At 40.1% G+C, this 72,089-nt stretch overlaps 1 protein-coding gene across 1 annotated transcript; it reads left to right on the plus strand.

Annotated features, from left to right (window-relative positions):
- Positions 1–24,512: 24,512 nt before the first annotated feature.
- LOC116484779 (armadillo-like helical domain-containing protein 4) lies at positions 24,513–34,000 on the plus strand. Its single transcript, XM_032179700.2, has 3 exons — positions 24,513–24,543; positions 32,302–32,436; positions 32,680–34,000. Exons 1-3 carry the CDS (start codon positions 24,523–24,525, stop codon positions 32,746–32,748), a joined length of 225 nt encoding a protein of 74 aa, XP_032035591.1. The 5' UTR covers positions 24,513–24,522; the 3' UTR covers positions 32,749–34,000.
- The last annotated feature ends 38,089 nt before the right edge of the window (positions 34,001–72,089 follow it).

Here is a 72,089-nt window from a genome sequence, read left to right on the forward strand (position 1 = left end):
TCCTTGTCACTTTCAGGTGTACCAATCAGACGTAGATTTGGTCTTTTCACATAGTCCCATATTTCTTGGAGGCTTTGTTTGTTTCTTTTTATTCTTTTTTCTCTAAACTTCTCTTCTCACTTCATTTCATTCATTTGATCTTCCATCACTGATACCCTTTCTTCCAGTTGATCAAATCAGCTACTGAAGCTTGTGCATTTGTCACGTAGTTCTTGTGCCATGGTTTTCAGCTCCATCAGGTCCTTTAAGGACTTCTCTGCATTGGTTATTCTAGTTAGCCATTTGTCTAATCTTTTATCAAGGTTTTTAACTTCTTTGCGTTGGGTTCGAAACTTTAGCTCGGAGAAGTTTGATCGTCTGAAGCCTTCTTCTCTCAACTCGTCAAAGTCGTTCTCCGTCCAGCTTTGTTCTGTTGCTGGTGAGGAGCTGTGTTCCTTTGGAGGAGGAAAGGCACTCTGATTTTTAGAATTTTCAGTTTTTCTGCTCTGTTTTTTCCCCATCTTTGTGGTTTTATCTACCTTTGGTCTTTGATGATGGTGATGTACAGATGGGGTTTTGGTGTGGATGTCCTTTGTGTTTGTTAGTTTTCCTTCTAACAGTCAGGACCCTCAGCTGCAGATCTGTTGGAGTTTGCTGGGGGTCCACTCCAGACCCTGTTTACCTGGGTTTCAGCAGTGGAGGCTGCAGAACAGCGAATATTGCTGAACAGCGAATATTGCTGAACAGCAAATGTTGCTGCCTGATCTTTCCTCTGGAAGTTTCGTCTCAGAGGGGTACCCGGCTGTGTGAGGTGTCAGTCTGCCCCTACTGGGGGGGGTGCCTCCCAGTTAGGCTACTCAGGGGTCAGGGACCCACTTGAGGAGGCAGTCTGTCTGTTCTCAGATCTCCAGCTGCATGCTGGGAGAAGCACTACTCTCTTCCAAGCTGTCAGACGGGGACATTTAAGTCTGCAGAGGTTTCTGCTGCCTTTTGTTTGCCTATGCCCTGCCCCCAGAGGTGGAGTCTGCAGAGGCAGGCAGGCCTCCTTGAGCTGTGGTGGGCTCTACCCAGTTTGAGCTTCCAGGCCGCTTTGTTTACCTACTCAAGCCTCGGCAATGGTGGGCGCCCTTCTCCCAGCCTCGCTGCCACCTTGCAGTTTGATCTCAGACTGCTGTGCTAGCAATGAGCGAGGCTCTGTGGGCATAGGACCCTCTGAGCCAGGCGCAGGATATAATCTCCTGGTGTGCCATTTGCTAAGACAGTTGGCAAAGTGCAGTATTAGGGTGAGAGTGACCCGATTTTCCAGGTGCTGTTTGTCACCCCTTCCCTTGGCTAGGAAAGGGAATTCCCTGACCCCTTGTGCTTCCTGGGTGAGGTGATGCCTCGCCCTGCTTTGGCTCATGCTCGGTGCGCTGCAGCCACTGTCCTGCACCCACTTTCCGACAATCCCCAGTGAGATGAACCTGGTACCTCAGTTGGAAATGCAGAAATCACCCATCTTCTGCGTCGCTCATGCTGGGAACTGTAGACTGGAGCTGTTCCTATTCGGCCAGCTTGGAACTGCCCCCCAATCATGTTTCATTTTACTTAGAGAAATGTAGGATACTTTACATTTCTGAATGAGTTTTTTTTCCAAAAATTGATTTGAAATGCAGAGGGCATTACCTCTTAGAAACCATCTTCTATGCCACAATGAGGTTTCTGGGGCAGCCCATAACAACTGATTTAGTTCACAATATACTGGAAGTAGGATTTCTGCTAAGGGTCCTATAGAACCTAAACAATGCACCAGACAAAATCTTGGTGGGAAAATATATTCCAGGTTTCAATTTAGGGTGCTTATTTGACCCAGCAATTCCATTACTGGGTATATACCCAAAGGAATGTATATCATTCTATCATAAAGACACATGTACATGTATGTTCATTGCAGCACTGTTCACAATAGCAAAGACATGGAAGCCACCTAAATGCCCATCAGTGATAGACTGGATAAAGAAAATATGCTACATATACCCCGTGGAATACTATGCAGCTATAAAGAAGAACAAGATAATGTCCTTTGCAGGAGCATGGATGGAGTTACAGGCCATTATCCTAAGCAAACTAACACAGGAACAGAAAACCAAATACTGCATATTCTCACTTATAAGTGGGAGCTAAATGATGAGAACACACGGACACATGGAGGGGAACAACAGACTCTGGGGCCTATTTGAGGGTGGAGGGTGGGAAGAGGGAGAGGATTAGAAAAAACAATGATTGGGTACTAAGTTTAATCTTTCCCATTAACTCTTTGCCATCTAAAGGAAGGGCCACAAAGGGTTAAGTCCAGGGCGACAAAATAATCTGTATACCAAACCCCTATGACACGAGTTTAGCTATATAATAAACCTGCACATGTACCCTTGAACCCAAAGTAAAAGTTAAAAAAAATCAATTTAGGGTGCTAAGAACCCAATTTTTCTCATCAGCTCCACTGACTCTGGTGGGTCTTAGAAACTTCATACTTGTATTTATTTCTTTCTTGGTTCTTCTGTGTTCATTTACATTTCCTTTTCGTTGTTGTTTTTGTTCCCTGTTTTGGTTCTAGTATTGCCTTTTATGTTATTGTTGTACCTGAAATCCCTTGTGGAAGGAGTGGAGAGTAGGGAAGGGAAATGCTCTGTGCTGTGGACAGTCTTTGTCCCACTTTCCTATTAAAATTTACTTGTCATAATTCCTGATTTTTTCAGCATCATTGCTGCAGTTCTAAATGATACCTAGCTATCCAGTATCTTAATTTCTCTTTCGTGTATGAGGAGTTCTAATGCATTTATTTCATAAGCCATAGTATTGAGTCAGAGGGGCTCTCAGGGATGAGAAGCAGGAAATTCTGATAGGTTGACTGTGTATCCTTCACTCATATTGTTTAAACAGTTTTTGTGCTGGCTGTGTGTCTTAGCCCTGTTCTTTTACTCCAGGCTCCTTAATGAGCCACTGCTATCAGTTCAGGGCGGCTAATCCCTGGATGTAACCCTTTGTGGCCCTTCCTTTAGATGGCAAAGAGTTAATGGGAAAGATTTTCTTTTTTGAAAATAATCTCTGCAAAGTCTTTTCCTGAAATCAAGTGGTAGATATTGGTAAAGTGTTGTAAAAATGCAGCGTGTTCAAATATCTTCAGAATATCCATTCTGAATAAACATGGGTAAATAGGCTTTTCTCTTTTCCTTAATTCAAAGGGATTGTGTTAGTTGAGGTCCTCTGATAAACAGAGGCAAGATGGAATTACCTGTGGCAGAGATTTATAGGGAGAAACACCTGGAAAGGATAAAGAGAAGGGAATAGGAGTAGGTGGGGAGAGCTCTCAGATTGCAATGCTAGACTGACTGCTGTGAAAGGAGAACTGAGAGAAAGATTCAGATGATAGTTCAGTTCTAAGAATGTTTTTGCCAGGCTGCTTGTGAGTTCTGGAGCCGAAGCCGCCCACTTGAGGACTCCTGTGTCCCACAGGAATGAGTCTGCACAGGTACCCTGCTGTGCTCAGACATTGCCTGGGAGCAGTCCAGGGGAAGCGTGGACACTGCACAAATGTGGTAGTGGCTCCAGGGGTGGAGGTGGGTGCCTGGGACTGTCAGTTACCTGTGCACCCCAACGGCAGAAGAGCTACGCAGTACATTTCCATGCCTTTCTTAGGGATCTCTCTAGGGGTCCATGAACTCTAAGGGTAAACATTGCATCCTTATTTTCAGTAACTTCTAACTGAATTTTAGTGGTTTGTCTAATTATGAGCATAGCCAGTAGCCATGATGCAGTATATGTGTCTTTGTCACCAATAAATATTCAGATAATTTCATATCACATTGTAGTTCTCACAGACAACTCAAAATGTCATTTATGTTCATCATTACTTTGAAACTATAGTAGTTATTAGACCGGCCACTAGATCTTTTATTTAATCAGATAGTACAAAGACATATTTACTATTGTATCACAAATTTATAAGATAACTTGATAATGGAATTTAAGTATTTCTTTAAATGTTTCTTTAGATGTATTTTTCTATGTATTTTATTTTATGCATTTATAAATATGTTCTAAGTAGGGGTTCATAGTCTTCATTGGACAGTCAGATGGGTCCATAGCACAAAAATGATTAGGAAGCCCTCCTGTAGATAGTATTCAGTAAGACTACATTATTTATATGAGTCCAGTAGACATACCCTTCATCGGGCTCCTAATGTATGAGAACAGTAGCCTCAGTTCTCATTAGAATGTATTATGGTAGAAGATGATTCATTGATTTAACCAGTAGTGTCTCCTGCATGCCAGGCTTTCTCTGGTGCTGGAGCTGCAGCAATGAGCAAAACACGTAAGTCTCATCTGGGTTCTCCAGACGAGAGATCTAGTGTAGGGCTCAGAACAGATCTCTCGAGAAAGGGCCCTTTAAGCTGGGTCTGAAGAATGAGTGGGAGTGAGCCGGGAGAAGAAAAGGTGAAGACAGAAGGAAGAATAAGTGTGAAGGTTTGGAAGTGGGGCACTCAACTCGCTGTCACAACTGAAATCATACAGGGCCTTGGAAATTGAGTGAAGGTCAGACTTTTTCCTGAGGGCAGTAGAAAGCTTGGAAGGGGTTTTTAAGTAGGGAGTGATACGATCGGACTGCCTTTCAAAATGTTGTTTGGAAAGAAACAAGAGACACCCTTGTGGTACTAAGGTGAAAATGAAGGCGGCGTGGCTTGGAAGTATACGATAGGAAACAATGGCAGGGAGAACTTTTCAAGTTGCTTTTGTCCGATTTCTGTTGAAGATTTCTTTTTGGCTCTGTGAGAATGACTGGGCCCTGAATTTCAATTTGTTAGCGTATCATATATTGCATTATAATTTTGGAAGCATTTTTCTTAGAGTTGAGATGGCCATAGTAGCTGCAGTTCTCGCCAAAGTCTGTTGCAAGTGCCTCTCTGGGAGCATAAAACCTCGCACAAATCTTGGAAAAATATTTCTCTGTAATGTTGGACCACGGAGCAAGTGGCTGACTTGGTCAGGCTCTCTTAGTGTCCATTTGTAACTTGCTGCAGCGTTAATGGCCTAACTTCTGCATTAGGAAGAAAATAAACTTATCATTAATAATGTACATGATTATATTGCCAATTAAACAAAAGCTGTCTCTTCGTAAGAAACTTGTAAATGGGTTCAAGGTTTGTTTGTTACTGGGTAAAAACAAATCCATTTTGGTTGATGGCTAATTCAGGGCCATGCACAGTTAGGCAACTCATAAAAGTATATGAAAATGAGTCTCTGGGATAATCAGATTTTATTTCTAGTGTCTAATTGATGCTCAGAGCTTTGGGATTTAATTATGTCTGCTGAAGAAACACAATTCAATTTCTCTTCCTCCCTTTTAAGCCTAACTGCAGTCTTCATTTTAATTCATAAATACATAATACTTTATAGCTATTTTCTGGCCCAGTACCTGGTACCTATTAGATACTCAATAGAAGTTGGTTATATTATTGAATTCCCCTTCTAACTGAATGAAAACACATATCAAGTAATAACCTAATTCTACTTCTGGGTATATATACAAAAAAATTGAAAGCAGAGTCACAGATAGATATTTGTACATCCATGTTCATAGTGGCATTATTTATGGTAGCTACAATGTGGAGGTACCCCAAGTGTCCATTGATGGGTGTATGGATAAACAATATATAGAGGAATATTATTCATCCATAAAAAGGAAGGAAATTCTGACATATGCTTAAAAAGGAAGGAAGTTCTGAAATATGACAGGGATGAACCTTGAAGACATTATTCTAAGTGAAATAAGCCCATCCCCAAAAGACAAATACTATGTAATTCCACTTATATGAGGCATCTAAGGTAGTTAAATTCATAGAGACAGAATGCTGGTTCCCAGGGGCTAGCAGGAGGGGAGAATGGAGAGTTTTAAAAAATGGGTATAGAGTTTCAGTTTTACTTGATGGGAAGTTCTGGAGATGGATGGTGCTGATGACATTACGAATATATGGTAGTTAATTCCACTGAATTACATACTTGAAAATGGTTAAGATGGTCAATTCTATGTCATGTGTATATTACCATGATAAAAAAAATTTGGGAAATCAACACAGGTGTGGTTTTGCTTCTTTTCCCTCCATTTTTTGCCTAGTGGTTGACACTGTACATTTTACAATTACTCCAAAGAAATAAGAAGTGAGAAATTGTTTCAGTAAGAGGACTTCCTATTTCTGGCCATCTAGGCTGGCTGGCCTGCCTGTAATGCTGGGCAGCAGGGAGTGCAGCAGGTGGGTATCACATGGGCACTGAGGCAGGGTGTGTCGAGTATGTGTGAATGGAATATGAGTTCTACTGTCTTCCCTCCCTATGGCACCCACCTAGCTCCCAGAAGGGCCCACATAGCTTCTTTACCCCATCTTCTATCCCTTAGAACATTCCTTTAGTGTCTTCATTCACTTAGTATAGTGTTTTCAAGGTGCATAAAAATTTTATTTTGTAGATGTATCAGAACTTTATTTCTTTTTAGGGCTGAATAATATTCCACTGTATGTCTATATCACATTTTATTTATCAATCAATTGATGGACATTTGGGTTATTTCCACCTTTTGGCTACTGTGGGTAGTGTTGCTATGAACATTCATGTATAAGTATTTGTTTGAGGACCTGTTTTTGGTTCTTGTGAGTATATACCTAATGGTGGAATTGCTGGGTTATATGTCAATATTTTATTTAACTTTTTGAGGAGCAGCTGAGGTTTTTCCACAGCGGCTGCATCATTTTATGTTCCCACCAGCAATGTATGAGGGTTCTAACTTCTCTGCATCCTCACTAACACTTGTAATTTTCTCTTTCTTTTTTTATGGCCTTCCTAGTGGATATGAAGTACTACCTCACTGTGGTTTTGATTTGCATTTCCGTAATGCCTAATGATGTTCAGCATTTTTTCATTCCTTTATTGGCCATTTGTACAAATGCTACAATGTGGGTAAACCTTAAGAATATTACGCTGGCCGGGCACGGTGGCTCACGCCTGTAATCCCAGCACTTTGGGAGGCTGAGGTAGGCGGATCATCTGAGGTCAGGAGTTCAAGACCAGCCTGACCAACATGGAGAAACCCTGTCTCTACTAAAAATACAAAAATTAGCTGGGCATGGTGACACATGCCTGTAATCCCAGCTACTGGGGAAGCTGAGGCAGGAGAATCGCTTGAACCTGGAAGGCGGAGGTTGTGGGGAGGCGGAGGTTGTGGTGAGCCGAGATTGCGCCACTGCACTCCAGCCTGGGCAATAAGAGTGAAACTCCATCTAAAAAAAAAAAAAGTTATGCCAAGTGAAAGAAGCCAGATCGAAAGGTCATATGTTGTGTGATTCAACTTATATGAAATGTCCAGAACAGGTTAAGTCCATACAGACAGAAAGTGAATGAGTGGTTGCCAGGGGCTGGGGAGTGAGGGGAATGGAGAGGGACTGCTTATGGGTCTAGGGTTTTTTTGTGTGTATGTGTGTATTGGTGGGGGGGGGGGTGTTGATAAAAATATTTTAGAACTAGATAAAGGTAATGGTTGTATAACATTGTGAAAATGCAAAATGTCACTGAATTGCACACTTTAAAATGGTCAATTTTATGTTATGTGAATTTTGCCTCAATAAATAAAAAACCAAAAACACCTGGTTAGAAGTTGAGCCTGGATTTCTGGTTCCAGCAGCATGGTGGACTGAGTGACTGTGGATTTCTACATCCTGCTACAAACACAGAGAAGTGCTGGATACGTTACAACAAAATTTTTAAATATGCAACTGATCTTGGAAGGAAATCTGTTGCTGTCAGTGGAGGCAACTTGAAGCCTGAGTACTGGCCTCCTGCACTGCAGCCATGGTGTCCTGGCAGGGACACTGGACCAAATATAATGCTGGGATGTTTAACACCAACATGGCATCAAGAGACGTCGCCTTGGCTGGTGGAGGGCAGAGAATGGGAGCTGAAACCCCTGCACAAAGATGACACTCTGGAAAAGCTGCCCCTCGGCGAAAGGAGGTCTGGGAAAGTTACTTGCCAGCAAGGCAGGGGAACATCAAAGGAGCACCTCTGTTTCTGAGGCTCTGAGTGAGAGAGAATAAAAGACACGAAGCCCCAGCCTTGCCTTCTTGATGCAAGAATCCCCAACTCAGAGGTTAACGTACAACCCTGTTCCAGGTGTGTGAAGCTCCTGGTGTGCTCAGCACAAGCAAACAAGAAATGGTTCATTTGTAGTGACACTGCTGCAATTCAGGGTGTACAGGATTCCCATGGGTAAAACACCCTCCGTGAAAAATAAGTTCACTTGAAAAATTACAGATCACACAAGGAAACAAATGTTCCAGCAGGAGGGAAAGTAAGTAAATGTAACGAACAGGAGGGGTAGCATCTTAAGAACCTGGCCAAGTGGAAGCATGTTTCCAATGACTAAGGAATGAGGAAGTTGAGATTGGCTGTACTTCCTCATATATAGTTGAACAGTTGCTACCAGGGGTTTGTAACATGCTTGCTTAAGGGATTAAAAAAGGGGAAAGAGAGTCTGGCCTGTTCACCTGCTATCCTATAATGGTCTGTCAAGACCTTTAGGTTTTTTCCTAAGGATCAAGAGCTCAAGGAAACTGTCAAGTAATCCATTTAGATGGCAGAGAAGTTCTGCCTTTGAGCATATTAACTGTAATGCTTTTGATGTATAAAAAGCTGTACATATTTAATGTATACAACTCAGTGAGTTTGGGGACAAGTATACACCCCTGAAACTATCACCACCAAAGCCATGAACATATCCATCACCTCCCAAAGTTTCCTCTTGTCCCCTTTATTATTATTATTTGTTGTAGGAACACTTAACATCTACTGTCTCAGTGGATAAAACATGAGCTAAATTTTCTCAGCACACACACAGGTAACTGTGTAGATGTTAATGGATATGTTATTAGTTTGATTGTGGTGATCATGTTTACTTATATCAAAACACCCAGCTATACGCCTTTAAAAAATATTATTTTAACAGAGATAGCCTATGACTTTCAAGACATCACGAAGAGTTACACCAGCCTCTCAATACCAAAAACTAAAGGGAGATGTCCTCCCTGAACACGTAACTAATAGATCTGATGTTCTAAATTAGAAAATGAAACAAAACTTCAGAGGACTCCATCTTCTTCTCCTAGCCATTACCAACTCAGGGTTACAGGTATCTTCTTTAAATAAAACTTGAAACTGCAACTTAAAAAAAAGATCTACCCTTTTAGCAGATTTTAAGTGTACAATACAGTATCATTAGCTATGGGCACTATGCTGTATAATAGATCTCCAGAACTTATTTATCTTACATAACTGAAATTGTCTACTCTTTAATCATCAATGCTCAGGTGTTCTTAACCAAAGATTTGCCTTAATCTCTCTTGAGTGTGCAGCTTGGTATTTGCCCATTATTGTGAGGAGTGAAGATTATGAACTGGTAAATGGAACTTTTGGAAAACAAACCCTGAAGCTTCCTTGAAAACCACTTTAGTACTTATTTAGCGCTCCACTTCTAATTGATTTCATCTGCTGGCTGAGTCGAGGCACTAGGGAGGTGAGAGCTTCCTGTTGATTAAGTAGAATCATGTCAGAAACTCCAGCTAAGGGCCGATGGCAAACAAGAGACTAGAGCCACTTGTTCAGTAGGCAATCTTCTATTTACCTTGATCCTCTGTTCAAGCCATGGCTTTTTATCAGTGGAAGCCCCCAAATTTATATAAAGGAGAAGAACGCTTGGGGACCTTGTCTTGCTGCTAAAGTGGTTTATCACCTTACATAAAATTGAGAATGAGGAGGGACCGAGGGTAGAGCTGATGGGCTTTATGGTTGCTAAAGCCTTGGTTATATCTCAAGATGGCAAATTTTTGATTCAGCAGATCTGGTAAGCAAGTCACACAAACTTAACTTTGCACTGGAAGCTTGATGATACTGAACTTCAGACAGCAGTAAACTTTCCGTTAAAAATAAAGTATGAAGGCCACACTATTTTCTTTTTCACCAATGGATTGAAGATCAGGTAGTGCAAATGTGAGAGGAGATCTCATGAGAATGAGAATTTCAGGTCCCCTGAGCATGCAGTTGATGCTGCTGGGTGGTAAAATCATAGATCAGAAACCTTGATGCTCAGCAGAAACTTCAAGGGTGCTTAAGTAAAGAGCAGTGATTTTTTTTTTCCACTTCACGATCAAGCATAGGGGGAGGCAAATACTTTTTTTTTTCTCCCCTGGTGAATAATGGGAAGCAATGTTGTATATTATTGCTTTCCTTTTTGGGAAGAAAAAGGAAGACACATTGAGGGATACTTTCTTCCTCATTTGTGTATCATATATTTCCCTATGGTTGAAGTTCATGACAGCCTTCTCATCACAAGAGTTGTGATAATATGGTTTATAGTTTATCAGTATTATTAGCACTAATAAATAACCCTGGCAGTATGTACAGTTGATTGCAGGACTTTCTCTTTGCATCTTCCCACTAGGTATCTACTATCATTATCATTCCTAAACTTGCAATGAACTAAAGACATTCTTAATATTACTTCAAAGGAGAGATTAGGGTATCTGGGCTCTTTGCACCCTTTTTTGTAAATATCAGTGCAGAGCTTTCAAAATTAATTGCTTCTTAGATACACGATTAATGTTCACTTAGCCCTATGCAAAGAAGTGGGTCATTCTATTTATCGGAATCTTGCTGTTCTGTAATTATGTGAAGAGCAAATTATTATAGACAGAGTTTCTGTGTGATTTTGAAGCAGGTAAATTTAGCATCATTAGAGAATAATCTGTAGCTAGAAAAACTCAAGATTTGTTAAAAACATGCAGATAATACTTAAAACTTAGTAAGTTTTGTTATTCTTAAATGTGTTATATAAGTTGGAAAAAACTTCATTTCTTGGGTTAGAAATAGCATTTATGGTTAAATAACAAGAAAGAAAAAGAGCTGGTCTCCATTTATTTCTTGACACTGTAGAAATACCGTAATTGAGATTTAGTTACACATGCTTTGAACAAAGGACTATGCTCTGATATTTCATTTATTTAGGCAGAGCATACGTTTCTATTTTCATTGATTAAGATAACAATCAAGTTTCCCACCTTGAAAGATGTGATATTGAAAATTTTTCTATTAAAGAGACTATATTTATAACTCTTTCAAAATTCAATGGGAACTTAAGGAATCTAGCTATGAAGTATATCTTACACAATGTTGTATGGGAGTGCTATGTTTTATAAATTCAGGTAGTCTGAAATTCTTCAGTTAGAATTAATTTAGATAAACAGAGATGGCTTCTACCTTGAACTTGGCCAGTTTGCCTGCCTTCCTTATATGCCTCATTCTGTTCATTTTAATGCAGGCCCATTTCATTTTATTGCCCTTCACTTTATTGAACTTTGCAGATACTGCATTTCTTAAAAATTGAGGGTTTGTGGCAACCTGCACTCAACCAGTCTGTTGGTGCAATTTTCCCTATAGCATGGGATCACTCTGTGTCTCTATGTCACATTTTGGTAATTCTCTTGATATTTCAGGCTTTTTCATTATTATTATATCTATTATGGTGATCTGTGATCAGTGGTCTTTAATGTTACTACTGTAGTAATTTTGGGGTGCCACCAACAGCATCCATATGAGATGGTGACCTTAATTGATAAATGTTGTGTGTGTTCTGACTGTTCTGCTGATTGCCCATTCCCTAATCACTGTCCCGCTCTTCAGGCCTCCCTATTCCCTGAGACAAAACAATATTGAAATTAATGCAATTAAAAGCCCTACAATGGCCTCTAAGTGTTCAAGTGAAAGAAAGAGACACATATCTCTCACTTTAAATCAAAGGCTATAAATGTTAAGCTTAGTGGGGAAGGCATGTTGAAAGTTAAGATAGTCCAAAAGCTAGGCCTCTTGCACCATTTAGCCAAGTTGTGAATGTAGAGGAAAAGTTCTTGAAAAAAATTAATAATGCTACTCTAGTGCACACACAAATGATAAGAGACAGAAACAACCTTACTGCTGATGTGGAGAGAATTATAGTGGCCTGGGTAGAAGATCAAATCAGCCACAACATTCCCTTAAGCCAAAGTCTATTCCAGAGGAAGACCCTAACTCTCTTAAATTCTATGAAGGCTGAGAGAAGTGAGGAAGCTGCAGAAGAAAAGTTGGAAGCTAGCACAGGTTGGTTCATGAGGCTTAAGAAGTTGCCTACATAATATAAAAGTGCAAAGGGAAGTAGAAGCTGCAGCAAGTTATGCGGAAGATCTAGCTAAGATCATTGATGAAGGTGGGTACGCTAAACCACAGGTTTTCATTGTAGATGAAACAATCTTATATTGAAAGATGTTATCTAGGACTTCTGTAGCAAGAGAGAAATCAGTACCTGGCTTCAAAGCTTCAAAAGACAGGCTGACTCTGTTGTTACGGGCTAATGCCACTGGTGACTTTAACTTGAAGTCAGTGCTCATTGGCTATTCCTAAAATCCTAGGGCCCTTAAGAATTATGCTAAATCTACTCTGCCTGTGCTCTATAAATGGAACAACAAAGCCTGGATGACAGCACATCTGTTTACAGCATGTTTTACTGAATATTTTAAGCCCACTGTTGAGACCTACTCTCAGAAAAAAAGATTCCTTTCAAATTATTACTACTGCTCATTGACAATGTACCTAGTTACCCAAGAACTCTGATGGAGATGTACAAGGAGATTAATGTTGTTTTTATGCCTACTAATACAACGTCTATTCTGCAGTTCATGGATCAAGGAATAATTTTGACCTTCATGTCTTATTATTTAAGAAATACATTTCATAAGGCTATAACTGCCATACATAATGATTCATGATGGATCCGGCCAAAGTAAGTTGTAAACCTTTTGGAAAGGATTCATCTTTCTAGATGCCATTCAGAACATTCATGATTCATGGGAAGAGGACAAGCGATAATTAACAGGAGTTTGGAAGAAGTTGATTCTAACCCTTATGGATGACGTTGAGGGGTTCAAGACTTCATTGGAGGAGGTAACTTCATATGTGTTAGTAATAGAAAGGGAATTAGAATTATAAATGGAGCCTGAAGATGTGACCGAATTGCTGCAGTCTCATGATAAGACTTAAATGGGTGAAAAGTTGCTTCTTATGGATGAGTGAAGAAAGTGGTTTCTTGAGATAGAATTTACTCCTGGTGTGAACAGTGTTGAAATGACAACAAAGGACTTAAAATATTACAAGAACTTAGCTCACCAAGCAGTGGCAGGGTTTGAGAGGATTAACTCTAATTTTGAAAGAATTTCCATTCTGGGTGAAATGCTTTCAAACAGTATTGCATATATAGAGAAATCCTTCATAAAATGAAGACTCATTCAATACAGCAAACTTCATTGTTGTTTTATTTTAAGAAATTGACACAGCTACCCCTGCCTTCAGCAACCACCACCTGATTAGTCAGCAGCCATCAGCATTGAGGAAGACTCTCCATCCAGCAAAAATAGTCTGTGAAGTCTCAGATGATCATTAGTATTTTTTGGTAATAAAATGTTTTTAGTTAAAGTATGGATGTGTTTATTTAGACATAATGCAATCTCACGCTTACTAGACTATACTATAGTGCAAATATAACTTTTACAGACACTGGGAAATAAAAAAATTTGTGTGACATATCTTATTGCAGCGTTTGCTTTATGATGGTGGTCTGGAACTGAACCTACACTATCTCCAAGGTATGTCTATGGTTTGTTTTAATGTATGAAATGAATCAAATTGGTATGGCAAAGAGCCAGCTTGCCTATATGATGACTGAATTAGACTGGTGTCTTAGTTTGAGCTCTCCCTAAAAGTAGACCCTGTGACAGGATTGGGTATAAGGAATTTATTTGGGAGGTGATCCCAGGAAGTATGGAAGTATAGAGAGGGAGTGAGGAAGTGAGTGGGGGAGGGTGGAAAGCCAATCAATAGAGGAGATGCTAATGAGTGGATTACTCTAGAGCTCCTTGCTGCTGGGGATTCTCTGGGAGGATGTGTAGAACACATGTCAGAAATGAGGAAAACTGGGGGATTTACCTGATGTAATGAGGCAGAATAGTGGCTTCCCCAAAAGATGTCTACCTCTTAATCCCTGGAACATGGGGATATGTTACCTTACATGGCAAGAGCTACTTAGCAGATGTGATTGAGTTAAGGACCTGGAGATGGGGAGATTGTCACAACCGTCTTTCTGAGAGAGAATTAGGAGGGTTAGAGTCAGAGAAGAAAATATGACAGTGGGAGGCAGAGTTTGGAGGGTGGGGGTGGGGACAGAGAGAGAAAGAGAGAGAGAGAGAGTTGAAGATGTTATGCTGTTGACTTTGAAGATGGAGGAATAGGCCATGAGCCAAGGATTGCCTGTGGATTCTAGAAGCTGGAAAAGGCAAGGAAACAGATTCTCTCCTAGAGCCTCTGGAAGGAACTAACCCTGTTGACACCTTGACTTTAGGCCATGAGTCTGATTTTTGGCCTGTCTGCCTCCAGAAATATAAGATAACAAGTGTGTGTTGCTTTATTCCACTATGTTTGTGGTATTGTTATAGTAGCTTTAGGAAACTACTGTGCTCTACCAGTGTATTGATATACTTGCAGCCCTCCTTGGTTGCAGATGGCTCCTAGGGTGATACCTCCTCTGTGTTTCTGGCCAACCCACTGAAGGCTCTGTGGCTAGGGGACACCTCAGGCTCTGATCCTCAAGCCTGCGTGGAATGAAAGCAGTCTGCAGGACACCTCTTCAGCGGGCCAGGGCACATGGGTGGAACACAATGGACTTAGCTGAACCTGAACAAAGGTTTTGTTTGATCAATGAAATGTGAAAATGTCCTCATAAATGCTTGGAACGAGCTCTTCTGGGTTGTTTCATATGAACAGTCCAGGTTTCTGAGCCTATCTGACCATTCCCTACCTGTCTCTTCTCCTGGCCCTTTCTCCTCTGGCTGTTCTGTAAATGTTGGGGAACCAGGATTATGATCTTAACCTCCAGTCTCACTCTGTGATGGATAATTTTTTGTGTCAACTTGACTGGACCATGGGTGCCCAGGCATTTGATCAAACTCTACATTGGTCGTGTTTGTGAGGGTGTTTCTGGATGAGATTAACATTTTGTATTTGTCCATTTTTATACTGCTATGAGGAAATACCCGAGACAGTGCAACTTATAAAGAAAAAGAGGTTTAATGGACTCAGTTCCATATGGCTGGGGAGGCCTCACAATCATGGCAGAAGGCTAAGAAAGAGCAAAGGCACATCCTACATGGCAGCAGGCAAGAGAGCATGCACAGGGGAATGGCCCTTTATAAAACCAAAGGATCTTAATCACTATCATGAGAACAGCATGGGAAAAACCCACCCCCATGATTTAATTATCTCCCACCAGGTGCCTCCCAAGACATGTGAGGATTGTGGCAGTTACAATTCAAGATGAAACTTGGGTGAGGACACTGCCAAACCATATCGCATTTGAATCTGTAGACTGGGTAAATACCCTCCTAATGTGGGTGGGCTTCATTCAATCCATTGAAGGCCTAAATGGAGCAATAAGTCCAACTGCCCTATGAAAAGGGGCAGTTCCTCCTGCCTAGCAGCCTGAAAACTGAGACATTGTTTTTTTCCCTCTGCCTTTGGGCATGAAACACCAGCTCTTCCCGAGTTTTGAGCCTGCAGGCTTTTGGACTACATCAGCTTTCCTGGTTCTCAGGCCTTTGCACTCAGGCGGGAACTAAACCAGTGGCTCTCGTAGGTCTCCTGTTTACAGGCACTAGATCTTGGAAAGTCTCAGTTTTCATTATCACATGAGCCAACGCCTTGTAATAAATCATTCTCTCTCTCTTCAGCATTACTCATTCTGAGTTTTAAGGTTCACCCTAAGATTTCTGCCACTCAGTTGGCTGTTGCCCAATAGAGAGCTAAGGATGCTGCTACCCTGGCACATAGGACTGAGTTGGAAAAGTCCTTGGAGAACATGGAACTAAGAGATCCAGTTTATTTCCTCTGAATGAGAAAGACATATACAAATACAGTCCCCTCACCCCACACACACCACAGACAGGAAGAGAGAGACAGGGAGAGAAAGATAATAGAGCAACAGAACCAGGCAGACATCCAGACACAGAGTTAGAGAGAAAGAGAAAAGGGGAGGGAGAGAAAGGACAGACAGACAGAAATCACAATGTGATATGCAGAGACACAATGAGAGACAGAGACAGAGGGAGACACATACAGAGGCAGAAAGAGAAGCACATTTGTCAGAGAGAGGGAACATAGAGGAGAAGGTAAAGGAGTCAGAATACCAGGGAGCTAATACACGCCACCCCCCAGCTTGAGTATCCCCCATCTCCAGAACTCAGGAAAGCCCCGTGGGCTGTAATAAGGTCTCCTTGGCCCACCTGCCCTCACCCCTCCCCAGAGTGACCCATGGGTATACTGAACAGGCTTTAGAGCCATAAAGGTCTGAGTTCCAATTCCATATCAGCTGCTCTTTAGCTGTGTGACTCTGAGCACTACTTGAGCTTCATTTTCTTCATCCGTAAAATAGGGGATAATAATATCTACCTTGCAAAATTTTTGTGAGGTGTTCAACAAATCTTAATTATTATTTCAGACAAATGCTGGGTCTCTTTTGGCTCCCATCCCTTCCCCTTTATTAAAGGGAATTTATGCATATATCTGGGATAAATATAGTCCATAAAACTTTGTTACTGGAAATAAATGAAAATTAAACATACTCCTCTAAATAAACAGTTTGGGATACTTTTCAGCCACAGCTCATTAAAACCAATCAGACTTGCAATTGGTAGGATGCATGGAAATGTTATTTTATTTTTTTAAATTATATTTTATATATATATTTTTTGAGACAGGGTCTCGCTCTGTCACCTAGGCTGGAGTGCTATGGCACAATCTTGGCTCACTGCAACCTCCGCCTCCCGGGTTCAAGTGATTCTCCTGCCTCAGTTTCCTGAGTACCTGGGACTACAGGCGCATGCCACCACACTTGGCTAATTTTTGTATTTTTAATAGAGACAGGGTTTCACCTTTTTGGCCAGGATGGTGGAAATGTTATTTTATCTGCAGCTGCATCTTTGATCTTTGCACCCTTTTTGTTCAGCAGAAAAACTAGGAGAGTGACAAGTTGCTACACCTGGGACTCATATACACAAGAGGGCGCTGGCAAGCATGAGAGAGGATCTGTTTTTAATAACCCATGACTACCTTTTTTATAAAAAAAATAGTTTTTAATTGACAAATAAAAATCGTATATATTTATCAACATGACAGTTGAAATCCAAAACAACATGCTGTTTTGAAACATGTATACCTTGTAGAAAGGCTAAATCAAGCTAATAACATACTTAGTCTTACCTCACATACTTAGCATTTTTGTGGTAAGAACACTTAAAATCTACTCTCTTAGCAATTTTCAAGAATACAATACATTGCGATTAACAATAGTTATGTGTTGTACAATAGATCTCTTGAACTTATTCCTCCTATCTATATCCTTTGACTAATATCTCTCCAACGTGACCCCCTCCTACACCTGGTAACCACCATACTCTGCTTCTGTGAGTTATACTTTTTCAGATTCTACATATAAGTGAGATCGTGCGATATTTGTCTTTCTGTGCCTAGCTTATTTTACTTAACATAATGTCCTCCAGGCTCATCCATACTGCTGCAAATGATAAGATTTTATTTTTTTTATGGCTGAATAATATTCCACTGTGTTTATATACGGTACCACATTTTCTTTATTCATGTGTTGACTGGCACTTAAGTTGATTCTGTATCTTGAGTATTGTGAATAGTGCTGCAGTGAACATGAGAGAGCAGATATCTCTTCAACATACTGATTTAATTTCCTTTGAATATGTACCCAGTAGTGGGATTGCAGGATCACATGACAGTTCTAGTTTAATTTTTTGAGGAACCTCCATACTGTCTTCCACAATGGCTGTACCAATTTACATTGCCACCAACAGTGTACAGGGATTTCCTTTTCTTTACATCCTGCCAAACCTTGTTATCTTTTGTCTTTTTGATAATAGCCTTTCTAATAGGTGTGAATTGATACCTCATTGTACATTTAATTTGCTTATCACTGATAGGTAAATTAATTAGTGATGTTGAACATTTTTCATGTACTTTTTGGCCATTTGTATGTCTTTTTTTTTGAGAAATGTGTATTCAGTCCTTCCCCCATATTTGTTTTCTTGCTATTCAGTTGTATGAGTTCATTATATATTTTGAGTATTGACCCCTTATCAGATATATAGTTTGCAAATATTTTCTCCCATTCTATAGCTTGTCTTTTCACTCTGTTGGTTGTCTCCTTGGCTATATGGAAGCTTTTTAGTTTGATAAAATCCCAGTTGTCTATTTTTGTTTTTGTTTCCTGTGCTTTTGGAGTGATAGCCAAAAAATCATTGCCATGTCCAATGTCATAAAGCTTTTCCCCTTTATTATCTTCTAGTAGATTTATAATTTCAGGTCTTATATTTAAGTTTTAATTCATTTTGAGTTGATTTTTATATATGGTGTGAAATGAGGCTCTAAGTTTATTCTTTTGCATGTGGATATCCAGTTTTCACAAAACAATTTATTAAAGAGACTGTCCTTTCCCCATTGTGTGTTCTTAGCACCTTTGTTGAAAATCAATTGATGGTAAATGCATGAATTTATTTCTGGGCTCTCGAATCTGTTCCATTGGTCTACGTATCTGTTTTTATGCCAATGCCATGCTGTTTTGGTTATGTAATATATTTTGAAGTTAGGTACGTTGATGCCTCCAGCTTTGTTTGTTGTTGTTGTTCAAGATTGCTTTGGCTATTTTGTGGTCTTTTGTGGTTCCATACAAATTTTAAGATCGTTTTTCTGTATTTCTGTGAAAAATGTCATTGAGATTTTGGTAGAGATTGCATTGAATATGTAGATAGTTTTAGATTATATGGACATTTAAACAATATTAATCTAGTCTATGAACATGGAGTATCTTTCCATTTATTTGTGTCTTCTTCAATCTCTTTCATCAATGTTTTATAGATTTTAGTGAACAAGTCTTTCACCTCCTTGATTAAATTTATGCCTAAGTATTTTTTTTGTAGCTAATGTGAATGGAATTGTTTTCTTGATTTCTGTTTCAGATAATTCGTTGGTAGGATATAGAAATGCTTCATTTGTGCATGTTGATTTTGTATCCTGCAAGTTTACTGAATTTGTTTATAACTTCTAACCATTTTTTGGTGGAGTTTTTAATTTTATATTTTTATATAAATAAGATTATGTCATCTGCAAACAGCGACAATTAAATTCTTCCTTTTATTATTTTGAGACAGGGTCTTGGTCTGTTGCCAAGGCTGGAGTGCAGTGGCATGAACACAGCTCACCACAGCCTCAACCTCCTGGGCTCAAGCAATCCTCTCACCTCAGCCTCCCGAGTAGCTGAGACTACAGGTGTGCCACCACACCCAGCTAATTTCTGTATTTTTTGTAGAGATAAAATTTTGCTATGTTGCTCAGGCTGGTCTTGAACTCCCGGGCTCAAGTGAGCCACCCGCCTCAGCCTCCGGAAGTGCTGGGATTACAGGTGTGAGCCACTGTGCCCAGCCAAAGTTCTTCTTTTATAATTTGGATGGCTTTTATTTGTTCTCCTACCTAATTGCTCTGGCCAGGACTCCACTGCTAAGTTGAATATATGTGGCAAGAGTGAGCATCCTTGTCTGGTTCCTGATCTTAGAGGAAAAGCCCTCAACTTTTCACCATTTAGTATAATACTAGCTGTGGGCTTGTTATATAAGACCTTTATTCATGCCTACTTTCTTTTCTGTGTACCTTTCTCTCTACTAGAAGGAGGCCAGAGGCCTTATTATAGCACTGTGCTCTTGGATTTGCATTAAATAAAATTTCAAGAAAGATAACAAAACAGTGGGATTAGAGTGAATCTGTAGCTGTGGGCTGAGCTGTGAGCCAAGTGGAAAGGCTCTAACTTCTTGTGTTCACTATCAGCAATCTACTATCAACTTTAATTTGCAAAGGTTTATGGAATTTTGGGCGTTTTGTTGTAAAATGTGTTTTTTTCTTAATTTAAAAGTAGTGAGAAATTCTGATTTGCTAAATCCTAAAAATACAGAGAATAAAAGAAAAATCACCCATAATTCTACCACCCAATTAATCAATCAATGAATTGATTAATTCAGTTGACATTTTGATGTGCATTGTTCAAATTTTACACATAATATTTTTTATCTACAAACTCAGGCTCACATTATACTACACTGTTTTTTTTCCTTTGCAATGTGTAAGTTGAACAACATCTTGCCATTAAGTATTTTAAAAATAATTTTATTTTCATATAATACCTGTAGACATAACCTAAGGTTTTGTTTTCCCTTGAGTGTTTAAACCAATCCTGTTTTGTTGGATATTAATATTGTTTACATGCTCCTTTTTATTATAAATATTTTGTGAACATGATTTAAACAAAATTTTTGTGCATATTCATGGTTAATCCTTTAAGATACATGTCTTCTATAACTGGAGCTTTGTATAAAACATTTTAACCTTAATAAAGCTTTTGATATGAATTGCAAATCTCCCCTCCACCTCTGTACCTTTGAAAAGCTGTATCCGTTCATACTTAATTACTGTGATGTTTGTCTATTTTTTAAAAATTGCACTTGTCAGTTTTCCTGTTTATAAATAATCATCTTTAAATGTTTTTAAATTTAAATTTAAATTTTATTTTTTTCTGTAGAGACAGGAATCTCGCTATGTTGCCTAGACTGGTCTCAAGCCGTCTGCCTGCCTTGGCCTCCGGAAGTGCTGGGATTACAAGCATGTGCCAGTGTGTCTGGCCATCATCTTTTTTTTTTTTTAACTAAAAATATTTCTTTATAATTTTCTTTCTTCTTGCATTGCATTCTCTTATCATTTTCTACTCCTTAAGTTTTAAAATGTTCATTGCATAAAATTTATATTTATTGCCACTTGAATGTTTTACCGAAAACTGTTTACAGGATCCTCATAAATGAGAATCATGCTTACTCAAAGATTGTGAACTCACTTAAATAAATATTTTCTGAAAGAAGGAAAAATACTTATTAAGCACCTGAGTGTTCAATACTATGCAGAGGACCCTGGCGGATATCTGAGAAGCACAAGGCATGGCACTCCGGGATCTCATGTTCTTAGATGGGGAAACATCATCAAGCTCACAGTCTAAGAATAGTGTTTCCTCAAAGTTTTTAGACCTATGCCCACCAGAATACTTACTCACTATGCTCCCTCTCCAGCCAAGAATATTTCGCCTGGCTTTCCCACTCTGCCTTATGAATTACTGAACTAGATCAATGGAACATGCTCCTTCAGATATCTGTGCACATGTAAACATCTTGCACTGATGTGCTTTCTTGCCTTCAGTGGAGAATTTCTTCATTAGATAATCATCCAAAGTAGGACTCCGTGAAATTTACTCTAAGAACCTAAGATGTGGACAGTTTACCAGTGAAGCCTGGCTTGATAAGGCCTAAGTTAAAATGCTTCTCTTGGCGATGAGTTTCCTACAGTACACAAGCCTATCAGTGCTTTGGACCCTCTGTTGGTCTTTGCCTCCTTTTCCTCTTCTCCAGGCGATCCCTATCCTGCACCATCTTGTCTCCTCCACTGGGTGCTCATATTAACATTCCTGCCTCCACCTCTCTTTTGATTTGCCCCATTTATTGTATAATACCCAACTGAGTCCCTGATTGCAAGCATCTTGCTTCAAAGGTTGGTGGGTTCTGCCTTGCACTCTAGCAACTGGCTTTCCTCCTCTGTTCTTCACTCTTTCAGTCCCTACATTGCTGCTTGTCATCCACTTCTTATCATAGACTTGGTGGCCTAACCCCTTTTTCACTGGAGTTAGGTCTTATAACTTCTGCTGACCCACTTTAGAGCATAATGCCTGATCAAACACAATGTACGTAATAAATATTTATTGAATGAACAAATGGAAACATTATCTTTCTTCTATTTAAATATGTGTCATGGGCTTAAGTGAGACGTATTTACAAAATACTCATATTTTACTTACCTTTCTTCCCCTCCTGCCCTAGATTTCTGTACTAAACACTTTGCATTTGTTATTTCTAATCGTCACAACAATCTTGCAAGACAGATGTTGCCATCTCTCTATAAAAGGAAGCTGTGGGTCTGGAGTTTCTCCAAATTCACTCAGTGAATCAGTGGTGGATGTTACTTCTCCATGGAACCACTCCTAGAATCACTAACCCCTGACCTTATTCTTGAGGTTCCTAGACGTTCTTCTTCTGACCTCCCCATGACCCTGCTCTTATCCTGATTGATCACCACCATCTTTGTGTGAATCCTTTTGAGACAGAGGGAGCTAGGAGGGAAGGACAAGAGAGAGGTCTTGACAAGGGCTCTACATGAGAGATTAAAGCCAGGACCTGAGGGAGGTAGAAGGGCCAAAGTAGCTTCACATTTTCAACTTGAAGGAGCAGAAGAGTGGTAGTATCACCAAAAGAAATTGGTAGTTCAGAAGTCTTACTTCTGGGTTTTAAAATCAGGTTTGAGTTCCAATGACTTTATTTTTTTTATTTTTTTTTATATTTTGAGGTGGAGTCTTGCTCTGTTGCCCAGGCTGGAGTGCAGCGGTGTGACCTTGGCTCACTGCAACCTCTGCCTTCTGGGTTCAAGTGATTCTCCTACCTCAGTCGCCTGAGTAGCTGCGATTACAGGTGTCTGCCACTACGCCTTGCTAATTTTTTTGTATTTTTAGTAGAGACGGGGTTTCACCTTGTTGGCCAGGCTGGTCTTGAACTTCACCTGCCTCTGCCTCTCCAAGTGCTGGGATTACAGGTGTGAGCCACTGTACTCGGCCCCAGTGGCACCTTACTCTCTGGTTAACCATGAGCAAGTCTCTTAGCTTCCCTTAAGCCCCAGTTTCCTCATCTTTTCCCTGAGCATAATCTGACCTGACTCTCATGTTTGTCATTGGTTTGCTGTTCAAGTGATGCAATGCATGTGGCATGCTTTGTAAAGGGTGGAGCTGTGTGCATGCTAGCCATCATCAGTATTGTCAGATATATTATTACTAGAGTCAGATTGTAAATGGAGGCACCGACTTCTTGGTTAAAGTATATCTATGCCAGGGGCCAGCAAACTGTAGTCCATGGCCCATATGTAGCCTGCTGCCTGCTTTTATATGGCTCCTGAGCAAAGAATGCTTTTTACATTTTAATAGGGTTGAAAAAAATCAAAAGAAAAATATTTATGACATTTGAAGATTACATGAAATTAAAATTTTAATATCCATAAATAAAGTTTATTGGAGCATAGCTGAACCTATTTATTAATGTATTGTCTACGGCCACTTTTGTGTTATACAAGATCAGAGTTGAATAGTTGTGACAGAGACTATACGCTCTGCAAAACCTGAGATATTAACTATCCGACTCTTCATAATAAACGTTTTCCACTCTGTTTACTTCCTTCCTATCTGTTGAAGCTTCTGAAAAGCAGAGAAAATTTCAGGAAATCTTAAAAGTTTTTTTTACACTTATTTCTTTTGTTTGCTAATAAAGGTAAAATGAGAATATATTTGTCTTTTTTTCCTCCTTTCTGATGCTTTTAAAAGTAAATCTTCATTCAATGTTGAAACATTATTATGACTTTGAAAGGTAATTAAGGGTAAAAAACCACCAACAAACTCAAACCAACCTTAACACGGCCATTCTAACACATATTACAAAAATGAAATTGATGCTTCCTTCCACTCTTGGCTTATTTATGTATTCCCAAATGGCTGTAACTATGGTCTACATAAGATTTCATAGTTGATCAGCCTTTTTCAGTTGGCTTTGTGAATATTACTTGGTCATTGCTTTTATTTTTCATAGTGGTTGTATTGCTATAGAATGATACAGTTCACAAGTTATATGTGTTTCAGAAGTACTTCTTGTTCTTGCCTTTCATCCAATCCTTGCTTCTTCAAATATGGTTGCAAATGCTTCTCTTTGGAGCCAGCTCTAGGCAACCTGGGCTTGCTTATTTTCCCTTCCTCCCTTAATCTCTGCCCTCTGATATTGATTCAAGTGCAGCATTCCCACTGAGCTTACAAACTGAGAAAGATGAGAAATAAAGCCAAAGAAAAAGTGTCAGAGAATAAATGAACTTGATATTTTAAAGGTGATTTTCGCTTTGCCCACACCTCCCCACTAATCGTTCAATAATAATAGAAAAAACATTTAGCAAACAAAAATATTCTTCATTTATGTAATAATGATATGAGGGATGTTTGTGCTCTCCATTGCATTTCTAAATAAGTAGAAATAAAAATAAGGCCATTATTGTCATTATGTTATACTGTTAATCTTTTTACTGTATTTAATACAAAAACTCTTTAATTTGTCAAATTAACTTAATACCATGAAATATAAGTAAAAGATGGTTATTTACATTTTATTATCTTATTTTTTCCTAGTGAGAAGCTGGATGGAAAAATTAAAAGACAAGGTAAGAAAAGTGTTTTCTTCCATTAGATGAGTTTTAGGGGCATATAGCTTTATTAAGCAAAAGATCTTCAGAGTAGTGGAGCTTTAGTTTATTATTCTGATTCTGGTAATGTATCTAAAGATTCAGGGCCACTTGCAGTACCCTGCAAAAAAGAAGGCCTTCCCTTTAAATCCCTTCTTTTAGAACACAGGAGACACCTTATTCTTTGGAGCACCATTCACTGTTATAAAAGTATAAGAATTTACCTTGTTTGATATGCTCCACAGAATATTATCATTGACATATCAAGGTGAAGTTTCTTTTCGGGAATTTCAGGATTGTTATCCCATTCCATCTGGCTTTTTTTTTTTTTTTTTTTTCTAATATGAGACTCTTTAGGTGTGTAGTTTATCACAGTGCTGCCACTTACTAGGTATTGATGAGCTGACCTGTCTGGAATGGCCAACTGTAGATAAAGATTTTCTTTTTTTGCATTAATTCTGCCATCTACATAGTGATTGACAATGTTAACTTCCAGGTTGATATTGTTCATTTTCTTTTGATTTTCAATCCTCTCCAAGTTTTCACTTTTGGTTACTTGGTAATTTTAAACTGAATTACTCATAAAGATATTGATGGAGTCCTGAATTCCTTGTTGTAGCCAGTGTCAGATCCCATTATTACAGCCCAGCTCAGATTTCACTGGGATTTCAGCTAAATGGAAATCTTTTCAGTGGTCAGATATTGAGTTACCTTCAATTCACCAGTCTCAATATATTTCTATTGATGGCATTCCATATCTTTTTTATTACCTGCAGTCAATTTCCCTCATATTTGAATTATTAATATTATTTTGCTACAGCTTAATATTAAAGAATATGACATTCAATTGCAAATAAATTTATAATTGTATTAATTCTCCTTACTATTTCTGCTTCTCAGTAAAATTTGGCACAGATAGTTTTTGAGAATGAGACTATTTTGTGTTCATATAAATTAAAAGTGACATTGAAAAATTTTAAGCCTGTTGAGGTCAATGGAGGCCATTTTGGTATTTGTAATGGGTCCAATTGTGAAGAGAGGTGGGCTGTGATCAGATGGACTGAGAAAAACTTGGGGAGAAGAAAAGCTCAAAAGTTTAGAACTAGATATATTTACATTGGTAGTGTTTCTTGTTATTTTTCAGGGAAAAATATGATGCAATGAAAATTAAAAAGAATTTGTTATGTTAACCTAGGAATTCATGTATCATTGTTTCCACAGAAAGTATCCTGAGTTATTTAAGAAAGGGACCAAAAAAAAAAGGCTTAAGAAAATAAATTTTGGCATGTAAACAGTTTTGAAATTTGATATTGTTAAATTTCTTATCTGTATGTATATATAGCTTTGTCATTCCCTAAAAAAGTCTATACAGCTTTAGAGAAAGGCTATATTTTTTTATTCCTATGAACCCTTTATTCTTTTTTTTTTATCATTTTAGTATATATTCAATGAAGTAACATATTTTATAATACATTCTTTTGTCTGGGGATTCTTTTTATTTTATTTTATTTTATTTTATTATTATACTTTAGGTTTTAGGGTACATGTGCACAATGTGCAGGTTTGTTACGTATGTATCCATGTACCGTGTTGATTTCCTGCACCCATTAACTCGTCATTTAGCATTAGGTATATCTCCTAATGCCGTCCCTCCCCCCTCCCCTAACCCCACAACAGTCCCCGGAGTGTGATGTTCCCCTTCCTGTGTCCATGAGTTCTCATTGTTCAATTCCCACCTATGAGTGAGAACATGCGGTGTTTGGTTTTTTGTCCTTGCGATAGTTTACTGAGATAAAAAATCAGGAAACAACAGGTGCTGGAGAGGATGTGGAGAAATAGGAACACTTTTACACTGTTGGTGGGACTGTAAACTAGTTCAACCATTGTGGAAGTCAGTGTGGCGATTCCTCAGGGATCTAGAACTAGAAATACCATTTGACCCAGCCATCCCATTACTGGGTATATACCCAAAGGACTATAAATCATGCTGCTATAAAGACACATGCACACGTATGTTTATTGCGGCACTATTCACAATAGCAAAGACTTGGAACCAACCCAAATGTCCAACAACGATAGACTGGATTAAGAAAATGTGGCACATATACACCATGGAATACTATGCAGCCATAAAAAATGATGAGTTCATGTCCTTTGTAGGGACATGGATGAAACTGGAAACCATCATTCTCAGTAAACTATCGCAAGGACAATGAACGCTTTATTCTTATCTTGTCTCAAAATCTTGGTACCTTTTTCTTGCTCCTTTTTATCAAGAGAAATAATTTTGTATGTGACCCCTAGTTTTCTGGCTTATTTTGAAGTTTTTCCAGCTTTCTCATCACTTTCTTCTGTAGTATTTTTTTCAGTATATTTTAATTAAAAAAATTGTAAGAAGAAAATTTTGGATTCCAATAGTGACTGTCATGTGTGCCTATATCTTCATCTTTTGACTCTTGGAGGGACTCTTTAAATCTTCCCCATATTCCCTGCCTTCTTCCGTGCTTGAATGATTACATGCTAATTTGATATGTATATTTTATATGTATATACACATATCTGTACATATATCTTCGTTTAACAAGTCTTACAAGTGATCCTGATACATGCTGGAGTTTGAGAAGATACATGTACATAGATCTTACACACACGTATATATATATACATATATCTTCCTCACTCTCTGTCCATCCATCCATCCATCCATCCATCCATCCATCCATCCATCCATCCATCATCTATTAAAGTCTTGTTAGTCATTATCTTCAGAAACTATTTGAGTTCAAGACTGTTGTCTCTTTGATGAAAGTCACAGAATCTCTTAGAACTAAAAACTAAACTACATGCCCAACCTGGCTCTTCAGGCAAGCCAGGACACTGTGTCAGGTTAGCTTCATTTAATTGTTCTGGTATTGAGTCTCCGTTGGTTCGCTGGCCTCTAGAAAGGGTGGTGTTTTCAAAAGTTCTGAATTATTCCTCTTGTTGTTGTAGTTTAGTCTTTCTATATTAAGATTAAGATCAGCTGTGAATGACAGACAGTCCGCCTCCACCCCCAATGACAATGGCTTAGCCAAGATAGAAGTTTGTTATCTCTCTCTCTTTTCTTTTTTTGCAGAGTCTCGCTCTGTCACCCAGGCTGGAGTGCAGTGGCATGATCTTGGCTCACTGAAACCTCCGCCTCCCAGGTTCAAGCGATTCTCATGCCTCAGCCTCCTGAGTAGCTGGGATTACAGACATGCACCACTATGCCCAGTTAATTTTTGTATTTTTAGTAGAGACGAGGTTTTACCATGTTGGCCAGGGTGGTCTTGAACTCCTGGCCTTATCTGACCTGCTTGCCTTGGCCTCCCGAAGTGCTGGGATTACAGGCGTGAGCCACTGTGCCCGGCCCCTATTGTCTCTTGTTTTTAAGTCTGGAGATAGTCACAGGTTAGTGGGGAGTTACACAATGAGAGGGGCCCAAGCTTCTTCTATTTGATGCTCCACCATTTGTGACCTTCATTCCCAAGGTCACCTCATGATCCTGGACGGCACTTCTGACTTAGCTATGTGCATATTCTAGCCAGAGGAAGGAGAAAAAAGGGGGAGGCTGATGACACCCCTTTCTTTTTAAAAGGGAGGATAAAAGCACTGTCATTCTCAAAGGGGAAGAATAAAGGCTCTGCTCCCCTTTTATAGAACGTATCTTGAAATTTTCTTATGCCACTGACATATCATCTTCTTGGTGAAACTTACCACATGGTTGTACTCAGCTTCCCAGCAGGCAAGAAGTCATCTTTATTTTGTGCCCAGTCCCAAATTGGAAGCTCTTTTGCTATAGAAGAAGAAAAGAATGGATATTGAAGGACACTTCCTGTATTAATTCCATCATTAACTGTCTTCTTGGCTAATCCAAGTTGGTGATCCTTGTTAGGCGAGTTTTAACTTGGCTACCCATTAGTATATCTTTTCAGCATCTAAATTGATTTTCAAAATTGAAGATGCATAACAATTTTAATTGTGTAATAAAGATCAGGCCTGTCGTTATATCAATAAAACCAATCTATTTCTTCTAGCTTTAGGAAACCATCCAGAAAATGAATGGCCCAGACTATACTTCATAGCAGCGATTCTCAATGTATGGTCTGGACTAGCAGCATCAGCATCACCTGGAGCTTGTTGGATGTGCAAATTCTCAGACTCCACCATAGACCTACCTCCCAGGAACTCAGGGAATGGGGCCCAACAATCTGCATTTTAGCAAGTCTTGCAGGTGATCCTGATGCATGCTGGAGTTTGAGAACAACCATTGCACAGAAATCGTAAGGATGCTGTCTCAATTCTGCAGACTTTAGGCAGTACAGCATATCATTTGGTTTCCTATGGCTTTCTTGATGACAGATGTTCTGAACAAATATGTTATCCTAAGAAGGAAGGATACCTTTCTTGTTGACTTCAAACAAACAAAACTTCAAAGCCAAACAAAAACAAGTATATTTAGCAATATTTGACTTATAATTTACTTAAAATTTAAAACTTTATTTGGAAATAATTTAAAATTTACAGACGAGATACAAGAGTAAGAATGGTGCAAAGAACATTCCTACACCTTTACCTGGATGCGCCTGTTGTTTGCATTTTACCCCATGTGCTTTATCATTTGCTGTCACATTCTCCTCTTTTTTCCTGAACCATCTGAGGATAAGTTGCATGTGTTGTGGCCTGTTTACCCTTATATACTTCAGTGTATATTTCATAAGAATGAGGATATATTTTAAGCAGATCTCTGTGCAGTTATTAGCTGGAGTATATTCAATATCGATATAATACTTTTATGGAATCTGGCATTCATATTTCAGTTTTTTCAACAAACCCAAAATATCCTTTGTAAGAGCATTTTTTCTTCTCTCTCACAGAATCCACTCTAGGATTACATAACACATTTAGTTGTCATGTTTCTTTAATTTCCTTTAATCTGGAACATTTTTATAGCCATCTTTTATCTTTTATGACATTAACATTTTTAAAGAACACAGTCTTTTTAAAAAACAGAATATACTTTAAGTTTGTTGGATGTTTCCTCATGATTAGATTCAGGTTATGCATTCAGGAATAATAGATTGGTGCAATTATGTCTTTCTCAGGGTGTCACATCTCGGGGCACGTGTATATGCAATAATTTGGAACAGAGAAAAAGTACTAGGCAGCATTTATAACTTAAAACTGTGTGCATGTTGTCTTATTTATTTTCATTGCTGAAGAAATCAAGTCATGAGCAATTCTAACAGAAGAGCTGATTTTCCCTTAGTTTTGAAAGAAGAATAGTTAAATTATATCTTAAGATGGTACGTTGCTTTGCTCCCATCTTGTAATTTACTTGCAATTTCAAAGCAAGGCAGATGCCACCAAAAAAAGAAAAAAAAAAATAGAAGAGACAAAAAAGAGAGATGTAACTGAATTTTTGTGAAATCTACATAATTTAGAGGTCTAGCTAAATGTAACCATTCCACAATGAAAGTATACTTTAAAACATCATGTTGTACGTGATGAGTACATACAATTTTATATGTCAATTTACAAATATATATATATAAATTTGAAAAAATAAAGCTCCATAAGTAAAAGGCTTAAGTGTGTCAGTAAGAAATGCGGAAATGGTGACATATTTGAGAATACCGATGTTGTTGGTGTGGGATTAAGTTACAGAGTATGAGGAGACATGCACAGAGGCTGATCAAGCTGACCTTCCAAAAGTTCAAATGTTACTGTACATGAAAAGCCTGATCATCTGGGCTTAAAGTTTATCATATTTCAACTTGTGTGTGTTTCCATACACTGGGAATGGTAATTAAAAAATAATTCACAGTTCTTGTGTGAGCACCAACACTTTGCTGTTGTTCAGTATTTTCCCACATGGAAAATTACAGAGTTTTTATAAGCCTTAAGTAGATTTGGAAGAACTTTAGAAAAAGTTTGGGCTTCTACAAAGCATATTAATTTATTTTATTTTATTTATTTATTTATTTATTTTTATTATACTTTAAGTTCTAGGGTACATGTGCACAACATGCAGGTTTGTTACATATGTATACATGTGCCATGTTGGTGTGCTGCACCCGTTAACTCGTCATTTACATTAGGTATATCTCCTAATGCTATCCCTCCCCCTTCTCCCCACCCCACGACAGGCCCCCGGTGTGTGATATTCCCCTTCCTGTGTCCAAGTGTTCTCATTATTCAGTTCCCATCTATGAGTGAGAAGAAGGCATATTAATTTATTGAAAAATGTCTAGGCTTTGTTTCTTGGGGAAAGATACTTAGTATGCTGAGGAACAGTGCTATTGTTCTCAAATTGATGGAAAAATTTCCATAGTTTGCCCTAAGTTAAGACTCTGGGAGGCAGAAACAGTGAGGGAGCTGGCTGAGCACAAGAGGAAAGTGCTGCTGTTTCATAAGGTCTGATGTATTCCTTGGATGTCCTGTTAGAAATGTTGGGAAAACATCACAGCCTGCAGACTTCAGCACTTTCAGGAAAACTTTTATCCTCTGTCCTGCTCTGTTTTTGGCTCACTTTGAAAAATACTAAAACAGTTTGTGCTGTGTTAGAAATTTAAAAAATTGTCATATAAATGAATAGACTTATGAACAATTTAAATTGTTTATGTATTTTGTTTGGGTAGACTTCTAGGAAGGGCTTCTTGGGAGGGAAACCATTACCTGTGTTCCCCCATGAAAGGGCTATAGGTTAGTACATACCCTCTTAGCCCATAGGAGTCTTATTGACCAAGGTGTAGGGATCACTCTGAGTACAAAGGCCTTGCCCTGAGCTTAGGTAGGTCCTGAGGTACTTACTCAAGTCCAGGGATCATCCTGCTCTCTGAGGACAAAAGTATCCATAGTGACACCTTGGAGACACTGGAGTCATAGATGAATTTGGCACTTCCAAGATCTTTTGGAGGTATCATGTTGTTGGCAGTGATCTTTGTGTACTTCTCTGCCACTTCCTTTCTTTGGGGCTGGGACATTCAGAATTCCCTCCCAACCTCCAACTTTGTCTTGTCTATTGGGAAGGTGATTCCATTCATAGAAATCACTCCATCCATTTTGTGTGCACACTCTCCCCTTGTCCTTGGCTTTTCTGCCTTTGCTCCAACATCTAACATTCCTCCCCTTGCCTTTGCAGGCCCTTTTCTTCCTTGTTTTCAGAAGCCCTCCCCTTTTACTCACAAGCATTTTCGTCTTTCTTTTCTTACTGTAATGCAGCTAAGACAGAGAGAGGGAGAAGAGAGGACCACCACTGTCAAGGCCCTCTTTTTACCCCCCAGCAAATACACTATTCCAGAGGACACTTTGACCTCCTTTAAGCTTGACTGTGGCTGATATTTCCAATTTATAGCATTTTAGTAGTCCTGGCATTCTCAGAGGCTTACTTCATCCATCTTTAATACAAATTATATTTCTGTCATCAGAACCTGAGGTTGACAAATGTGCATAAGCTTGTGGCTGGAGGTGCCACTAGGTCTGGCTGATTTATTTCAATACTTCTATGTATTTGAAATATCCCCAAAATAGGCCTATCTCTCTCTCTGTTGCCTTCTCCCTAAAAAGTTACTGTATTTTAGGTTTAGTTTTATCTTATAACAAAGCAGACAGGAGAATTCAAAGTTTCTAAAAACCTGCTGCCATCCAGCAGAAATGAGAAACCCAGGGCAGGGCGCTCTGTTTAGCATCCTAATGTGTGTTTCCTTTTCTATGCAGGCTGGTTACATGTCTGGGATGCTGGTGCCTGTAGGGGTTGGGATAGCTGGAGCCTTGTTCATCTTGGGAGCCCTCTACAGCATTAAGGTTATGAATCGCCGAAGGAGAAATGGCTTCAAAAGGCATAAAAGAAAGGTACGGAACCAACAATAGCAAAACCTAATCAGTTTCAGAACATTCTTTGCTTATCTAATTTACTTAATAAAGCACACGGGGTTTAATGATGCTTGAGCAGTATTGACGTGCCCAGTGGTCTGGATTGGCTGCTGTAGCTCCTGCCTCGGCTTCGTTTGTTAGCGTGTCTTTTAAAGTGGGCCTGTTTCTCAGTTTTGCTCTGTGGCAGAAAGAGTTTAATGCTTTTCTGTTTTCTTTCTCTAGCAGAGAGAATTCAACAGCATGCAAGATCGAGTAATGCTCTTAGCCGACAGCTCTGAAGATGAATTTTGAATTGGACTGGGTTTTAATTGGGATATTCAACGATGCTACTATTCTAATTTTTATTTTGGAGCAGAAAAAAAAAAAAGAACAACCTGCCACATTGCTGCTATCAGGCCATTAGTCCTAGTGTCTGCTGGGTGCTGGGTAGTAGATTTTTCTTGTACTGAGCAGAAACGGCATGTTGTATACTAAACGTATCATGCAGTATTTGGTTTTATTCTGTAGTGAATTTTCCACAACCGTGGGCCTCAACTCATAAATATGCAGCATTTATGTTTTTCAGTAGGAGTTGCTACATTAGGCAGAGTAAATATTTTGTAGTTTTCCACAGTGTCTTCTCCTTGGTTTGAATTACCTGCATTGAGAATAATGATTGTTGCCACCAAGGCATGCTTGACTTTGAGATATAAATCTTAACAAAGAATAACTTCTCAAGATATACTCTACCTACTGGAAACCATAGGCTTGTGGGCCATGGTACATACTGCATTTGCATCAAACTAGCGGTAACTCAGAATGAAATCATTTTCATTAAGAAGCTCTCTCAGCATATTAGGATTATATGTAGATTTGTACGTCTTTTGCATTATGTACTTAAGTCTCCTACTTTTATTATTTCTCACCTTCTGTTTTATTCTTATTCTTGGCGAGGAAAAAAATGCACTAGAAATAATACATTAAATTGACTCTTAGTCTTAATGTATGCTTGCTGTCTTAAATAGTGTGATTGAGTCCAACAGAGTCATACATGTTTATGATTAAGAGATATTCTTTTTGTGTACTATTTGATTTTGCCAAGAAAAAATGAAGAAGAATTCAAAATGAGATGAGGGTAGGTAAGCTCTCAGAGCATTTCTCTCTGCCATTTGGTTCTATGCTTATGTGGCTACTAATGTGACTAATTCAGAGTGTTGTATTTCCACATCTGTGGTCTTCACCATGGAAAATGTGGGCTACCATTGGTCCTTATATGGCTTCATTAGAAAAATAGACATTCTATCATTTGTCTGCCCAGTGGCCAGAGTCTTGGTGAACAACAGAGCTCATGGGAAACCAGCCTCTCTCAGGGCACCCTACTGTGAGGATGTTAAACTATGTTCAGTCATTTCTCATCTCCCTTGGAAGGTAATTCCCTGCCCTATACAAAATTTGATATTCCAATATGCTACTTGAATCCAGGGATTGAGGACTTGTAGTTAGTTGAGTTTTGGGGTAAAGGCTTGGCTCATTGCCATGGAATAATAAAAGTTATTTATTAATAGTGCTGTCACTGTGGAGAACTTGTTGGTGTTTTTTAGAACTTGTCTACTATGTTCAAGAAAAGTTGCACAGTTATCCCTCATAGCTACTATGTGAGGTAGGACATATGTTTTCATTCTCCCATTTGACTGAAGATGGAACTGAAGCAGAGAAGTGAAATGATTTTCCAAAGTTGTACCCAGAGAGAATCAGCATGAGAACCCACTTGAACCCAGCCATGCAGCCTTATCTTCAGTTCAGTACCCTTTTCATAGACTTTGGTGGAAGCAGTGACATTTCAGAGTCCTTCTTTAAAACAAAGGTTCTAAGGAGATAGCTGCTTGGTCAAGGAACATTTGATGTGAGTTTCCATCTTTGTTAAATGAATGATGCCTTTCTAATTTCTCTCTTACTCACACAAGTTCTTTCCTTCCCCATCTCAGTTACTTCCTTTACAGTCATAAACTTAAGTATCACCTCTATGGAACTAATAGAGAAACCTTCCTAGAATCCGTTTTTGAATAATGGCTGGCTCACAAGAATGTTTTCATCAAATAATTTTAACTCTTTTTGCCAAGAGATGTAAGCAAATGTGTGAAATTGATCAAGAGAAGTGAAAAGCTCTGTACAGTCAAATAGAAGTTAGCAATTGGCAAATTAGCTCAAGGTCAGATTTTAAAAATAGAATTCAGAACCATGACCCTCAGAAGTGATTTGTAATTTCATGAGTAGAGACATCCTGATATTGCATAAGGGATGTTTTCCTTTTCTAAGAGCAGCCCTTTGCTGTAAGTGTTTCTAAGGTTGGGAGTAAGTGAGCATGGTGTGGCATTACTGTCTTTGTATTCTTGACAAACTATTTATTGAGAATACATAATAGGCCATTTAACTGAGCGGCACATGGGTGATACTAATGGCCGTTATTGCCTTGGGCTACTCAATCTATAGTCTTAACTAAACCGTGGCTAATAGATTGAATCTTCAAACTGTGGTATAATAAACTCCCAAATAACAGACCCATATTTTCATTTCTCAGAGGTCTGTGAGGATGACATGTATGTGAATTTTGGCTTAACACAGTATCTCTGTGGTCCTTTTTGGGACACGTGATTTCTTAAAGGAAGAGAGTATACTTAGAGTACATTTCTGTACAAACTCATTTAAACATCTGGATTGAGTGGAAGGTCGGTGGATGGTATAAATGACATGTTTATTTTGGCCATTTTCCTTGCTGCTGATGGCTGTGGAATAATGATTTTCAGTGGTTGGCTTAGATTATTAAGAGGATCAGAAAAGGTTGTCATATTTTAAACAAAACCTGGGATTAAGGGTGCTGCTACGAGACAGAAGTGCTGGCCAGTGGTTATACAGCGGTCCAGATGAGAAGTAGTAAATCAGCCACTTGTAGGTTTACCCAAAATAAGTGATAAGTATGCTTATGTTTGCACAATTAAAATAGAAAGTCAACTTTTTATTCAAACAACTAGGCTTAAAACATTTAACAGTGAAACAAATAAAGCTGTCTGGAAAGGAGGGCTGATTCCTGCAGCTTCAGTTGTGAACACCATCCCCACTGGACTGAGTTTACCCAGCCAGAACAGCTGGCATCCTACCACAGGGGCAGGAACTAGGTCTTCTCAGAGGGAGAGGCAGTGTTTCCAGAATTTGCAGGCTCATAAGAATCACCTGGGATAGTTGTGAAACATACAGATTTCAAGGCCTTGCCCCAGACCTGATGAGTTAGAATCTCCAGGGAAGGAGCTTGGGGTATTCGTGCCCCAGCAAGCTTGAGCACATAGCTAGGAGGGATCTATCTAGAGAACAACTTCCTTATGATAGAGACAAGGTCATTTAAAGTCACAATGAGATACTACCTCACACCTATTGGGATGGCTATTATTCAATAAAACAAAATATGACAATTGTTTCTGAGGATGTGGAGAAATTGGAACCCTTGTATACTGTGGATGGGAATGTAAAATGGATAGCCACTGTGGAAAACAGTATGAAGATTCCTCAAACAATTAAAATAGAACTACCATATAATCCAACTATCCCACTTCTGGGCATATATCCAAAAGAATAGAAATCAGGATCTCGAAAAAGTATCTGTACTCCTGTGTTCATTGCAGTATTATTCACAATAGCCAAGATATGGAAACACCTAAATATCTATCGATAGATGAATGGATAAAGAAAATGTGGTATATACATACAGTAGAATATTATTCAGCCATAGGAAATAAGGAAATCCTGTCATTTGACAATATGGATACACATGGAGAACACTATGCTAAGTGAAATAAACTAGTGACAGAAGGACAAACACATGATTGCACTTATTTGAGGTGTCCAAAATAATCAAACTCACAGGGGCAGAGGCAAAATGGTGCTTGCCAGGGGCTGGGCAAAGTTAAAGATGGGGAGATGTTGATTAATTATGTTTCAGTTATGCAAGATGAATAAGTTCTAGAGCTCTGCTGTATAACATAGTGCCTATAGTTAACAATATCATACTGTGCAGTTAAAAATTTGTTAAGAGGGCCGGGTGCGGTGGCTCATGCCTGTAATCCCAGCAGTTTGGGAGGCCAAGGCAGGCAGATCATGAGGTGAGGAGATGGAAACCATCCTGGCTAACATGGTGAAACTCCATCTCTACTAAAAATACAAAAAATTAGTTGGGCGTGGTAGTGCGCCTGTAGTCCCAGCTACTCGGGAGGCTGAGGCAGGAGAATCGCTTGAACCCGGGAGGTGGAGGTTGCCATGAGCCAAGATTGCGCCACTGCACTCCAGCCTGGCAACAAAGTGAGACTGCGTCTCAAAAACCAAGAAACCAACCAAAACAAAAATTTTTGTTAAGAGGGTAGATCTCACATTAAGTGTTCTTAACACACACACACACACACACACACGCACACACACACACACAAAAGAGACAAGGAGAGCAGTCCCTTGTGGGAAGAGATGCTTTCCCCGGTCATGCTATCCAATAAATCACACCTGCCGTGGAGAAAGGAGAAAGGAAAACAAAAGGAAAGAGAAAAGGATGGAAGCTACTAGAAAAAGATTAGAAGGCTGGGATGGAGAGAAAAGAGTTTCTCCCATACCTCTGATGTCTTTTTCTCTAATTAGAAAAGACAGTGCTTTTCTTTCCAACCTCTTTAGTTTTTTCTTTCCCATAAGCTGTTTCTTTCAGTAGCTGCTAGCTTAATTTATATGCAATATTTGGAGTTAATTAGTATCCCAGGGTAACAGATTCCCTTAGCAATGCCTTAGCTGTGGCTTCAGCTGATAAACTGCCTCAAATACAATTTTCCAGAAACACTTTCTTAAAGTACCTGTATCTCTCAACGTAGGTCAAAACTGTATGAAGAAATTTTAAAGCCAAGTTTTAGAACACATTTAAAGTGATTTTTGAAGAGTCAATTAAAAGTGGTTTTTCATTTTATGATTTTTTTCCCAAAGGCTAAGCGTTAAAAGCCGAAACATATAGGTATCAGAAAATTATATAGAGTGCATGGAGCATACTGAAGACCTCGCTCTTCCTTCTATGTCTGCCTCCGGGTGTCTTCTTCCTGTAGAAGTCCAAATGAAACACCTTATTTCCAATCACAGCCACAACCTGGGGGAGAAGAATCAAATCCTCCGCAGGCATTGTGATTTCTGTGGATATGAATAATCCATGTTCCTACCAGCTGCCAAAAAAACAGCTTTTGGAAACAAGATGTACTATTTGGCGCAAGGTTATAGCTACGTGACATTTTTGCAAGACAGCCTTTTTTATGACCACAGAGGAATTTGAAGAGGCAGGAACACAACTGAAAAAAAATCTCTTCCCTTTAGGGTATGTGAAGGTATGGTTACAAGCAAAGAAATATGGTAGAAGAAGATGGAGGAAAATCATAATACAAGGCAAATATAAAAATGGCACAAAATATTAGAAAGTGCTGGAGGATGCCAAAGTTCTGAATGGACCAATGCTTGAAACAAGATAGAGAAAAGCAAGGAGAAGAATACAAATGAGGAAGATCATTAACAGGAGAAGGGACCATAAAGCTACAAAAATCCCTTTTGCCTCCACCTTCTCCATCAAATAAAATTATCTCATACTAGTAGAATGAACATAGCTGGGGGTGGGGAATTGAAGCCCAAGATGGATGAGGAGGTAAAAGGTGCTTGGTTACTTTAAATGAGCTTAAGCTCAGTTAGATATCTTCTTTAATTGCACAGTCTTCAAATGACTGAATGTAAACTTCTAGGAATAGGAAATAATTTGAAAGCAAAATAATGGTACTGACTTAGTAAAAGTCCCACATGTGCACATTTAGCACTCCTAGACTGATAAGCTGAAGATGAACTGTGGAGAGATGTTGCTCTGATGATTATAGACTGGCAGTTGCTCTGATAATTATGGCAGTTTCCATAATTATAATTATGGAAACATAATCCTGTTGCTTAATTTCTGCATGCAGAAAAAAACCCCAGCATTTATTTTGCAAGCCACTGTAGTATAATGCATTGGGAGTGTCCTATTTGGGGTAATAGGTATATCTAACTCCCTTTTAATTAACCCAAATTTCTATCATGTGCATATAGGATAAATGGAGGGAGGGAAGGAAGGAAGGAGGGAGGGAGGGAGTGAGGGAAGGAAGGAGGAAGGAAGGAAGGAGGGAAGGAAGGAAGGAAGGAAGGAAGGAATTCCCTCAGTAAGTAGCAGCAAAAGCACAAAGAAACAAATCATTTGCTCCCATGTTCTAGTTTGTGTAAAAGCACAAAAAAATTGATGTAAAAAAACGTACATATTCCACCTAGTAAAGCAAATATCCTACTTTCTCTTTTCAAGAAGCAGCAGGAAAAGATCACTTACATAAGTGATAACCATCAATAATTTGTAATATAGAGTATAAATTCTTCAGATGGATGTTGCTGAGAGGTGTAACCTCTTGTGGGTTAAGGATGGAGGAACTGAGGAGTAAAAACAGAAGAATTATCTGTGGGGGGAATCTCCTGTTATCTTTTTTCTCAAAGTTTACAGGTATAGGAACAGAGTGCAAGCAAAATGGCAGGCAAAGTGGGCATCCACTTGGATTATTTTATTACCTTTAAGGTGGGTAGATCATCTGCTCTAGTCTCAAAAGAATAAACCCGGCATCAGTTCAGGAAACTGAGATTTTTATTAACCAGTGTTGTGTCCATCTCAATATTGTCTTCCTAATTAGCAGCGAAATAAAGGAAGGGACCAAAAGCATTTGAATCATTTCTCTAATTTTATGTCTCATGACATGGCCACAGCATTTGTGTAGTTCAGACTTCTTTATGGCCAGACAGACTAAAGTAGGAAATTATAAGTAGTCTTCCAAAAAGGAATTTTGATACAAAACCTTCAATGGTCATTTTCCTTTATTTCCCTCTTTATGTAAGAGATAAAGGAGGAGGAATAGGAAATGGTTTTGTGATTGAACCAATCAAATCCCAAAGATTTGATTAGTTCTTTGCCAAGGAGGCTGAGGATGGCTAGAGATTCTATCTTCAGCAAACAAAGAACACTTGATATTGCTTCTGACTGAATCAGTATTTACTGAATGCCTTTTATGTGTCAGGTAATATGTTAAGTGTTGGGGGAGCCAAGACACAGTCCATGACTAGAAAGGGCTTATGGATTAGTAGGGAAGACAGAAAATGGGCAATTTCATGTCAGAGACACTGGGATCCAGAAAAGGAATATCTAACTCGGTCAAGAAGATCAGGGATGTTTCTCCAGAGCAGGGAACATCAAACCTAAGTCCAGGAGGATGAGTGGGGTTATTCAGATAAAGGGGAGAAAGGGATATGTGATCTAGCCAGAGAAACCCCATGTGCAAAGGCCAGGGGTGAGAGATCAAGTAGTTAGCCTGGCTGGGGTGCTAGGTATTCTAGGGGAGTGAGAGTTGGGGTTGAGGGTAGTATGCCATGTGAAATACGGGGCTGATTGGGAAGGGTCCTCTTGGTCCTGTCAAGGAATGAGGACTTCATTTGAGGGCAATTAGAAGTCATGCAAAAATATCATGTTGTGAAGTGATATGATCAGGCCTGAAGGAAGACTGGTTTGGGAAGGTTAAAGTCTGGAGTCAGAGACACCAGTGAAGGTCAGGGTTGATGCAGCAATGTAAGTGAGAGATAATCATGGCCTGGACCAAGTTTGCAGGAATGAACATGGAAGGGGAGAATGGGTTCTGGCGGTGTTCAGCAGGGGTAGACAGTGGGACTTGCAGATTGTTTAGATGGAGAGATGAGGGAAAAGACAACATTTAAAGCTGACTAGGGTCATGGGACCTTTGAGGCTTCTAGATCCGATGGAGTCTAGTGTTCTGCCTTCTGGAGGGGCTGACCCTGTATTATCCCAGCATATCTAGGCCTGAGAAAAATAACCTACAAGCCTGCCAAAAATGTATAGGCAGCATTAATTTTTACAAAGTGTAAATGTGTGGTCATTTTCTGTGACTTTTTTTGTTTACTTTTTTTGAGACAGGGTCTTACTCTGTCGCTCAGGCTGTAGTGCAATGGTGCAATCATAGCCTACTGCAGCCTCAAACTCTTGGGCTTAAGTGATCCTTCCCCCACAACTTCTTGAGTGGCTAGGATTACAGATGTGTGTCACCACTCTCAGCTATTTTTTTTTTTATTTTTTGTAGATACAGGGTCTTTCTATGTTGCCCAGGCTGGTCTCAAACACCTGGGCTCAAGCTATCCTGCCTCAGCCTCCTGAGTTGTTGGAATTATAGGCATGAGCCACTGCACCTCGCCATGTTCTGTTACTTTTAATAGTAGGTGCCAATGAACTAACTTTGCATTTAATAAAACTTAAATATCTGGGAAAATTCTCCTAATACCTTTAGGGGATTACTTTGGTTGATCCCTAGATATGAGTTACTATCTCAAATCTGTTTGACTGTCTTGATTTGTAAAGGCTAATAGGAGAGTTTCTTATTCTTTGACAAGGGAACAAAGCTCAGTATCTTGTTTTTCTTGAAAACAAATCCAAGAAACCTTTTTTCTCAGGGCTGGCATGTATGAGGAAGACATCTGGTCTTAGATATGCAGCCTGCAGAATCAAGCAATGCAGCTCCGTGTCCCGGTGCTGAGCGGTTTCTGTGGCCTTTTGACAGTTCTTATGGGCAATCATCAAGCCACTTACCTTCCTTAGCATATGAAAAATAAAGCAAGTTTCCCATAGTTGCCATATCAACACAAGGCCAGATTCTGGAGGGCCTCAGGGGCAATGATATGCAGAATTGAGAAAATTCAGAAAAACTTAAGAATAATTATCATTCCAGTTCCACCCAAAATGTTAACAATAATAAACATTGGTAATATTTTGGTCTGTACTTTTCTAATCTTTTTTTCCTATGCGTTTGTGATATGCAATAAATACTTTTATTTTTATACAAAATCAGGGTTATAATTTACATAGTATTTTGTTACCTCTTTGTAGCTATGTTTTCCCATGGTTGTTTTAAAAGGAATAGAAGAAAGGAAAACAGCTTGTGAAAATCCTAAGTTGTATTTGAACGAGCAAGCTGTGTTTCCTCATTAACAACATTTATTTCGCATTTGATGGTCCATAACTGCCCAGTTACCTCAGGATGCCTCCATATGATGAAAATAAGAACAGAGTTGAAAGAAGTCTCCATAAACACAACGCACATTGGCAAATGTCATATTCTTGTTCCTTAAGGGATTAGAGAACACTTTCATCTCTTTGTCTTTGCCCCAAAGTAAAAGCTATAAGCTTTTATAATTAAATAATAAGACTGAATAACCATAAGTGTAAATAATATGTAGTATTATGAGAAATACTGGGAAAAAGGATACTTACTGTGTGACTTAAATTGATTAAAGGGTTATTCAGTTCAACTCTCTTGAATCTAATTTGTATTTTTGTGTCATTTATTATTATAGGGCACACGTATTTTTTACATTTGATTTAACTTGACTAAAGTTAAATGAGCAAATGTTTATTGCTAAGGCCATTGTTTTCCTTTCTCTGTCATTGTTAAAAAGAGGAGCCATGGCTTCTGCTTCTTCTGTGTATTCTCCATTAGACCTTCTTCATCCACCCTCTCCCCATCCCTTTCAGCTCTGAAGAGTCTATAAATGAAAGTGGGTACCAACTGATTCAATAGGACTTATATCTTACTAAATAATGTTTTATTGTCTTTGTTCTCTGTATTTGCAGAGAAATTGTAAGTATCTTTAAAATCAATTAACAAAGCCCTGTGGTTCTTTCAATCAAGACCTTTGTAAACATCTCTACTAGCCCATACTCCCCCAAACTTCTTGCACATAGTAGGAGATGACATTAAATAAAGCACATTATAAGGTGCAATGAGCTTTATTCTAAAAATATTGTCCGGATGTGAAAGTAAGTTCTTGTTCATAAAATGTTATTAGATTAAAATTATGGAGTAAGCATTTGGCAAACGGATTGACTCTTCACTGGAAAGACCAGGCTTTTTAGGACACATTTCTGTTCATGCTTAAGGTCAGAAGTCAATCAAAGGCAACCAGAAAAAAAAAAGGCAAATAAATGAATTAGGGACATAATTATTTTCTGTTATAAATAATCAGGATCTTTTAAAGTTTAATTATGGGGAGTTGTTGAATAGGCTAGTTTTATGCCATGCAAATAAAATGTGAATTTCAAAAATCTTAGTGAAATTCAAATTTATTTTTTCTTAGTGATAATAAAATCACAAATACTTCTTGAGCTCTTGCTGTAGGCCAAGTGCTGCGCTCAGTACTTAACATGGATAAACTCGATTGAGTATCAAAATTCAAAGAGGTAGTCACCCCAGGTTACCCTTGACTCTACTGATGGCAGAAACCTCACTTGTAATAAATAATTATCTTTGACAAGAGAAACATAAAACAAGACCTGTAATAAACGATTTGTTCACCGATTTTTCATGTCATAGAAACTATATAGCATTGGTTTTTAGCCATGATTTTGATTCAGTTTTAAAAGTATTTAATTTTTATTATATCAGCCCATACTGAACATTGGTTTTTCAGCAGATAATGCGTCTTCCAAGTGCTCCAAGGCAAAGAGCCACAGAGAAGAATACTGCATCTTGAGTCATACCCTGAAATTACTGAGTGAATTACCTGTGGCCATGTAAACACTCTGCTTCAATAGGTAGAGTGCAACAGACAATCCAATTATTCAGAACTAAGTTTTTAGTTAGCTTTTGTTATTCACTGAAGTAGTTTGCAATTACAGTTGTCTCTAGGTATCCATGGGGGATTGGTTCCAGAACTCCCTGCTGATAACAAAATTCATGGATGCTCAAGCGCCTTACATAACGTGGTGTAGTATTTGTGAATAACCTATGCACATCCTCAATTATACTTTATATCATCTCTAAACATATAATACCTAATATGTAATGCTATGTAATTAGTTGTTATACTGTATTTAGTGAATAATGACAAGAAAAAAAGTGTGTACCTGTTTAGTACAGACGCTACTCTGTACTGATTTTTTTTCCTGAATATTTTCCATCCAGGGTTGGTTGAATCTACAGATGTGTAACTCACAAATATGAAGGGCTGACTGTACTTAGTAGTTAATTCAGATTTTTCTAAAGTAATTTTGCAGTTTACAAGCATTATTTTTTTTGGTTCTAAAAGAAAAAAACAAAAAGAATATTGGTGATGTGATATTTATGTAATGTGATGATATTATAATGGCCACGTTTTAAAACTTGAGAATGTCCTATGTTCATACACTGTTGGTTTCTAGATCCACAAGGCTTCTGTATACAGTTCATGGTCCTCGGCATTGCTTCTTGTATTTTTTCCATCCCAAAGGAGAGTTACTGTACAGACTGTACTTGTGGAATGCAGCACTTCATTAAATTAAGTTTATTAAAATGCAATGTGTGGCACAAGACCTGTTCCTTGTTTAAAGATTTAGTAGAAGGTGGTTTCTTTGGGTGCACTCTTCATTTATCTCAATGAACACAAAATGCATTGTATCGAGAGACATTTCTGCAGAGGGCAGTAAAAAATAGGAAAAACAACCATGAAGAAGAAAATAACTATGAATAAACCAATTCTATTGGGGATTGTTTTTGTGTTTCTCAAAGTGTGTGTGTGTGTGTGTGTGTGTGTGTGTGTGTGTGTGTGTGTGTGTGTTGAAAGGTGGGTAGAAGGTTGGGAGGATGGGTGTCTGAGAGCGAGAGCCAGAGAGAGAGAGAGAGAGAGAGTGAGCGCACTGAGTGAATATATCCTTATGGTCTAAACTGGGATACAATTGAGAGTGAAAGGGGCATGGCTGGGTGCGCTGGCTCACATGGATCACTTGAGTCCAGGAGTTTGAGTCCAGCCTGGGCAATGTAGGAGACCCTGTATCTACCAAAAATTAAAAATTAGCCAGATGTGGTGATGTGCCTCTGTGGACCCAGATATTTGGCAGGTTAAGGTGGGATGATCACTTGAGCCTGGGAGGTTGAGGCTGCATTGAGCCATCATGCCACTGCACTCCAGCCTGGGTGATGGAATGAGACCCAATCTCAAAAACAAAAAAGTGGGGACACTGTTAATTACAATGGGACAACAGGCGTAAACGGAATGATCCTGGGCAAATAGGAACCTAAGGGACATCTTAGAGGGAGTGTATCAGACACCTCTTAGAGGAAGTGTAACAGACACTTCAAATCCTGTCTTTTATTCCAGTCACCTAAGTAGCATTCAGTTTGGCACAGGCTTCCACCAGTTTGCCAGGGTGTGGGTTACTGTGGGGTTTCACTTGTCACTCACACATGTACAACCTGGAAATATAGGGGGGCTAACCTGGTGGGCCTTAACCAATGAGGATGGAAACTGATGGATAAATCCTCCCACCATTTGTTGCTCATGTGGCTGGTTCTCAGATACATTTCATGAGGCTTCTCAGAATAGTCCTTAGGATTGAGCACTGGTTGTCCATTGCAAAGCTACCTTGAAAATTCATCCTTGTATTGGCCTTCTCTCTTTCCTTGTTTCACTGCTACTTGCATGCAAGACTTTGTCTGAGGTCCTGCTTTCAGAGGAACTCAGGCTACAATAATTGGGATTTTGGAGTGAGATCACTCACTGTTCAGAGGTGATAAGGACTCCATTGTTGGAGGTGGGTGGAGTGGTGGTATCTGGCCAGCACCATCTCAGTTACTAAGACTCTTACTGAGGTGGATTGGGATGAGGTGCAGGCAGAGGCAGAGCATTGAGTGGTGTCATAGCCATGGTCCTTAAATAGTACGGGAGCAATGGTAATAACAGGGATTGAGCTGGCTGGTGTGTTTAGACTGCTTTGGAGGCTTTGAAAAAAGCAAATGAAGAAAATGACAGGCTCAGGTTTGTTAATTAGCAGCATAAGGAATGTCATGAAAGCCAGAGGATCTGCACGGAAGTGTATCAGGAGACTCACATTGGTGGATTGTGCTGTCATTCTCACACTCAAGGTCACCCTCCAAGCAAGCAACCTAGATCAGGCAAGATGTTGATGAGCCTAGATCAGGCAAGGGTGAGAAAAGTCTAAAGTGGATAGTGGAGGAGGGAGATGAAGAATATTACGATCTTGGGATCAGCTGGAACAGTAGAACTGGAACTTGTTCCACTAACCCTCTTGCATTAAGTCTTTGCAGAGATTATGGCTGGCTACCAGCATGAAAGGGATTCTCTGATAGATTGAATTTAAAGAAGGGCACAAAAAACAAGCACAAGAAATGGATTGTACCTCTCTGTACACCACTCCAGATCCTCTTGCTCATGCCACTACTGTGGTTACCAGGTCTGTACAGGTGTCAATCAGCTTTTGCATGGGTGCAGCCTGACAGAGACTAGCCTTGTGCTGTGGCTTTCTCACTTCTCTGACGCTGGACTGTCCTGACACCATGCCTTGGGAAGCACAGCAATACTAAGGCATGCACAACTCAGAAGTACGAGGGAGTTGATATCTGTGAGGCCACCCTTGTGCATCAAGGGGGATGAGGATTGATGAATAACTGCTCTCTTTTCCTCTTTCAGGCAGACGGTTTTGAGTTGTGATTCATCAAGTTTCTCAGAGATCCTGTTGGAGCCAGTCACTTGTAACAGTGGCCACCTTGATAAAGCATCCTCACTAATGCTTTCCCTCCTTCACTGTTCCAGCCTCCATCCTATACTCCTGGTCCCTGAGATCACATTTCCAAACAAACTACTGTGTTTAAGCTTTTGTCTCAGGTTCTGTTTTTGGGAGAATACAGACTAAGATAGACAGAGAGAGAGAGAGATTGAGAGAAAGAGAGAGAAGAAGACAGGCTAGGCTGGGTATAAAGCAAGGGAAGAAACTGTGATCTGGTATTAAAGTGCAGGGATATTTTGGGACATCAGAGCTTAATTTAGTACTATGATATTTCTAATAATGAAGTGACACATTTAGGCCACATGCTTCCTTGTTAGAAACTCTATAACCAGAGAATATAGCAATTTTAGAGCTGGAAGGATCCTTGGATCTCATTTTTAGCCTATCTTTTATTTTAAAGAAAAGGAAGTTTGGGCTGTGAATATATTCCAGTACATCTGATAAAAGGGATTACACTATGTCAAATCATCCATTACTAACCAAGATAACGATGAATATTCCCCCAAGTGTAAAATTATATATCTAAGAGTTTAGAAGACAGAAAAATAGGCAAAACAGGGTTAGGATAAGGTTGAGTGAAGGTTGACTTGTGCTCAAAAAGTACAATGGCTGGGAGTATTTTAGAGAGACCAAAAAACCTTCCCAGGAGATAGATTTCTCTTGGAACTTGTCAAATTTTGGCCATGAAAGAAGGGAACTAACGCATTCTGCATACCAAGCACTTGGCATACTTAGCCATGTGAGGTAGGCATTATTACCTCAATTTCTATGTCAGGAAGTTGAGGCTCAGAGGTTAAATAACTTTCTAAGATGACTTATAATCCAAGTGCTTTTGCTTGTATTCTTTCCCTTCCACCTCACCATATTTCTTCTGCTAAAGAGGAGACACAGTTTCCTCCATCCCCAGCAGTTCCAGAGTTTATAGGCGGCCTTGCCAGGGCTGTAAAAATAGTCCATTAGAAGTAGGAAGAGATCGTGGATCATTCCTTCTGGTCCCTCCATCCCAAAACTGCTATAAAAAGAAGAACTCAATTTTACCTTGAAGGCTAATTTAACATACTTTAGTTTCTACCTTTACCATTCCGCTTCTCAGTTAAAAATTTTTGCCAGAATGCTGGTTATAACTTGAAAACATTTTATTAAAAAACAAAAAAAGACAGTTCCTACCAAAAGTAGAGTAAAAAAGAATTTTTTTTGCAGGCAAGATGATTGTATGAATCAGAGTTAACGAAAATATTATTTACCAATCAATGTCAAATTTAAAAAATCACATTCTTAGTGCTTTTGATAGGAACTTATTCGTTTGTTCAATACGCTTTTATTTTTTTGAGTGTCTAGAGCTGCACTGTTCAGTGCAGTAGGAAGTAGCTACATATGGCTATTTAAATTTAAATTAATTTAAATTAAAATTTAAAATTTAGTTTCTTAGTCATACTAGATTCATTTCAAGTGCCCAAATAGCCACCACACATGGCTAGTAGCTCCCATATTGGACAAAGTGGATATAGAACATTTCCATCTTCACAGAAAGTGCTAATGAACAGTTCTGGCTATGCTGGACACATTGTTAAGTTCTGAGGATACAGCGAATGAATAGATATGGTCTCTACTTCATGAACTTACATTTTAGGGGAAAGAGACAAAAATATGCAAATAAATAAAATAATAGTAGACGGCAATTTAGTCATACAATGAAAATACATCATTTGCTGGGTAGACAATATTAGGGAGCCAACTACTTCATACCCTGAGGTCACCTGAGGGATGTGAAGAAGCCATTGAGAAGAGCATTCAAGGCAGAAGGAACTGCAGGTGCAAAAGTCTTAAGAACTTACCACGTTTCAGTGGGGAGTAGAGAGAATGAGGGCTTTGGACATCCTGGGGAGAAAACTGGCCATCAAAGAAAGGAAACCATACAAGGAGGTTGTGGAGAACAGCTTCATAACAATATTTGGGAACAATAGTTCTTAAGTTAAGTGTGCATTAAAATCACCTGGAGGCCTTCCTATAACAGATTGCTGAGCCTCACCCCAGAGTTTCTCATTCGGAGGGTCTGGGTAGGGCTTGAGAATCTGCGTTTCTAACATGCTCGCAGGTGATGCTGATGCTCCTCATCTCAGGGTCACACTTTGAGAACCAGTGTCTACCAGATTTAGTAGATGAAGAAAGGAAAGCTTGGAAAGATGACCTCACTAGCCCTAGTCCCACAGCTAGTTAGTTGAAGAGACAGAAAAGGCAGAGGTGGGAAGAGAGAAGAAGGCATAGCAGTAGAAAGCATGAGATCGTTTTCAAACTCAAATCTTCACTGGGAAGAGACACGTGGAATCTGTGCACTGAGGAAATTTTGATGTGGTTCTAATGGCAGGCAAGTAGGAGCTCACCTTTGCGTGATTTATTAGGATCTGTGTTTGTTTATATATGGCTCAATTCAAAGGATTTATTAATCGAGAGCACGCTGGATATAGAAGCAAGTATATCCTTGACTCAGCTGACTTGAGCCCTCTCCACATTTTAAAAACCTTATCATATAGAATATGCCTGCTGTGTGGCTGCTTCGTGCCTGAGGCAGCATGCCTTGGAAGCGCTTGTGGATCAGCTTCAGATACTATAAAACATTCCATCACTTTTAAACATGACTGTCCCCTCCTCTCCCCACCCCCTTTCCTGATGGAAAGGCTACTACCTGTTTCACCGCAGGCTTGGGAGGGACACGTCCTGATGACAGATCACATTTGAACAGCTGCCTGCAGTTTAGTACCACGGTTCAAAAGCTGGCTGCACACTAGACACATTAGAAGAGTGTTTAGAACTAACCCACCCAGGCCCCACCCCTAGAGGTTCTGCTTTCATTGTTCTTGGTTAGGTGCCATATAACAATATCTAGATCCCACTGTAGGGGTGATTGTGGTCAGCTAACCTTTGCAAGACAAGTGAGAGAATGTGCCTGGCCTGAATTAGAGAAAGTCTCCCTGCTAAGCTCCTGGGCCTCTGGACAGGTCCTTCTCACAGTGGCCCTGGCTATTCTGGGAGAATGGGGGCGACCTTGACAGTCTTGGGAGAAAGTGAGGCCCAGGACACGGCCCTGACAATGGATCCTATTTGCCGAAATGGTAGCATCTGAGAAAGGACAGAGGATTTGAAATGAGGCGCTAGATTCCTCTTTCCGTGTCATTGGTGGCCTTATTTGGTGCTTTAACCAATGTAGATAGTGATGTAAAATGTGGGTTCTGGAGTCAGACTGCCAAGATTCCTAATCCCAGCTTTACCATATTTAGCTGTGCTAACTGGAGCAAGAAATTCAGTTTCTGCCTCAGCCAAGGGTCTTGGCAGGAAAGAGATGATATACTCAAATAATGTTACTGAAGAGAGTTTAACAAAGGGTGTGGGAAGGTTAAAGTAACCAGCGAGGGATGGTGAAGTCCCCAGGGACTAACAGCAGGGGAAGACATTGTCACCTTTCTGCCTTCAGGGACAAAAGGGGCAGGAACAGGGTTACCTTAACCTAGGGAGAGCTGTGGTGTAGGAGGGGCCCACAGAACTGGAGCTGTGGCTGAACAGGCACACAGCCAGCGGTAAAACTGGCCCCACAGGGAGGGAGGAGGAGGGATAAATGGCCACACCTCTCTTCTGACTTTGCAGCTCAAGCCACTGCCTCCCATCAGCCCAACTCAACTGGAACCACAGGGCAAAAAGGCCCTATTGATGCAGTCACAGAGGCCAGTCTCCTGGGAACACAAAGCAGTACTAAGAAATGAGCAGAACACATATCGCAGTCAAATTCAGTATTACCACCCCAAATCCAATAAGCCTCTGTGTTCTTGTCTGTAAAATGGGAATGCTAACAGTAATGGCATTTCCCTTGTAGGGCTGTTGTAAACATTAGATGAGATGGTGTGTGTAAAGTCCTGAGCACAGTGTCTGGTCCGTGGCACGTGCTCCATTATGGCCAGCTGTTATTATTACATTAAAGGTGACTACTTGGCCTGCAGGAAGGGACACCTCTTTTATGGACTGTAATCCTGATTCCAAGAGGCCTACAGGCAGAGCATTGCTCCACTCTTAGTCTGAGAGGCTCCTCGTTGCAGAAGAATCCAGTTAGGCTTGGGTCTGGTCACACATATGGACTTGCAGTCATATCTGGGGACCTGCCCTGATAATCACGTAGGTTCTTTTCTATTTTTCCTAAGCATCGGCTGGCTTGAGAAATAAAGGGACAGAGTACAGAAGAGTGAAATTTTAAAGCTGGGTGTCCGGGGGAGACATCACACGTTGGTAGGATCCATGATGCCCCACAAGCCACAAAAACCAGCAAGTTTTTATTAGGGATTTTCAAAAGGGGAGGGAGTGTGCGAACAGGTGTGGGTGACAGATATCAAGTACTTAACAGGGTAATAGAATATCACAAGGCAAGTGGAGGCAGGGCGAGATCACAGGACCACAGGACCTCGGCAAAATTAACATTGCTAATGAAGTTTCAGGCACCATTGTCATTGATAACATCTTATCAGGAGAGAGGGTTTTGAGATCACCTGGTCTGACCAAAATTTATTAGGTGGGAATTTCCTCTTCCTAATAAGCCTGGGAGCACTATGGGAGACTGGAATCTATTTCACCTCTGCAGACTCAACCATAAGAGACAGGTACGCCCCAGGGAGGGCAGTTCAGAGACCTACCCCTAGGTGCGCATTCTCTTTCTCAGGGATATTCCATGCTGAGAAAAAGAATTCAGTGATATTTCTCCCATTTGCTTTTGAAAGAAGAGAAATATGGCTCTGTTCCGCCTGGCTCACCGGTGCTCAGAGTTTAAGGTTATCTCTCTTATTTCCTGAACAATTGCTGTTATCCTGTTCTTTTTTCAAGGTGCTCAGATTTCACATTGCACAAACACACATGCTGTACAATTTGTGCAGTTAACGCAATTATCACATGGTCTTGAGGCGACATATATCCTCCTCAGCTGACAGGATTAAGAGATTAAATTAAAGACAGGCATAGGAAATCACAAGGGTATTGACTGGGGAAGTGATAACTGTCCGTGAAATCTTCACAACTTATGTTTAGAGATTGCAGTAAAGACAGGCATAAGAAATTACAAAAGTATTAATTTGGGGAACTAATAAATGTCCATAAAATCTTCACAATCCACGTTCTTCTGTCATGGCTTCAGCCGGTCCCTCCATTTGGGGTCCCTGACTTCCCGCAACACAGTCACAACCAGTGAGTAAGACCCTGAGTCAGAGGAGGTGACAGCAGCACTCTCTCTTCTTCCTCACCCTTGTTTTTAGCCTTGTTGATGTTCCATATGTCAAGATAGATGAAGGTTTAGCCTGTCTGATGGACATGACCAGCTTTATTTATAGACTCAAATTCTTTAGGGTGAGCATCCCATGGTGCTGGTGGGTGATGGGGAATCACTTTCCTTCCCTGAGGAATGAGAAATGAGCATGTTCATGGAGATTGGGACCACAGATTCAGGCAGCAATGGCTTCTGCCCAGAACAGTTTTTCTCACCTTCCTTTTCTATTGATAATCTCCTGCCAGCCTCACCATCCCAAGACTGGGCCCATAACCTAGCCTGGCCACTCATAATTCTCTTGGAGCTGACATTGACTCAAGGGCCCAGAGATGACAGTTTCCTCTTTAATGAAAGGGTATGTAGAAAATAATCTCTTGGTCCCTTCCAGATTTAGAGTATTGGGAAGTTAAAATAAACAACAGAAAAAGAAAACTTTAGTTTAAATCTCCCAAATATCAACCACAGGACTTCTTTTTCGCTTGAGACAATATATGCATAGTGATTAAGAGAGCAGGCTTTGGAGTGCAAAGGCCTGGTTTCCCATCCTGGCTTGTCACTTAATGTGACCCTGGGCAAATTTTTCTTTTCTTTCTTTTTTTTTTTAGACAGGGTCTCACTTTGATGCACCGGCTGGAGAGCAGTGGTGAGATCACGGGTCACTGCAGCCTGGAACTCCTGGGCTCAAGCAATTCTCCTACCTTGGCCTCTGGAGTAGCTGGGCCTACAGGTGCATACTACCACACCTGGCTAATTATTTTCTATTTTTTTGTTGAGATGGGGTCTATGTTGCCCAAGCTGGTCTCAAACTCCTGGGCTCAAGCAATTCCCTCACCAGGGCCTCCCAAAGTGTTGAAACTACAGGCGTGAGCCACTGTGCCTGGCCAGATTTCTTTATCAAAGCTCCTCTTTCTTTGTCTGTGAAGTGGGGGTAATTGTTGCACCTTCTCCCTCACAGCTCAGCAATCGGAAGTTATGTAGGAGTTGGAGTAGATGGCATGGGGATGGCATGAAGGTCATAGGGGGAGATTAAACAAAATCATGTATGATGTTGCTCAGCACAGCTCCTGGGACATAGGAAGCATTTCAACCCATTAGCTACTATTTATTATCTGCTCTTTTAAAGAACCTAAAATACAGAGATGTCTGTGGAAGTGCACAAAACCTCTCCCAGCCCACAAAGTTCTGTGTGGAAAAGGTCACAGAGGTTTCAGCTGCTCTTCTCACCCCAAGATAGAGTCAAGGCCAGCGTTCGGATAGCAACTACAGTTTGCTTCAAAATGTAGCATGATCCAAGAATTAGAATTTGTCACGTTTAGTAGGATTCAGCCCCACAAGGTTTTGACTGATTAACTGTGTTTCCCAAGGTAAGAGAAAGTAATCACTCTGCCAGGGTCCTAGAAGGAACTAGGTCAAGGAGAGCTCAGTCCTTGTCTCTGTGTGTTGGCTTTGAGAGAGACGGCTCTGAGAGAGCAGGCAGGAGCAAGCTGGGGGTCCTCATCTGGTCATACAGTGGAGATGCTGTGATCCTGTTACAATCACACTGTCAATACGCCAAACCAAGACCCAATCCTCTGGCTCTTGCTCTATGGGAAAGATGCAGCTTCCTTGGCCCAGAAGGAGCCTGGAGAGTCTGCTGCAAGGCCTATTCCCACTGCATAGATTGGATTCTTTTCTTTTGAAATGGCTAGTGTTCAAGAGTCCTTCATCCAGTTAAATTATTCTTTTCTTTTTGAGACAGAGTCTTGCTCTGTTGCCCAAGCTGGAGTGCAATGGCACAATCTCGGCTCACTGCAATCTCCGCCTCCTGGGGTTCAAGGGATTCTTCTGCCCCAGACTCCCGAGTAGCTGGGACTACAGGTGCGCCACCACGCCCAGCTATTTTTTGTATTTTTAGTAGAGACAGGGTTTCAGCATGTTGGCCAGGATGGTCTTGAACTCCTGACCTAGTGATCCGCCCGCCTCGGCCTCCCAGTGTGCTTGGATTACAGCTGTGAGCCACCGTGCCCCGGCCAAATTATTCTTAATGTTATAACTGCTATTAGGTTGGTACAAAAGTAATTGCGGTTTTTGCCATTAAAGGTAATGGAAAAAATTATACAACAGGAAATAACTATATAATAGGAAAAGAAGACATAGAGGAAATCATCTTTACCACCCTGCTACTCCTATAATGTGAATATTACATTTCTTCTTGTTCCCTTCGGGTCTCTGCTCAGATGACAACCTGGTTTTTATATAGATGAAACCATTACAGGAATTCCATATTGGATTTTTACTTTATTAAGCTTTGGAAATAATACTTGTCTCCTTTTTATTTTCCACGGTAAGGAAAATGTGTGAGCCCTCTGTCTGAGTTTGGCAGGGCCAGCCTTGCTCTGGAAAGTGTGTGGCCCGACATCCAGCAAGGCCCCAGGCAGTTCTGCTCAGGATCTTTCTGCTTCCTAGGAGCTGGAGACAAGCTGGCGGTGTTTCTCAAGCGGTTCTTCTTAAGCCGGATTAATGATTCACAAAGTGATGATTGTTGCTTTCAGAGTTGTCCCCTGCTAGATCCTGTTCCCTCCCCACTGCCAAACCCTCTCACCTCAGTTGTGAGGACATTTTAAAAGAAACTGGGGGTATTTTTAGGTGAAGGAGCTTCATGGATTGGCATTTCCATCATTTTAGAAATTGCTACTGTGCTTTGTGTATAAAATTTGATTTTACTCTCTTCCCCTCAGTCTTCCTGTTCTTTGCCTTTCTTCAAAATAGGCATCTAGAGGCTTCCAATCTGAATATCAGATCCTGTCATCTCTGTCAGGCTCCAAATTGTCCTGGAAGCATAGTTCAATAGTGAATCTCTAGCCTGCCTTTCCCGCTGAGAAGGGACACATCTTGTAGACTTATTCTGGCTTTGGACACTTAGGACCACCCTACCGCTGGGACAGTGGTTGTAGCAGTAGCAGTTATGCCCACTAGAGAGCTAATTGCCTGATGATGTGGGGCCTCCTGAGAAAGCTGGAGAAGGGACCCTGGGGTGACAGGCCCCTAGAGTGGACTCTTGAACAAAGGAGGGTGAAGGCCTCCTATTCCCTTGCAGAAGAAGAGACTACCAGGAAGGCAGGGCACTCACCCTGCCACCTGGCTGTACTCTGCCAAGCTTCTGGACTCAGAATGAACTCATTAAGGGGCCAGCATGTGAACCCCAAGTAGTTGCCCCATACATCACTCCAACTGGCCCCTGAAAAGCTTGCTTTCCCCAGAGGTGGTGATAAACCTCAGAGCCCAGAGTGGTTGAGTTTTTTCTTTTCTTGAGAGGCTGGACGTATGTCTAGTTAGTCCGAGATAGCCAAGTTTATGCCTGTCATCCTTGCAGGTTTATTAATAATTCCCCTGCACTCTCAGAAGCATAAATAATGTGATATAAATGATACGGTCACCCTAGGTTTTGATGATCCCTGTATGAGACTAAGATGTCTAACACTGACTGAGAGAGTTGTCACATTTGGAGGAAAAAAGTCTGTTTTCATGGAAATATCTATGAGTCTGAAGTTCAGAGACAATGGCAAAGAGGTAGCCACAGTGATGCCAAGCCAGGAAGACTGGTGTCCCTCTGCTCTTGCCGATGAGACTGTAACTCTAAAGCCAGACTAATCTGTAACAAAGTTGTGAGTTGTTTTTTTGTTTCCATGAACCCCAGGTTTCAAGTTTTGTAAACTGAGAATGCCCAGATAAACCCAATATGCAACTACAGGAGAAACTTAAGTGCTCACACCAAGGATGGGGACCTCATTAAGAAGCAGATATCACAAGGCATGATCCATGATCCAATCAGATCAAGCCCTGGCATCACTCCATGGTATGATCCAGTCAGATCACGCCTCCTGACATCACCTCACTGCAAGATCCAATCTGATTATACCTCATTGCCCTCTGCCTGTAAAACCTCTTCTAGCCCCCAGCTTAGGGAGACAGATTTGAGCCAGACTCTTGTCTCCTTGCTTGGCAGCCTTGCAGTAAACTTTTCTTTTTACAAAAGGCTGATGCCTTGGTGTTGGCTTTCCATTGCACGTGGGCAGACAGAGCCAGGTTGGTTTGGTAACAATAGCAGAGCCTGAGCAGCAGGAGCATCCAGTGTCTGAGGGTGGAGCCACAGCAGTGCCAGAAACAGAGTCCTTGAACAGGGCCAGCAGCAGCTGGCGGTGAGGACTGGCAGTCACCTATTTCCCATAAATGGAGAGAGAGGAGCTGATTGAATTAGGATTCAAAAAAGACTCAATGGGGGTGAGGCCCATGTAATTTTGGGGTGGTACTCAATGCCCTGACATTCCGAGTAGGCAGTGTGTCCTCCAGAAGCAAGGGTATCATTTAAATAAGAGGGCAAGCACGTTCTGCACATGTATCCCATAACTTAAAGTACAATAATAATAATTAAAAAAAAGATTTTTTTTTTTTTAGAGAGTGCAGGCTGTGAGATTTAACGACCCCACCAGGACCATAGCACCTGTCTTCTGAATTCTAGCACCATGTTCTTTCCACTCCAAACTATTATTGCTCATGATCTGGCTCCCCTCCTCTCTGCTGGCTAGCCCCAGCTGCCCTTTGCTTCTGCTCATATTCCTCCCCCCTTGGCTCTTGTTGGCTTTTCTGAATCAGAGGCAACATAGAACAACCCTTGCTCAACGCAACAATGCTGGTTCATCAGGGAAGTTGGGAAGCAGAACAGCTGTGGACACAGCTTGTGCCTGGAAGCCCTTTCGGCAGTGTCCGGCTCTGTTTTTGATGAGTGTATACTTTTCAGGAGGCAATACATATAACTTTTTAGCCACACAACATCATCAGAACATTCCGTTGCTGTTGGCTGTGGTGGGGTTCTGGAAGCCATTTTGTCAGGCACAGCGTTTCTGTTGCCCTGGCTTCCAACAACTCAGCATTCCCAAAGCACACTGTCTCCTCCACTCGCAGCTAAAAAATCTGCCCTTTAAAATGTCTCCTCAAGAAGTAGGAAGCGCCACTTTTGACCGTGTCTGCTGACATGGTTTTTGATCTGGGAAAGAGGGTGAGGAGCCGACTGGAAGCGTCACTTTCTGGGATGTCAGAGTCTCCTTGGAAGAGTCCTAATTAAGGACTCAGAATGATTGACAGGTGGTGGAAGCTCAAGAAAGCACACTTGATATGCAGCAGAAGACAGTCTCTGAGTTGCAAAAAACCCGGCAATTGGAGACCTTGAAAAACTTTTGTGAGTAATACTATAATTTTGTTCTTTAGCTAAACATTTATAAAAAGGCTCTGAAATGGCTGCCAAATGAACTCGGAATGGAGGTTGTTTGTCTCTCTTAAATGGCATATAATTTGGTAACAAGTTTATTATTTCAAATGTAATTGAATTTATTTTTTGAACTATATACAATCTTGCTGAAGTACAGTCTTTGAAGGTATTCCTTTGGGGTTAGGAATCTGCAAATTGGGAAGTTTGATTTACCACCGTGGATAATAAAAGTCTGACAGGAAGGCAGCTCTCCAGTACATGAGGGGATGGAGAAAGAAAATTAACATTACAACATTCCTCCTTAGCTCTGCACTTATACATCCTCTATCCCACTTCATTATTTTGAAGTGAGAATGAAGTCATTTTAAAAAAAATATTCAAATTACATGGCTACGAAATCCCATCCATTAGCACAAGAACAGCCTTTTTCCCAGCCTTACCATGAAGACGCTCAGACTAGTCTACCTGAGCCTCAGTTACCTCATCTCTAAAATGGGGGTAATAACAATAAGCACCCAAGCACCCATTTCCCGCGCTGCAGAGACTGTGCTGTTTTTCACGGATGTTTTCTTGTCAAATCAGAGCAACGTTATCAGTTTCTGCCACGTGGGAAATGATCACTAAATATTATAATTCTCCTCAAGCACAGTAGGATGGTTCTGGTTACACATGTTCAGAGGACAGAAAACAAGAAACCAGTTCAGAAAACCAGAAACCAGCGACATTTTTGCTGCTACAAAGTGTCGCTGGTGTTCCCAAGGGCCCGGGCTGTTGTCTTTGGCTTCAGCGTGAGAAGGGAGCTCAGAGGTTTGGCAACAGCTTTCCAGGTGTAGGGAATAGAGGAGAATACTTCTTCTCCATTGATGCATACAGCCTTCCAGGTGTAGGGAATAGAGGAGAATCCTTCCCCATTGATGCATACAGCCTTCCAGGTGTAGGGAATAGAGGAGAATCCTTCCCCATTGGTATGGTTGTTGATAACACTCTAGGCCTGGGATCCGAATAACATAGCTATTTTAAAGCACCTTCCAAAAGAACTTCCTGTGGTTATGGAAGTATTCTATATCTGGATGGTCCAATATGATAGCCACTAGCCACATGTAGCTATTTAGTTTTTGAAATGTGGCTAGTTGTCTATAGAACTCAATTAAACATTTTATTTAATTTTAATTGATTTAAGTTTAAATACTAGTTGCATGTAGTTAGTAGGTACCATTTTGAACACTGCAGCTTTAGGGATACAGCTTTCTTTGCCTAAACCACACATACATGTACACAAACACACCTAGCCATTTTCTTGATGTGTATGCCCACAAACCAGGTGGAAAGGTCAGAAGGAGTTTCAGAGTCAGCCACATGCTATGCTTGAAATTCACTCTCCACCAAGACCAAAGAATCAGCTCAGGTTCTTTCTGCTGCTTCTTGCTGGGGCTGGAGTTCAAGCTTTATAATACCTGGCAGAGAAGCTGGAAGGATGGAACGCACTAACAGCCCAGAGGTGCTGCGAGCCCAGCCTTCCTCGGCAGGACCCCACCAGAACATTTTTCTGTCAACCTTTCCAAGACACCCTGTTCAGGCACCAAGACTGGAGGAAGTCCCATTTGCCTCCATCCTAACACCCACCTTGTTTCTAGCCTCAGGGTTCCTGACAGCTAAAATTCCAAGTACCTTAGTCTCAAGGTCCTTAAGAGACCTTGAGAAAAATAACACCATCTAAGATAGGTATATTTTTCTAGGTCTAGGCTGTTCAGTCTTGGCCATAGTCACATTATTACAATATGATCCCATTTAAACCTCATAACAACACCCTAAGGAAAGTATTTGTTTCAGCCTAGACTCTGGTCTAAGCAGAGTCTGATACAATGGCTTATGTCCAGGTAGTTTATTTGGTAATGGAATTGGAGAAATCAGGTTTTAGGAACAGAGTGGGTGAGGAAGGAAGGAAATGAAGCAGTCATGTGTTGGTAAATGTTTATTAGCCAACTTTCTGGAAAAAACATTAACCCTGATTATGACATTTACTATTTTCCATGGTGTAAATGCTCTGACCATGCCCAATTTCCATTGCTAAATGTGGAGTTGGGGAGAGATATGCACAATCGGCTCCCCTGAGTCAGTGTCAGCTGACTCCAGCAACTCACAGGGAAAGCCAATTCAAAGACATATAAATAAATTGGCTACTGCTGTTGCTGATTGCTGCTCAATTCTGAAGATGCTTCTGAGGAACCTCGGGAAGTGCATCTTAGCACTGGCTTCCGGGGTCAAAAGGAAGAAGCCTTTAACTATCAGTTTCCCTCCTGCATTGGTCAAGGTTAGCTACGTGGGCATTAAGTTCCCTGCACGCCTGGGGTGTGCATGCATGAAAGCTGAGTAGATTTCTTTGCATGGTCTAGTAGCTTCAGAGGAGTCCTGAAGCAGGGAATGAGAGGTAAGAGTTTTGTGGCTCAAGACAAGGCACTACCAGGTTGTTTCTGCATAACAGTGGCTTGTGTGGAACCAGTCACTGTGACAGCAGCTGGAATAAGAATTGAGGCTGAGAGAAAACAAAGTGTTCAATATAGTCCATCTCTTGCATTACTCATATTGGCTTGTCTTCTCTCCTTTCCTTCTCACATGAAGTCCAATCTATCATAGAGTACCCTTCGAATTGCCAGCCAGCTACAACATCTGCAAACTTCAGGTTTAGTGAACAAGCTGTGATCTCTGCTGCTGCGGTTGTTTTCAGAGGTCATAATTAATATCCACACTTCCCTCTGCTGTGACCCAATCTTTATTTTCCTCACTCTCAGCCAGCCTTCATTGTTATAGGTTGCTTGCCTGGTGGATTGACCCAGACATCCATCTCTGAGGGATGGAGTCCTTATCTAACTTACTTTTGTCCAGTCATGGTTGTTGCAATTGTCTGTTCACAATACAACAGTTAATAAGACCAACAGATGTCCTATGAATCCCATAGGTTCCAGACATACTCCTTCATGCTCCCATTGTATGGTAGCAACCCTTGCTCTTTCTGGCAATGAGGACTACTCACTTTCACCAATACAGTATCTCCTTTCTTTCTTGACCAAAAGGAGCAAACAATGACCAAGAGGTAGTTTCAGCTTCAGACTCAGTGGAACCTATTCTGTGTCCCCTGATTTTCAATTTCATGAATCAGGATGTATATTCTGGAAGAGCTTAGGTTTGCAGGGTGAGAAAACATAAATTCTATGAATGGTTTACTGTGAATAAGGTAATAGAGACCAAAACTACTTCCGCCTTTTGATTTGTTTACCTTTGTATTCTAGTTATTAGTCTGGCACATAAACAGCATTTTGGAAAGCAGTGCTCCAACCCTTCAGATCTGTGTGCCTAAGCTGGTGTCACAGCTGAGCCTTTAACAAGCCATTTATACCATTCTGTTAGATGACGTTAAGACCAGAAGATCCTATGGTCATGTCTACATTAGCCCAACTTCTTCACCATAAATTGGGTCACCTGGTCTGAAGCAATATTGGGCAGGATACCATGCAGATAGGGTAGATATTATGTAAGCATTTGGGTGGTGGGGCTGGCATAGGCACTGTGGGCAGAAAGGCAAACCCATATCCAAAGTGTGTGTCAATTCTATTACATACAGATCACAGCTCTCTTCAGAGTAGAAGTGGTCCCATGCCATGAGGTGGTTGACCTGTCTCTGAAAGGGATGATGCTCTATAGAGGACCCTGTGTCAGGCTTTTCTCAGTAGCAGATTGGCTTTTAATAGTGAAACAACTAGATCAGCCTTGGTGAGGGACGCCATCCTTTTGGTCCCACAGAGAACTCTTATTCCTCCTAGCAAAGAGCATGTCTCCTCAGAATGGTGCTCACTGATGGGCATGAATGTGCACTACAAAGATTTGTATACTTCTGCGGGTTTATTCACATGCCCTTTCTCCAGACTTTCTTTTCTCTAATCTTTCATTTTTGCTCCTCCCTGAATCCTGACCAACCAACCAAACCAATTACCACTGGCCAAAACTACAGGTATATATGTACCTCAGACCCCTTCTTCCTCCACACACAGTGAACCACCACATTTTATAGTCCCAGTTCTGTCCATTGAGAAGATTTCCTTTCTCCACTGTCTTTCAGGGCCACTCCTGCCTGGGGGTTTAGAGCACAAGTAGCGCATTTATAGTCAGCGCTCATCTACTGAACAGACCCATCTATGAACTGGGCCTGAGAATCTTCCTCTTCCATTGGTGCGATTGAAGGAAAGATGTCAGTAAAACAAAGGTTAAGTGCCATGAGACTTGGGAACAGTGGTTGATAAAATTAATTTCTGCCTTTGGAACGTGCTTGAGTTTGATCCTGAATGTACCATTCTGAATGTATGGCTTCTACAGTGATGGATTACAGCTGCACTTAGGTGACCATACGATTTGATGGATTGTAGTCAATCACTTTCTATCAGTTCCCAGTAGCTCTCCAGGAGGGTTTTTCCCCCAAAAGGCAAATATTTCTTTGTCACAGAAGGCATGGTATTGCTCCAGAACCCTAGATTCTCCTATTGGGTCTTGTCAGACTCGATACACCATCCTTAGCTTCTGTGGATGTCTCTAGCTCATGATGTATCCATTGGGCCATGTGGTTCAAGCGGCAGAGCAGCCTGCACCACACTTCATCTGCTGCAGTCCTCTTTTTTCTGTAACCCCACTAAAAACTAAATTTATGTAACTAAATCTAGTTATATAAATTAGAGCACTCAAATCCAAAAAACATTCCCCTAAGCATATCTTTTTCATAGTGGTCAGGATTACAAAGTACTATAGTATTTTGTCCTTCACTTTAGGTAGGATTTAACCAGCATACCCCAGATCACTGTACCTCTAAATACTTTAGCAATGTAGCAGGCTCTTTAATGTTTGTGGGGTTTTTCTCTCACCTCTTAGCACATACATGTCTTACTGAGGCATCTAAATTAGTTTATTTCTTGTTCCCTAGGTATAATTGGCATTGATGTTATCCATATGGTCGACAAATGTGATGTCTGCAGAATGTCAAGACAATCAAAGTCTCTGCAGACTCTACCATGAGAGAGAACCCTCAGACAAGACACAATGAATGCATACTGCTTTCCTTTCCATGAAAAATGTGAACCTCTTTTGATCTTCCTTACTGATAAAGGTTGAGAGGTATGTACTTGCTAGACAGTGGCTATATACCAAGTGTCACAGGCTGAGTTGATTTGTTCTAGTGAAGACACTATGTCTGGCACAGCTACTGAAATTTGGGTCATCATTTAAGTTCATGGTTGTCCACGGTTCTCTGCCATGATCTATCTGGTCTTCGCAGGGAACAAGCAGGTGACTAGATGGCGACTGCCAGCCCTATGTGCCGTAAGTCTTCAATGATGTCTCTAAGTTCTGCAAGTCCACTTGGGATGTGACATTGTTTCTGATTTATTATCTTGGCTAGGTGTGGGAACAGTTTCAGGGGCATCCACCTAACTCTTCCTGTTACAATGACTCTTATTACTTCATAGGTCAGGAAATCAATGTGAAGGTTCTGCTAGCTATTAAGAAGTCTATTGTGATTATATACTTATAAACATAATTTCATTTATCATCTGGCTTCCCCCTGCCCCCAATCCTTCCAAGGAATACAATTGCATTTCAAGTAGCACAGACCTAGATATTTCCCTTTCCCCAGTATATCGTTGCCCTAGCAAATGGACACATGTGCCTTTGGGGAAGGTTTAGCAGGAATATTTATTTTATTTATGGTGTTGTTGTTGTAGGTTCCTTCCTAAGCAGACCTAACCTTCCCTTAAATCGGTGGGTTCTAAGTCTCTGTACTGACTTAGATTTGGAAATGAGGTGAGAGACCATAGTTTCTAATTATTGAACTCATGCAGGTTTCTACACTCCTGCTCTTTCATTTTATAGAAGTCAGGTAATACTCTGCTCTACTCTCATCTATCTTCCTTCCTTGCAACACTACAATCACTACAGATCCCTGGTATTCAAGGCACCCTGTTGCCACTCTAAGTCTTGCTGACCAGTATGATAATGACATTCACCTTGCCTCTGACAATTATGCATTACCTTTTGCCATTCCAGAATCCTGTTAGTTCTACTTATTCTATAGAGCCCATCTCAATGGAACATTTTTTCAATTTTCAACCACAACCTTCAGAAAGACATCTAACTAAGCTTTTCAAATATTTTAGGGCTCCTCTCTGTGGTGCATTCTTTATTGGCTTAATGAAGAGAATGTTTTCTGGGCCATCCAGATTACATTCATTTGGTGGGTTTTCAGGTCTCACATAGTATGTCCATTCTACATTTCCACTTTTCTGAATTTTTCGACTCCATCCTTAACACTCTGCCAAAGCCATGCCAACATCTCCATCTGATTTACTGGAGGTTATATAGTGTCCAAGCTCCAAGGAACCAATCCAGCAGTGTGTTAGAACAATCTCCAGGTGTCCCATACAAAAGCACTGTGTGAGCTTTTCCCACGAGTGGTCTTTCTTTGTAGAAGTGAAGAATGAAGCTAAGGCATCTGGGAATGTGTGAGGCCCTGAAAGCCTAATGATGGAACCCCAATAGTTTACTTCTTAAGAAGCAGAAACTTCCTTCAGCTTACTAAAAGAGGTAGGGTTTGGTATCAGGGTAGCCCCATCAATTGATGGCTTTGCCAGTGGAGGGGAAGCCCCTTGCTCCTGCTACATAGGATTGTAGCAAGCCTCTCTGAGACTCTGGGAATTGCAAGAAAAGTCGTCAGTGTTACCAAATAGTCACCTCAATGATCAACTATTTATGTAATAAACTCCTGTGACTCATGGACAAGCACCTGAGAGCTTTAAAATGGCATTATTGTTTTGGTAAGAGAATACATTTAGCTGAAAGTTATTTACTTTGAGAAACTTGAATGAATTACTGCTAGTAATTTGCATATAAATGGAGTCAAGTAGTTGTAAACCACATTTCTCCTTCCCTTTGCAGTCCTGAAAAGTCAGCCTCTGAGGCATTAGATTTTGATGCCTAGCTAGGGTTAGGAAATATTTTTATATGGTCCATCAAGCATAATCATGATAATGAACTCTTATAAGGTACTTACTATGTGCCAGGCACTTTTTTACGCATATAAAATCTATTGAATCCCCACAACCCTGTGAAATAGATATACTATTCCTATCCTCCTTTTACAGATTTTCCTTCATAATCCTTTTTTCAACACTTCTTAAGGGTATCAAAACATCAGTGAAATGAGCAGGGTTAGTGGGGGCTAGGTCTCCCACAGGAACCACCCAGAGGATAAGTTCTGTAACTGCCCATTCTGAAGCTCTGTCCCCTGAGTACCCTAAACCATTTGATGTCTTACTTCTCATTTATCTTTCCCTTGGATCTAAGCAAGCAGTAAATATTTAAGCTGGTACATACTTGTCTAGCAGCCTGTCTATGGTAGATTAAAGAGGGCCACAGGTTAATTGATGTTCTTCCTATTGAGAGATGGAGTCTAACTCCCCATCTTTTGAATCTGAGCTGGCTTTAATGACTTATTTCACTAACATAATGTGGTCAATGTGTTGCTCTGAGACTTCTGAAGCTAAATCAAAAGAAGCCTTGCAGCTTCCGTCTGGGTTTCTGGGGAGTACTGAGCTACCAGGTAAGAAATTTGACTACCCCAAGATTGCCATGTTGGGGAGGCCTTGGGTAGGTGCTCACTTGACAGTCACAGCTGGGCCAGTCTTCCACGCAACACTACCAAGGTGCCAGACATGTGAATGAAGCTGTCTTGGGTCCCTAAATGAGCCCATTGCCAGATGACTACCACCAAGTGACCTCCATTGAAACCACATGAAACAGAAGAATCATCCATCTAAGTCCTGCCTAAATTCCTGACTCACAAAATCATAAAATTTAATAAAATGGTTGATGTTTTAAGCCACTAACTCTTGGGGTAGTTACTACACAGGAATAGACAACTGGAGTACTCTCCATTTTGGAGAGTGATGGTGATAGTGGTGGGGTTGGAGATGACAGAGGGTGTGGTGGAGCAGTGTGGGCTTCAGGGAGTATATACGTACATACCTCGAGATGTTCTGTTACCCTCAAAACTGTGTTCACCATTGAGTTTGTGGCAAATAAGAAGAGAGAATGCTGATGACTTTCAGTTCTAGGCATGAATCCTACCTGAGGTCTGCTTATATTTCTTTTCTTGCAGCCATGAAATACTCCAATCCCCTCCCCCTGGTTTAGGTGATTTGTTGTGGGTTTCTGTTATGTGCAACCAAAAGAGCCTAAATTAAGACTCTGTAATGTCCCTCCCAACTCCATGTCCCAAGTCACATCCCATGATGCAAAAGGCTGAGATTAGGCCACATTTATTCCCCGGTGACAGCATGCCCTTCCTGCTCCTTATAAGAAAACCTCCAGCGGGAAAATAGAACCACAGGAATCTATGCCTCTCCCTTAATCTTTCCCTAGAAAATTGCTATTATAATTTTGGGAAGAAGGTAAGGTGTGTAGACCCAATTGAAGTGGTGATTTGTGGTTGAAATCTATAATTACTTCTAGTGACGAGGAAACCTAGTGAGTGATTACAAGCAGCCTCCTGGGTTCTCTGGCTGCCTGAAAGTTATGTCTTTCATATCCTCCAAAGCAATGCTTACGTAAAGACCAATTATTCTCATATAATTACCCACAAAGAAACTTCCTGGCATGTAGCTGAAAAAGAAAGTATTACCACCATACAATAGGTAATGAGAGTAGGGCAGAATAAAAGCTGTGGGCATCAAGGAGCCTGAACTCTCCCCAGCTCGAAGCTGGATGGCTAAGGGGACAGTGGTACTGTTTGCATGGGGCTTAGGGAGCAGCTGATTCAAGTTCTATGTGTCTCATTTTACTAATCTAAAGAATGACTTTAATATTACTACCTATCACAGAGCAGTGTTGTAAAGATTAAATGACATGGCATATGCAAAGCATTAAGATCAGCATCTGTTACCCAGTAAAGAAACTCACAGTGAGTCTTATCCATTGGCATTATATTCCACGTCCATGTCAAAGGCTAAGTGTAGGGTTTCGTCTACAGTGGTGGGTAGGGAAATTATTAACCTTCCATATGACTAGAGCATCCAGAAGGTATGAGAATGGAGGGGAGGATAAATGCCGTGAGTATGGCTACCATGCTCTCACTCTCCTGCCTGGCTGGGGCCATGAAGATGATTGGCTGCTCTGGGACAAGAAAGAGAAATGAGACCACTAGGCTGAGAGCCAGGATGCTGGGTTTTGGTCCTGGCTCTGCTATGAATCTGCCCCAAATCTCAGAGGCAATCAATCACTCCAACCCTTTGAGCCTCTGATTCTTTTCTATAAAATGAAATGTTAGGTTTTCTTTTTTTTTTCCACTTCAGCATGATGTTTTGATATGGTTCTTTTTTTTCCCTACCGAAGCCACTTACTATTTAATTACAGTATGTTCTGGTAGTTTATCTCAAAAATTTAGCTCAAATCTTTTCTGTTCTTTCCATCTCTGCTGTCACATTATTTGTCCAGGTCACCAGTATCTCCACCTGGGCCACTGCTGTAGCCTCTTCACTGAGCTTCCTGCTTCTGCTCCCATCCAAACTCTTTCCATGTAGCCTCCAGAGCAATCTGATAAAAAATACCACTCCCCAGCTAAACACTCTCCCTATCATTTTTTCATATTTAGAACAAAATGAAACCCTTCTATGATCTACAAGGCACCATGGCCTGGCTTCTGCCTACATCTTTTTATCTGATGCTACTTTCCCCCTCTTTCACTATAATCCAGTCCTGGCCTTCCACTGGTTTCTGGAACACATCACAGTCTTTTCCACCTCATGCTGTTTCCTTTGCCTGTAATGTTCCTCATTACCCTTCATAGAACTGATCCTTTATAACCTTTGGTTTTCAGTTTAAACACAAGCCTCTCAGCAAGGCCCTCCCTAACCATCTGAGTTAAAATAGACTCTCCCATGGTTTTTCCATCTCGGCTTCTTGTTTGTTTTCTTCTTAGCACTTAATCATTATTTCATTTCCTTAATTTGTTTATCTTGGCACATTTAAAGTAGACAGTACAGCATTATTAACTATAGTCACCATGCTCACATTAGATGCTAGAACTTTCCCACCTTATGACTGAAAGTTTGTACCCTCTGGCCAACATCTCCCCATGTCCCTCACCCCCTAGCCCTGGCAACCACCATTCGACTCCGTCTTCTGTGAGTTCAATTTTTTTAGATTCCACATATAAGTGAGCTCATACAGTACTGTGTTTATTTTTCTGTGTCTAGATTATTTTACTTAGCATAGTCCTCCAGGTTCATCCAGTTGTAGCAAATGGCAGATAATCTTGGGAAACAGCTGATAAACAGCTGAAATCAGCTTGGGTTAAGTTCTCATGCATAGTGACATTTTGGTTAGAGAACTAAGGTTACTAGCAAGTGACATGTTTCTGGCAATAGGGGGAGAATCCACCTTTTTACCAGCTTTTGTTTTTGTTTTCAGTTCATGGAGTAATGTACTCAAAGTTCATTAGTTTGCATCTATTTCATTCAGGATCTTTTAAAATTTAACAAGATTGAGTTGAGCTAAAATCTACTTATAAACTTTGAAGAAAAGATTTGCCAAGTAAATTTATAGTTTAAACAAGATTGCAGGGATTGCAGTTTATCTTATTAAAGAGAGGAAGTTGTTTTGGTATTTTTAGAAGAACCTATGTACATTCTAATAATGATTGTGCTCATTTCAAATGCCTTAGTTAGAGAAGTACCAAGTCTGGCAAGGTCTGGATTGACAACTCTTTGTGAGTTATTAATTTTTGCATTGTTGTAGTTGTAAGATGGAAGTGACAGTGAGGTAACTCATTAATTTGGCAACTCATTAAGCTGAGTGTGGACCATCAATTAACACATGATAGATAAGAGCAAAGTCATCTCTGAGGAGATGGAATTGGTCCCAGATCAACAAAACCTAACTGGAACTGGATTTAAGCTATTAACATATCTGGAGGAAAAAATGTCCTTCAGTAGGAGGATGGTCAGCATAGGAGCAAGGAAAAGGAGAATTCTCAGAGGTTGACCTTGGCAGTGCCATTCAAGTGCTGACTAGAGAGGCTGTCCTGGGTACCAGGACAAAAGCTCTACATCTGGGTTGAGTGGGATGCTGCAGAGCCCGGAGCTATCCAACATTTTTGTCATAGAGCCAACTCCCAAGGTCTGATTCCATGCTTACCAAGCAGCCTTTGTCCTAATTATAATTTGGCTTCCTTGGAAGATTTTACTTATAGGCGGATAAAACGCTGGCTAGATCACTCCAGTATCCTGGGAGATATATTTCTTGTTATAGATAATTGGTTCATAAACTGTTTTCTGTTATGAATGAGTTCTAATTCATTCATAACAAAAAAATAGTACCTCTGTTTGGGTCATTCATCACCCATAGACTCTTTTAGCAAAAGACAACTGTCATGCAGGCTTTCTGAGCTGACAGGGCAGAGAGCACACCCTAGAATCTGGCCACCATCTTGTCTCTGACGGCAACTCCATGGCTTTCCGTTAGACCTGAATGGTTCTTAAAAGTGATGATCAAGGTGAATTTTAAAAAGGTGAAAGTATTTACTCATCAATCGCACTTCATTTTTATTTACATTTCCTCTTCAAGATAGGCAAATACATTTGCTCCCATTTTGCAGGTGGACAAGTTGAGAAATGAAGGTTTTCCAAAGCTAATTGATTAAATTTCATGCTAGTTGATAAGTCAGGAACTATATACCCATTTTGTATTTTATATTTTCTCGAGTTACTGAGAAGGATTCTTGGTATTGAACCTAGTTAAAGGTAAATAATTGAAAGTGTGAATCTAGGGTAGTGTTTTGGGTCTAATTTAAATTTGGGTCTAATTTTCCTAATTTGAAGCCTAGTTTCTGTTAAAATTGATTTAATTCTGACTTTGTCTTTATCCCCTTGGGATAAGCACTTGGTGTGAGACTTTTGTGGGGGCTCCCCGTGAAAATTCTGCTGGGACATTGAGGAGCAAATTTGGTACTGCAGATCAAGAACCATGAACATCCGTGCTCAGTGACTTCATAGTCAGCCTCTTGGAGTTTAACCAAAGGAAATAATTCAAAAGAAGGAAAAATATGTGTCACATGAAGTTTATTGTAGTATTATTTATAATATAAGCATATCTGAGACCATTTACAGGTCCAAAAACAGCCAAATAAATTATGGCATATCTCATAGGCTATTAAATAGCCATAAGTTAACTATGAATGTTATGCAACATGGAAAACACAGAAGAATGTTTGCCAAATATTAAAAAAAAATGCAGAATACTTGTGTGCCTTATAGCACACTGGGTGAAAATAAGTGTATATGTATAGAGAATAGACATTACACAGAAATGTAAAGACAAGTGTTATATTAGGAATGTAATAAATATATTTTATTTTGCAATGAAATGTTCAATTGAAGGATAAGACAATGAGATTGTCATTGAAGTTGCTCATGACAATATTTTCTTTACCTTAGAATCATTTGATTTCAGCAACATTCTTCTAAAATAAACATGCAGTTCTTGCTCCTTTTGAAATCACTTTCAGGATAATCTGTGTGTTAGGATTTTCTAAGGTTGTGGTAAAACCTTTCTTAAAGGTTTTCTTTGATTAAGCATATCATGAACGATATGTTTGATGGACTGGACCAGGGCCAGGGTGCAAAGTTCCCATCATCACTGCTGCTAACCAGCCCAGTGAATTTGGAAAAGATTTTTAACCTTTGTGGGCTTAGTCTCTTCATGTGTCAGATGACCTTCTCAGACTGTGATCCATGAAGACCTCTTTAACATTATATTAATCTTTAAATATAAAGTTTAAGTCCAAATTTACTTTTCCTAATATACACTTTGTTAGATCACATATTTGAGTTCTGAAACTAGTCTTGATTTTACTAGACAAGTTTAATGGATTCCTAACTCTAAGAAGATTTTCCTAAAAAGTCAAATTTAACTGCTAATATTTCTGACATTTCATCTTTACACTTGATACTATGGGGAAGTTTAATTTTTGGCCTTCAAAGATGGGGTTTACTATGTTCCAGCAGTTGCACCACTTTGTATCTTTAGTGTGATGGTTCTCCATTTTAAGGGTACATTGAACACCCCCCACCCCCAGCTTATTAAACACAGATTGCCAGGTCTTATCCCCAGAGTTTCTAATTCACCAAGTCTAGGGGTGAATCTGAGAGTCTCATTTCTAATTCTTTCCAGCTAATGGCAATTTTGCTAGTCTGGGGACCACACGTTGAGAACCATTGCTCTAGAGAAATACTTGTGTAGGAGCACAATGGAAAGGGTATATTGCACTCTCAGCACTATTAGGAATTGCAAAGTATTAACAACAATTTAAATGACTATCAGTAGGTCAATGTCCAAATAAACTGTGGCAGTAGTCATCCTGTGGAATATCAGACAGCAGGTAAAAAGAGTGAAGTAGATATAGTTGTGCCATTGTGTAATGGGTGTTAGCTCTAGAGTCCAGACTGTCTACGTTTAAAAATAGCTCTTCAACTTTGAAGAAAATGGAGAATCCAAATTATGTTTTAAATTTAATATGTTAGAATCATTTTATTTTACTTGTGAAATAACTTTTTAAAGGGAAGAGTGCCTTTAGCTCTGCTCCTAATTTAAAGTAGATCTGCACTTGTTGAGTTAATTAGAACCAGATCTGTGAAGTCAGAGTCAGAAGTAAATCATTCTGAGGTTAGGGTGACAGTTTCTACAGTACATTTCTGACAAATTTTATTTTAATTTTTAACAAGTATTCATGATCTCAAGGTTATAAGTCAAAGTCCTTGGCTTTATTAAAGCCCTTTGCCTTTCTTAGAAAACAGACTAAGAATTTAAAATGTATGCCATGAAGATGCAAAATAATTATAGATTTATTTGACTTTTATGATTACCAAAATTTAAATATTTACTAACTTTCTGTCTTACCTATCAAAACAAAGCCTAATTGTTAATTCTTTGCATGAATCTGGGAAGCATTTATATCATATGAGGGCTCCTGCTATTGAAGTTGATGACGTCTTGTCTCAATTTAGGTCAATGGTAATTTAAATTATTTGAGGTTTATAATTTTTAACTCTACATCAACTACAAGCTGTGTGATTGTGGAAGCAAGTTGCTTTACTACTCCCTGTGCTTTGGAAACCCAGATCAGTTGCCCTAGCTGAGAAATGATGATAATAATACCTATTTCAAGGGATTGCTACGAGGATTAAATTAGATAATATGTGCCAGACGTTAGAACAAAATTCGGCACACAGTTACCACTATAAATGAGAAGAGTTCTCTGAGGCATAATGGAGAAAAAAGTTAAGTTGTAGAAGAACGTGTACAGTATGATACTATTTATGTTAAAAATGCTCCAAACAATTCTGAATGCTTTTCATGGACACATGCATGTAAACATATGGAATAGGATGTAGAAGAATATATTACGAACTGCAATCAGTGCTTACCTCTGGGGAGAGGAAGACGGACTGGATTAATTGGGAAGATGGTCAAAGGGGCTGTTAGCCTTAACAGTAATGACATTTTTATTTTATATGATGTATTTATTTATTTATTTATTTATTTATTTTTTTTGAGACGGAGTCTTGCTCTGTCGCCCAGGCTGGAGTGCAGTGGCGCGATCTCGGCTCACTGCAACCTCCGCCTCCCGGGTTCACGCCATTCTCCTGCCTCAGCCTCTCCGAGTAGCTGGGACTACAGGCGCCCGCCACCACGCCCGGCTAATTTTTTTTTGTATTTTTGGTAGAGACGGGGTTTCACCGTGGTCTCGATCTGCTGACCTCGTGATCCGCCCGCCTCGGCCTCCCAAAGTGCTGGGATTACAAGCGTGAGCCACCGCGCCCGGCCCTGATGTATTTATTTATTAATACTTATGCAATTAAAAATTTCATTAAAATTGTCTTCTTTCAAAGAGAAGGCTACCTAATGATTGGATTAAAGGTTGCAAGAGTAATTAAAATGATAAAATCAAAGGGAGAAAAGTAAAAGATTGTCATATATGAAAATATTATTATCTTTAAAATTTTTTCTTTTTTATTCTGGGTAATTATTCAGATTGCTGTTAACATTTATGAATTTCTTTTCTTTTTTCTTTTTTGAGATGGAATCTTGCTCTGTTACCCAGGCTTGAATGCAGAGGCACAATCTCAGTTCACTGCAATCTCTGCCTCCTGGATTCAAGCGATTCTCCTGCCTCAGTCTCCTGAGTAGCTGGAATTACAGGCATATGCCACCATGCCCGGCTGATTTTTGTATTTTTAGTAGAGACGGGGTTTCGCCATGTTGGCCAGGCTGGTCTCGAACTCCTGACTTCAGGTGATCCACCCACCTTGGTCCCCCAAAGTGCTGGGGTTATAGGC

The sequence above is a fragment of the Hylobates moloch genome, unplaced genomic scaffold (assembly GCF_009828535.3).
Source record: "Hylobates moloch isolate HMO894 unplaced genomic scaffold, HMol_V3 SCAFFOLD_16, whole genome shotgun sequence".
NCBI classification, from domain to species: domain Eukaryota; kingdom Metazoa; phylum Chordata; class Mammalia; order Primates; family Hylobatidae; genus Hylobates; species Hylobates moloch.

Coding starts and splice junctions, on each gene's coding strand:
- LOC116484779 (XM_032179700.2), top strand. CDS start 24,523: ATGGAAAAATTAAAAGACAAG. Junction 24,544..32,301: donor TGGAAAAATTAAAAGACAAG/GTAAGAAAAGTG, acceptor TTTTCTATGCAG/GCTGGTTACATGTCTGGGAT. Junction 32,437..32,679: donor TCAAAAGGCATAAAAGAAAG/GTACGGAACCAA, acceptor TTCTTTCTCTAG/CAGAGAGAATTCAACAGCAT.